Below are 72,089 nucleotides of genomic sequence, written 5' to 3' on the forward strand. Positions count from 1 at the left end.
ATTATATCTATTAGCCTTGAATAGAAACATATTAAATTGGTGACGCATGATCGTCCTTGTCTGAATCCAAATTGCCTTGGATTTAGTACGTTGTCTTTTTCCAAGTATTTTACCCATCTACTTTTGATAATTCTTTCACAAATTTTTGCTATTGTACTTGTTAGGGAGACTGGTCTATAGTTGGTAGGTTCTTCTTTATTTCCTCCTTTATATATAGGTACTATATTTGCTTTTTTCCAATCTTCTGGAACTTTTCCTTCTTTTAAGGAACTGCTTATTATGCTATGTATTTTGTCTGCCAGTTCATTCCTGCATTCTTTCAGAATCCAGTTTGCTATTTCATCTGGCCCATGCGATTTTCTGACATCAAAATTACCCAAGTGTGTCAATATTTCATTCTTTGTTACTTCTATTTCTTCCATAGGGGGGACTTTTTCTTTCCACTCAATCTCTTCAGGTTGTATATTTTCCCTTGTAAACACTGATTTAAAATGTTTGTTCATAATTTCTGCCATTTCCATTTCCTCAGTGTATTCAACTCCTCCTTGTCTTAATTTCTCCAAGTCTTGTTTGTTTTTCAGTTTATTGTTTACAAATCTGTAGAATAGTTTTGGTTGATCTTTACACTTTTCTATAACATCTTTTTCATATTTTCTTTTTTTCTCTCTGCACTTTTGTACATATTCATTTCTATAACCAGTATATATTTTCCATTTTTCAGGTCTTCTGTCTTTTTTCCATCTGGTCCAGGCTTTGTCTCTTTTGTCTTTTAACTCCCTACAACTTTTGTTGTACCAGCATTTTACATATTCTTTTTCTTGTTTTTGTCTTGGGACATACTTTTCCACTCCTTTTTTGTAAATTTTTGTCAAAATATTCCATTTCTCTTCCACTGATGTTTCTTCTTTGTATATTTCTTCCCAGTTTTCTTGTTGGAAGAATTCTCTTATTTTATCAAAGTTTGTTTTTTCATACATCATTCTTCCTTTTCTATATTGTTCATTTCTTTTCATATATTTTTCTTCATTAAGTTCCAGTTCAATCAATATGTGGTCACTTTTACCTATTGGTGTTTTATATTCAATCTTGTCCACTATTCTAGGTTCAGATGTAATTATTAAGTCTAGTCTCGATGGTTCTTCTTCATTTCTATACCTAGTGTTCTCTTGTATCCATTGTGTCATTGAATGGTCAGTAATCATCTCAAGTAGAGCATTTCCCCATGAGTCATCACCACTCTTTACTGTCATTTCTTCCCAGCAGATTTCTTTGCAATTAAAGTCATCCATCATAACTATTCTTCCTCCGTCTTCCATTATTTTAGTTAATGCTATCTTTGTGTCCTCTAACATACTTTTATGTTCACTCTCCTCCCATGAGGCTGTTTTCGGAGGCACATAATTGATCACAAATTTTCTGCTCTTCTTATCTCGGTCTTCCACTTCTATCATAATCATCTCTACTGTATTCTTTCCATATATGACACCTTTCATGTTTATATCCTTCTTAGTCAGGAACATAACTCCACCCCCTTGTTTTTTCTCTCTGTTTCTAATCCAATAATTGTATGCATCATGTCCTACACTGTTGGGTGGTAGTGGGCCTTTTAATTTTGTTTCTACAATTCCCATTATGTCCGGTTCTTTTTCTTTCAAATAATCATTCAGTTCATTCAATCCTGTTATCAATCCATCTATATTTGTGTAAGACGCTCTTAGTTTTCTGCCACTTCCATTGTGTTCTCTGTTTCCCTTATGTTTTTCTTTAGTATGTCGAACTGCTTTATTTTCATGTTCACTACTCTCCAATAGAATCTCTCTTTCTCTGACTCCGTTCTTTCCTCGTTTTTTGCCTTAGCTTCAAGTCTTTTCTGCTTTTCTGCCTCTCTTTCCTCCTTATTCATTTCTCTTTTTATCCATACCTTTTTATATTGATCATTTGTTGCTAGTTTCCCTGTTTTGGATAGAATTTTCTCTGCCGTTGTTTGTGACCTGAATTTAATCTTAATTGGTCTGGTCTTATCTGTACAATATTTTCCAAGTTTGAATTTTTCCTCAATTTCCTTTATAATTTCTGGTTCATCTTCCTGGACTAATTTTAATAAACTGCTTACTCTTTCATTTTCCTCCTTGATTCTTGCGGTTCTATCTGGGTTATGTTTCTCTTCCATTCCTAATATAATTATACATTTCTTTTTGTCAGCTAATTCTCTTACTATATTCTCCTTCTGTCTCATCACTTTAATAACTGAGTCTTCATTATGTTCTTTCAATTGCTGTTTGACTATGTCAGTGAATGAAACCTTATTCCCTTCTTGGGTTGTTCTCCAATTTTTAGCTTCTTTAGCTATTGTCTCTCTGTTGTCATTACTATTCTTCTTCAATTTCTCATTCTCCTCCTTTACATTTCTTAACTGTCTTTTTAGGTCCTCTATTTCATCAGTTAAGTTTCTGTTTGCCTTCTCTAGTTGTTCCAACCTTTCAATTCTCTGGAAAATGGAGTCAACATTACCTAACCTACTTTCCAAGTCCTCGATCACCTTATCAACTCTCTCCTCTAGTCTTATCAGTCGGGGGGGGGGGGGGGGTTGTGTCCCCCCCACCCTCTTTAAATCCCTGGAACATATTCGCGTCACTTTCTACTGTATTGCTCCTCTCTATACTTCTAATCTTTACATTTTTATTAGACATTTCATCATCGCTCAGTCTTTTGTTTACCTTTCGCTTGTCTGGCTGGGCCAAGTCTACTCTCTCCTCATTTCCTTCCATTTCCCTCAGTAATCCCTCCCCTTTTCCTCTTTCCCTACTTTCCCACTACTCCACGAGCAATTTCCCCCCCACCCTGTAAAAACACTAGGCACTTCTCTTTGCGTTGGGATCCACAGACTTCAGTTTTCTTCAGAACGTCATCCAAGCCGTCCATTCGCTGAAGTGTGTGTGTGTGTGTGAGTCTATCGGCGAATACCATAAAATTGAATATTAGGATTTAGAGGAACTATTAGAAAAAATGAAAGAAGAAATGAAGAAGGTGAAGAAGGGGCAAGATGAAATGAAATAGGGGCAAGAAGAAATGAAGGACTTCATCGTGAAGGCTGTAAAGAGATGGAGTGACGATGACGACAATGATGATTCGGAAGACGAAGTTAGGACTCCACCACGTAAACGACCTAAAGCGTCCAAAGATTTTGTTATTACCGGTACTGAATAAAAAAAACCTGTATGGGTTCCTCTCTTTTATTATCTAAACCAAACCAAACAAATCATACATTAACCCCTTCCATACGGTGCCGCACACGTAGGCGTCATGGGGAGCGAGTGTATTCGCGAGGCTGCCATATCGGCGTCTTGATTATATTTATTGTAGTCGCCCCTCCATAATGACATTCTTTCTAATTCTTTTGTAATCGCATTTTCTATGGTTATCAAAATTCACGGGTGAAGAGAGAACGATCGATATAAGCGGTGACTATATTTTATGATGCGAGTATTATTACGACACGTCGTACGTCTGGCATTGGCTGCTGCCACCGAGATCTAAGTCCATGACGCCTACGTGTGCGGCACCGTATGGAAGGGGTTAAAACAATGAGGGCGGAGCCCTTGGGCGCAAAGCGCCCCGCAAGCGAAGCGAGCAGTGCCGCAGGCCAAGCACCCATGGCGGAGCCATGGCCGGCATCAGCCGGGTGCTTGTTGATATAATACAAGAAAGAGATGGCTGGGTAGATTGCGCCTTCTCAGATTTGCAAAAGGCGTTCAATAAGGTACCACATAAAAATTAATAAGAAAAATTGAAATAATAGGAAGAGTACCGGGTAAGCTGCTAGAATGGATGAAGGACTTCTTAATTGGAAGAAAAATGAGAGTGGTACTTAGAGACAAAAATTCAAACTGGGAAGATGTGAAAAGTGGAGTCCCGCAAGGCTCTGTATTGGCTCCTTTAATGTTTGCCATATATATAAATGAAATGGATGAGGGAGTAAATTGTTACATGAACTTCTTTGCTGATGATGCCAAATTACTCAAGAGAGTAAAAACGGAAGAAAATTGTAGATTGCTACAAGAAGACCTTGACAAAATATGGTAATGGAGTCAGAAATGTGAGATGAGCTTTAACATTAAGAAATGAAGCATAATAGAATTGGGAAAAAGCAAAAATAGAGTATCAGGCCAATATAAGATTGGAAACAAAGAAGTAGAAAAAGTCCATTCAGAAAGGGACCTGGGAGTAATCATCTCAAGCGACTTGACACCTGATATACATGTCAACAAATTATTTGGAGATACTTTTAACTTATTAAGATCAATGAAAGTGGCCTTCGACTACATAGACAAAGAGATGGTTAAAAAAATAGTGGTTACACTGATAAGACCTAAACTAGAATATGCCACAACATTGTGGGCACCCAGCACAAAGAAGAACATAAGAAAATTAGAAAGAATCCAAAGAGCAGTGACAAAAATGGCACCTACACTGGCAAATCTGACATATGAACAAAGATTGGAGAAATTACACCTGTCAACACTGGAACAGAGAAGAGAAAGAGGTGATTTATTGACCATTTACAGAATTATGAAAGGGATGGAAATCCTCAATGGAGATGATTTATTAAAGTGGGACATAGAGAAACAAGAGGACATAAAAAGAAACTAAAGAAGACACTTATAGAAGAGACTTGAAAAAGAATAGCTTCCCACATAGAGTGATTGATGTCTGGAACAAACTGAACAGAGAAACAGTGAATGCCAAAACTATACTCGATTTTAAGAATAAACTCTCAAGATTTTTGCATCATCTGCAAACATGTTGGCATAGCTTGTTGTTCCTTCCATCATGTCATTAACATAGACCAGAAGCATTATTGGTGCAAGCACTGAACCTTGTGGAACTCCACTTGTTACTGCTCTCCAGCTTGACATCTTGTCCTTTACTACTGTTCTCATGTATCTTTCCCTCAAAAAGTCTTTAATCCTTTCTAATAGTTTGCCTCACAGTCCTCCAACATGCTCCAATTTCCACAGAAGTCAACTGTAAGATATTTTATCAAATGCCTTCTGTAGGTCGATGTATACACAGTCCACCCACCCTTCTCTCTCATGCAGCACATCAATCCCTCTCAAGTAAAAGTTAAAAAGGTTTGGCATACATAACCTTCCAGATCTGAAGCGAGACTGTCAGTCAGAATGTTCATCTTTTCAACGTATTTGGTCCATTGATCTTTCAAATAATTTCTCTATTGTGCTTGACCTATAATTTAGTGGTGCTTCTTTGAATTGGCACCGTGTTTGCCCTTTTCCAATCAAATGGCATAATGCCTTCTTTTTAATGAACCTGTGGATCATGTCCGCTAGTTATTCCCTACATTCTTTAAGTGTCCAATTTGTGATCCCATCAGGTCCTGAGGCTTTTGTCACATCCAGTGATCCCAGGAGATTGAACACTTCTCTCACTTTTACATCGATATCTGCTAAACCTGGTTTTTTCTCCCCTCGTTTTTCTCCAAAAAGTTGCACTCCTATGAAGACTAATTGGGAACCTTCATTCATTATTTCCACCTGAGCTGAGGCCTCTTTAGAGATCTCACCATCTACTATTAACTTGGTGATTTCTTCCCTGTGTCTCAATTTACCAGTTTTGGTTCATCTTTGTATTTTTCTACTATACCTCTTTCAAAATTGCTTTCTTCTTCCCTGCAAATTCTGGTATAGTCATTCCTAACTTGTTTGTAAACTTTTGTTTTATTGCTTTTCTTTCTTCATTTTCCCCAAGCTTATGACCTTACTACAGTGTGTACTTCAACTGATTGAATATTAAGGCTGGATAAATGCATTCAGTATATTGATATGCCTTTTATCTTTCAGGTAAATGATCCAGTTGTAGATAAGCTGTTTGAAAGTAGTGAGGAAGGCCTGAAGGTTACAAGAAATAATGGTACTAAGTTTCAAGCAGTGTTTAAACGTGTAGATGACCCACACTCTTAATTTTCCTCATATTGTTATCTCACTCAACTAGAACTGAATCACTTGTTATTAAAGGGGCAGTTGTATTTAAATGTTTTTATTTTATCCTATAGAAAGTAAACTTGGATTAATATGCATGTTGTGTTTATATAATTACCTTGCCTCAGTTACATAGTTTTGTTTTAAATAATAGAATTTATTCGTATAGTAACCCATCTGTTAATAGTATTTCATCATATGCTGTTGTACTGAACTTGTGCTATGAGTACATAGTAATGTTGCAGATAATTTTTACTTAAACTCAAGGCCCATACTTGAAGACCAGACTTTTTACTATCATTGATCCATTTTATTGTATGGTTTATTATTTATTGTCAGTGAATCCCCATACTGGTGAGTCCATTGATATGGGAGATGTAACATATTAGGGTAATGAAACCGTTATAGTATTTTCAAGTCTCATTAACAACTACACCATCTGCAAGACTGCCCTAGTGTGAATCAGGACTGGACTTAAAACATACAATGTTGACATAATCAGGGTTGCCAACATCATCTACTTCCATTATAAAGGGGTTCCCATCTTAGCAATATGTTGCAGATTCAACGGCACTGTCTGTAGTTGGTATAATATTCATTGTAGTATGCACTAAGCACGTGTATGGTCTTATGTGCTTGGAGGATTTATATTATTCGTAGTGTGGTTAAGATCATTCACTCTTTAGCGTAGGTTCTTGAAATTGCTGCCACCAGTGAGTCTGCTGGTGGTGGAGTTGTAGTATATTAAGGTAAGGAAATTGTCATGAACTAGACTCCGCTTTTGAGTTGATGCATCAAATCTTAGGCTGTGATCCAAGCAGTTCCTGAAATTCAGATTCAAGAACATCTACTTGCCTTTTTATTTATCAGTTCACTCTTACTGGGGTAAGAAAAGGTGGAAAGCAACTAATTAATTCAATTTGTACATAACTTACAATTTGCTTTTAACTTACAATGAAGCTGGGTGTGAACAGAGTAGTCCAATTGATTGAGGAAAAATAAATTAAAAAATTTATAACTAGCTGAAAATTGGAGAATGACTTCTTTAGACACCTAGAAATAAGATATCAAAAGTTCCCATTAGTCCACCCTGAGCTTTGTCCACCATCTTGGAAAATGGCCACCAAATTTAAGTTTTTCTCTATTTCCGTGGAAACAGTTGATCTGACGAAAAAACAGTATAATAGACTATTATTAGAAATTAAATTTACTACAAAACATGCTCTATGTATATTTTTGCTATGACTGATTATTTTAAAGATACAATTTTTTAACCATATTCAATTCTGTACTGATGCTGACGTGATTTTGTTTACTTCCTATAGGTTTGGTATCACTGACAATTTTTTTTTTTTTTTTTTTTTTTTAAGCTTTATAGTACTTTTCTAGAAGGTTAGTTTATGTATTGTTTGTTATTTCAGAATATGGTTTAGAAATGGAGGGAACAACAGATCATAATGAATTATGCCTACTTTGTGAAGAATGCTAGAAGGGGAAAATGTCTGTTAAATGGCAAAGTGGGTTAATTTATTAGTTCAAATACATGTAAAGTGCAGAAAACACTGTACTAGAGAAAAGGGTCTTCCAGCTACTAATAGAAAATACACAACTGACTAAGAGGAAAAAGGGTCACCAATTAAACAAAAACTAAGATTAAAAAAAAAAAAAACTTATTTTGATATCAAGAAAAAGTGTAAATTTGTGGAAAAGAAAAAACCTCTCCATAGACAGCAGGTACAGTCGAACCTCGAAAGCCCGGACTAATTGGGGGGAAGGGTGGTCCGGTCATGCCAAACGTCCGGTCATCGAAAATATCGCCCTAACACCCGTAGATCTTCATAGTGGTATATGTACGTATGTTATGGCATAGAAACACATAAGAATAATACTCTAACACTGTAATAATAACAATACTGTAATAATAATGCTATAATACTAATAATTCTGTAATAATAACTGTAATACAGGCATGTAAATGTACTGTATATATAGTGTACTGTACTGTATTTTTTATTACGTACACTGTAAATATCGGAAGGTATGCACGCGGGACAGTGGTGGCGGCCAGGGTTGCCGTGTTTTCTACACTACCGTGTAGAATGGGAGTGTTGCCATACCGGGGCATACATTTTTCTCGGGCGTGTGCAGACTTTCACAGCAAGATATACTTGTCAAACTTTGAGAAAATGGTGGTTCTAGTTTTTTTATTCTTGAATGTATATAAGGCCCCCATGCCCTAACATATTCAGTAAGATATAATAATTATTTTTTTTTATATTATAATCGCTAAAAGAAAGCTGAAACTTTAGGGTAGAATTTTTTCTACACGGTAAAAACATATTTTTGGGGGTATAATATTTTATAAGTAACACAATTACCAATAAAAGTCATATTTTGATGTACCATTTATTATTTGATAACTAGTTCTATGATTTTTAAACAAAAGTTTGAGTTTTTGAATGTTTTTAACAGCCCGCTGATATGTAGAAAAAATTTCCTCATGTCCTTGTGCAGTTGCCACATGCCGCTATTTTACTACATTTTGGTACAAAATTCTACAAAACGGCAGCCCTGGTGGCGGCTTGACTGGGCCGGGTTTGAGTACACGTGTACGGCCGTCGCTGCCACCTACCGGACAAATAGGGAACTTTGCTTGAAAAGTCCGCCCTTTGTTCATTTCGACCGGTCATATGAGGGTCCAGGCATTCGGGGTCCTGGCTCTCGAGGTTCGACTGTAGTTACTAGTATGATGGCCTTAGACTGGAAAAAATGTGTTTGGTAAAGCTAACAATCGAGGCAACAAAAAACGGGACGGGATAGGACTAGGAATCCTGCCATAGCCCCAATGGGGACATTCCTAAAAAAAGTAAAGGCATAAGAGAGCCTATGAGTTTTCCAACCAGTACCCTAAGGTTTGAGTCTTTTAATGTGCGTGGATGTGGTACAGATGAGAGTAAAAGGGAAGAGATAGGCAATATGTTTGTGAGAAGAAAGATTGATGTGTTGGCATTGGGTAAAACTAAGTTGAAAGGGAGGGACAAGTGTCAGCTTGGGAGTGTAGTTGGGAGGTTCTCAGGAGTGAAGAGAGGACGAGGAAGAGAAGGGGTGGCAATACTAGTAAGTGAAGAAATAGATAAGTGTGTAGTGAATGGAAGGAGGTTTCTTCAAGGTTAATGTGGATGAAGGTGAAGCTGAGAAGGGAGATGTGGGTTTTTGTAAGTGTATATGGGGCTGGTAGTGAGAAGAGTGTATAGGAAAGGGAGGTATTTGGATGGATTTAAATGAGTGCATGGAGGGATTAGGGAGAAATGTTAATGTAGTTGTATTGGGAGACCTTAATGCTAGAGTAGGAAATGAACCAATAGATGGAGTGGTTGGGAAGTGTGGAGTTCCACAAAAAAATTGTAGTGGAGAGTTGATGGTGGAGATGTGTCTCAAGAGTTGATGGCAGCAAATAGTGTTTCAGAAGCATAAATACACATGGGAGAAGGTGGTGAATGGAAGGGTGGTAGATAGAGCATTAATGGATTATAGTGGTAACCAGGAGTACAGTAGGAAGAGTTAAGGATGTACATGTTCTAAGGGGAGAGTGTGGGGATTAGATCATTTTCTGGTGGAAGGTAAGTTGAGAGTGGAGGATAGATAGAGAAAGAGGAAAAGGGCAGAAGGTAGGGAGGTATTTAGAGTAAACTGCTTAAATGGGAAAGAAAAGGAGAAGGAGTATAAGAAGCTGGGAGGGAGTGAAGGATAGAGTAGAACTAGGAGTGGAGGAGGAATGGAGATGGTTCAAGGAGGGAGTCATAAGGTGTACAAAGATGGTATGTGGAACAAGGAGGACAGGAGGAAATAGAAGGAAGGGTAGTGAGTGGTGGGATGAGGAAGCAAAAAAGGGTGTAGAAGAGAAGAAGCAAGCTTTCATAGATTGGTTACAAATTAGGATGAGGGAATCATATGAGAGGTACAAAGTAAAGAGAAGAGAAGTAAAGCATAAGATAGAGGAGGCAAAGAGAAGAGCAAATGTGAAATGGGGTAAGAGTATGTCAAAATTTTGAAAGTAATAAAAATGTTTTGGAAAGAAATTAAGAGAGGAAGAGGAGGCAAGTCAAGTAGAGAAGAAAAGGTAAAAGGTGCAGATGGAGAGATGAAAAGGCAGTGAGAAGAAGGTGGGCAGAGTATTTTAGGGAGTTGCTAAATGTGAAAGAGGATAGGGAGAGAAAGGTAGTTGCAGTGGGAAGTGCAAAGAAAATGACCGGGATGAGTGAGGAAAATGGAGGGGAAATAAAGATGAAGTAAAGGCAGCTGTTAAGATAATGAGAGCAGGTAAGGCACCTGGGTTGGATGTATGCCATGCAGAATGTCTGAAAAAAGGAGGTACATTGATGGTGGATTGGCTGGTTATTTAATATTTGTTTAAGAGAGGGTAGAGTGCTGGAGGAGTGCCTGTATAATTCCACTACAAGGGAAAAGGGGACAAGTGTGAGTGTAGTAGTTACAGAGGGTTCAGCTTGTTAAATGTAGTTGGGAAGGCTTATGGGTCTTGATTGAGAGGATTAGGAGAGGAAGAGAGGTAGTAATTGGTGAGGAACAGTGTGGCTTTAGGACAGGTAGGGGTTGCATAAATCAGGTTTTTGTGGTAAGACAGATATGTGAGAAAGCTATAGGAAAAGGTAAGGATGTTTTTTGAGCTTTTATGGATTTGGAAAAGGCTTATGACAGTAGACAGAAAGGCACTGTGGAAGGAGTTGCAGATATATGGGATAGGAGGAAAGCTTAAGACCAGTCAAGAGTTTTTACGAGAGTAAAATGCTTGTGTTAGGATTAGAAATGGAGAGAGTGAGTGGTTTGAGGTAAAGGTGGGACTTCATCAGGGATGTGTTATGTCACCCCGGCTGTTCAATCTATACATGGATGGGGTGGTGCGAGAAGTGAATAAAAGGGTAGTGGGTCAGGGAATGGAGATGGTTAAAGAAAATGGAGAAAAGTGTGAGATAAGCCAGTTGTTGTTTGCTGATGACACTGCGCTTGTAGCAGGATCAGAGGAGGGATTGAGGAAGTTAGTGATAGAGTTTGGGAGGGTGTGTGAAAGAAGAAAGTTGAAGATAAATGTGGGTAAAAGTAAGGTGATAAGATGTATAAGGAGAGAGAGTGGCAGCAGACTGAAAGTGAGTATTAAGAGAGAGAGACTGGAGGAAGTGGATAGTTTTAGATACTTGGGTGCAAATGTGGCAGGAAAGGGAGTAGTGGAGGAGGAGGTAGAGTATAGATTGAGAGAAGTGAGTAAATGCCAAGATGGATTAAAAAGTGTAATGAGAAATAGACATTTGGGAATGGATGCTAAGAGGAGACTGTATGAAGGAATGATTGTGCCAACGGCACTGTACGGGGCAGAAACATGGAACATAAGATAGGAAGAGAGGAGGAGTTTGAATGTGCTTGAGATAAGGTGCCCGAGAAGTATGATAGGGGTTACCAGGCTGGATAGAATGAGAAATGAGGAGGTGAGGAGAACAGGGGTGGAAAGGGAGTTGGGGGATAGGGTTGATGAAAGAATATTAGGATGGTTTGGACACATAGAAAGAATGAGTGAAGAAAGACTAGTAAAGGAGTTGTGGAAGGCAGAGGTGGAAGGACTGTGAACATGAGGGGACGTCCTAGGATGAGATGGATGGATGGTTGGTGTAAAAGGGTCATTTTGAAAGAGGGGAATGTCTGTTGAGGACAAGATAAGGGTGAATGGAGAATGGTTGTGTATGGATGATTCTATGATGCATTAGGGGGTGGGGGATGGGGGGTGAGGGAATATGTATGAAAATAAATTGACGCACCCCAAAGGGATTTCTCCTCGTCTTCTCTTTTTCTGCATGAGGGGAAGGAGGGGGGGTTGCCGATTTGATGAAGTGGCCTTGTTGTGGATATGCTGTGTCTTGTAACACTGCTTCTGACCCAGGACAGTGGACAAGATGCAGGGATGACATCATCCAGGAGGTGCCAAGATAAGAGGGAGAGAAAAGGGTATAGGGGAGTGGTGTATGTTGGGGATGGAATGAGTGGGAGTGGTTTCTATGCCTTTATTTTTTTGGCTACCTCCCTTGTAAAGGGGAAAAAGCCTTTGGTATATATATATAACAATTGTAATGATGACTGGGGCAAAAAAGTAAAAGTGATTGTAGTTGGTGTCCAGTGTTTGGTTGCAGAAGAAGCTAGATACCATAGATCATGTTGTGCCAAGTTTTTTGTCTGTGAAAAAGTAGCACTTAAATCCATCAGGCAAATGTGGATGACCTGATGATGAAGATATTGTAACTGGCTTGGAGAAAGTTTGCTCATGCATGGAAGAAAATGACAATTGTCAATTTACATTGCAGAAATTGCTAGGTGTGATGCATCAGAACCAATCCTGCAAGATAAGTTCAAACTATCTGAAAACCAAATTACAGGAAAAGTACAGAAGTGGTGTAATCATAATCACCCTCCAAAAAAAGACACCCATAGAAAAATTGCTATGTAATTCATGGTATAATGAAAGACTGCATAGTAAGGAAGAAGAGTGATTGAGTATTGTTAGAACTGCAGCAGCCATTATTGAGGAGGACATCAAGTCAAATGTATATGACTAGTGCAACTATCCTTCTCCTGAAGGACTCTTTAATGATGTTGAAAACAATGTACCTGATTCCTTTCATGTTTTGTCACATGAATTAATTGAAAAAGGAAGAAAGGGAGATATTGACAACAAACACAGGTTATACACTGTCATAGGTTATTCAGTCCTATGAGCAGTGCGCCCAAGGACATTTATCTCTCCTATTCTACTTGGAGTAGCTGTTTACATACACAAGAAATTTGAATCCAAACTCCTGGTGCATATTTTACATAAATTGGGCTTCTCTACAGGATGTATTAAAGCACAACTGTTTGAAGCTTCTTGCATGAAATCTGCCCCTCCTACTATTTTGTTTGATAGTTTCATGCAGTTTGTTTTTGATAATGCAGATTTTTATGTGCACACAATAGATGGATTTCACACATTTCACTGCAGGGGAGGCATTCAATGTGTAACACAAGCAGATTCAGTTATCAAACTTGACATAATTGAAAGAATAAAAACAATGCCATCTGCTAAGAAATTTCTTCGTGTTTATCTACAGCAGTGAAACCCTTCACAAGTCATAGTGAAAATGGTCTGGAAAACATTGAAATTGAGGATATGAGGAAACTTGCATCATTTCCTAGTGAGAAACTCGTAACATCATCTTGTCATCTGCTATGGATGAGTGGAAAGTGGATGAAGTCTAAGGATATTCCACACTGGAATGGCTTTATGGAAGATGTCAATAGTAGTGAAGACTGATACATCATCCATTCACTTCTTGCCCCTCCTTAATTTAAAGGCAACCTCTTGTGATGCAATAAACAGTGTAGTACATTTTGCAGCTGACTCATGTAGATGAGATATTTGTGGATTAGGCCTCAAGGGGATACCACATTAAAAAAAAGAACACATCTACGTACTCTACCTCATGGGTGGTGTGGAAAAAAGTACCAATATTATATATTGCACTCACAAGGAGGTGCTCAGATGAGAGGAAGGGTGGGAGGGGTGTGGAGTGTATTTAGGGATGAAATGGGTGGGAGTGTTTTTATGCCTTTCCCTTTTTGGCTACCTCCCTTGGAAGGGGGAAAAAGCCTTGGTATATGTATGTATGTATGTACAAAAATTTTATATTATCAAATTATCACTTGTAGAGTAAAAATGCATAATCTCCATCTCAGGCAGTGTATGCAGAGGACCTTTGCCTTCCCAGGGAGATAGCCAGCCCTGCTGTCAGTGACCCCGACTAAGCATACAAATGAGACACTGCAGGACATAATCCCTTTCACCAGCACTACCAATGGCAAGGTCCAGTCCAATGGTAGCACATTCTCCTCAGACTGCGAAATACATACCCTCCAAGCCCCTAAGGCTAAGTATCCTTCCAAAAACTCCCTCCAATAAGTAAGACTCACTAAAGCCAACTATTCCTATGGATAGACTAGATTTATGTATGTTTTACAAGAACATCCAAAACTAGACCCCACAAAGGACCAGCACCTTGTTAGAGATTGTTTGACTTTGATGGGTGATCCAGCCCCCCCACTCTCTCCCAACACATGGTTTCAACACATGGAGTCAGGGTCTTGATTTATACTCAGGCATTTGTATTCTACCCAGGAAGTCCCTTCAGGCAACTATACTTGATCAATTTCACTATGAGCAGATGCTCACAATCAAGTTGAGCACTAATCGCAGACCCATCCTCCTGTGTACCCTCTACTGCCCTCCCCATATCCATTTCCTCTCTTTGTTGACATTGCCAAGGTGATGTCGTACAAAATTCCAACCTTCATTGGCGAATTCAACTGCAGGCATGCTGACTGGAGCCCCGACACGCACAGCAGCAGCTCAATGAGTTGGCAACTGTACTCTTAATGTACTTCATCGGCTGAAGTTCCTTGGTCTGGACTTCCCCACATTCATAGCCCAATTATTGCAGGGTAAGCCCAACTTAATGTTCTCTAACAGCCATGCTTTCTTCCTCAACTCTACTATCTCACCCGGTGCCTCCACCCTCACCGACCACCTACCCTTGATCCTTCAGATCTCCACCTCAGCTATACTTATCCCCAGTGGACCTCAGTTATGGTACCATCAGACTGACTGGGAAGGCTTTAGAAATACTCTTATGACATACACCAACATGAACAACACTCCACATGCAGTGATAGAGCAGGAATGGTGCTCACTCACAATGTTTGTCAAAAACATGGTGAAAAGGCATATTCCTAGAACAAAGCACCACAAGGTTGCCACCTTCACTACTTCTATGCACACTAACAGACTACACATTGCACTAAAGAACAGATTTACAGACCTACAAGCACCCCCAGAGGCCCGTGACACTATCCTACAAGACATGCACTGGCTACAGAAGAGCCTCAGGAAGTCCCTCTACATAACTCACATCGTGAGGAGGAGCAACTGATGGCTTCACTCTCCGGCACCTGTGCAATGGATCCTTCCAAGTTCTGGAAGACCATCAAATGACACCTGGAGGAGTGCTCTGTGCTTCCACTTAAGGTTATCAACCATCTCAACCACTCTGCATGCACACCCTAACACCTTGCACAGTGCTAACTCTCTCATGAATAGCTGGAGTGACCTCATTCCAGACAAGACTGTTGATCTCTCTCAGATGAAGATGATCCTCTTATCTGCCCCATCATTTTGGAGGAGGTAAAGGGTGTTATCTCAGCTTTGAAATTCAAATCTTCTGGGCCTTCAGGCATTGGTGCACACCTACTCAAAACATATGTCAGACAACATAATCTCACACATGACATTGTACAATAGCTTATTAGCCTCTGAGTACTTCCCACAGTTTTTCAAGGCTTCCTATACCATCCTCACTCACAAACCCCAGAAACCCGTCTCCGCCCCCTCTTTCATACTGGCCAATCTCCCTTCTGGAGTATTTTGGTAAGGTGTTTGAACACATCCTCTGCCGCCACCTGACTGTACCTGGAAATGGAGAATGTGCTGAGCACGGTGCAGACGACGTTATTTCCTTGATCATTCAATGGGTTTAAAGACTGCCAGACGGTCACCCTGGTAAGGCCATTTTGGTTTGTAGGGATGTGGAGAAGGTATTCAATACTGTCTGGCATGAAGGCCTTAAGTACAAATTGTACCGCAACTTTGACTTTGCCCTGCCATTCACAAGGTTGCCCTGCAACTACCTGGATGACAAGACAATAAGAATAAAGTGGCAGGGCTGTATGTCCCAACCTTTTGTGCCGAAGGCTGGAGTACTGCAAGGATCATTCCTTACTCCCATTCTGTACAGTCTATATACGAATGATGTGCCAGAGTCTTACTCTTTCATTTGTGGACTACACTAATCATATTACCAGACACAAAATGCTGCAGGGAGCATTACATGTAATGCAAAACATACTAGACGGGGCACACACGTGGGAGCAACAGTGGCACATTAAGACCAGGATGTCAAAATGCAAATCTGTATATTTCCACTGCAAGCACACCAACAGAACAATCACAAACACTCTTAAAATGAACAATGCAAATGTCCCAATGAAAGACAATGCCTGTGTGCTGGGTAGCACACTGGATATTGGCCTTACCTGGACCCCACACTTCTGCAGACAGGGAGCGAGAGCTAAGGCTGCATTGGGAAGACTAAAGCACTTCAAAACCACAACACTGTCCACCAAACATCGATTGTACCAAACCCTTTTCAGACAGATTTTGTACACATCCCCAGGATTGAGTCAGCTGACATGTCCCACTTAAAACTACAACCATCAGAAGGTTCAGAATGCTGCAGTCAAGTTCATCACAGGTTCGCGATGGAGCAACTTCAGAACTGCTGAGTCCCTACAATGAGATTCCAACATCCATCCACTCAACCAACACAAACACAAACCTCACATGAGGAAGTCTGTTATGTTGGCTGGAACCAGGGTATGTCTTGCCCCTTAATTATCCAGTTGAATGTACACCTGCTTAGAGGAAACAACCCTCTATGCGTAGCACACACACACAAGCATATTATTATATTATTCATAGAGGAATGCAAGTAAGTGCATAATTGGAAGTGTGTATGTGTTCGTACGTGTGTATTTTGTTCTAAAAGTTTCAGGAGGAAAGCATAATTGTCATTTCTGTTTACGTAACTAAATTATCATTTCTATTATTGTAATGCAAAAGTTGAATGAATGTAAATAGATTATTATTATATTATTAAATTAATAATCGTATTATTTTGAGTGTTATTTTCTGTGTGGAAGCGAATAAATGAAAACAAATTGAGTAAATGGAACCCCAGGGAATGTTCACGGAGATGTGGACATTTCTAGAGCGCATCGATTTTAGTTGGTCATGAGCGAGCACTGAGAGTGAAAGGGTTTCAAGTGGGTGGATAAGTGGAGAAGTGGTGTACATTCAGTGATTCAGTAAAACTGTGACCTGGAACCTCATCTTCCATTTTGCCCAAATGTTGCCAGTCAACAATATTGCAAACAAAAACATCATGACTACACGCACAAATATCTACATAAGCTTTTTCTTTTACTGAAATGAATTTACTTTCACTCCTGCATCTCATTTTGGTTTACCTACATACATACATACATATACCAAGTTTTTTTCCCCCTTACAAGGGAGGTAGCCAAAAAGGGAAAGGCATAAAATCATTTCCACCCATTCCATCCCTGAATACACTCCACACCCCTCCACCCTCCCTCAATACACTCCACACCCCTCCACCCTCCCTCTTATCTGAGCACCTCCAGGATGATGGGTCATCCCTGCACCTTGTCCACTGCCCTGGGTCAGAAGCAGTGTCGCAAGACACAGCACATCCACAGCAATGCCGCTTCATTAAATCAGCGACCCCCCCTCTCCGTCCCCCCATTGCATAAAAGGAGAGGACGGGGAGAAATCCCTTCGGGCTGCATCAAATTTTGCTCACACATACCACCTCACCCCCCATCCACCCCGCCCATTCCACTTCATGCAATCACAACATCATCCATATACAACCATTCTCCATTCACCCCTGTCTTCTGTCCTCTCCCGTCCTTTCTCAACAGACATTCCCCTCTTCCCCAAAGCCCCCTTCACCCCATCCATCCCATCCATCCACCTCATCCTAGGACATCCCCTCATGTTCACTCCCTCCACATCTACCTTCCATACCTCGTTTACTAGTCTTTCTTTACTCATTCTTTCCATGTGTCCAAACCATCCTAATATTCTTTTATCAACCCTATCTCCCAGCTCCTTTTCCACCCCTGTTCACCTCCTCACCTCCTCATTTCTCACTCTATCTAGCCTAGTAACCCCCATCATACTTCTCAGACACCTCATCTCAAACACATTCAAACTCCTCTCTTCTTCTGTTATGTTCCATGTTTCTGCCCCATACAGTGATGTTGGCACAATCACTCCTTCATACAGTCTCCTCTTAGCATCCATTCCCAAATGTCTATTCCTCATTACACTTTTTAATCCACCAAGGCATTTACTCGCTTCTCTCAATCTACATTCTACCTCTACCTTCACTCCACCTTTTCCTGCCACATTTGCACCCAAGTATCTAAAACTATCCACTTCCTCCAGTCGCTCTCCCTTAATGCTCACTTCCAGTCTACTGCCAATTTCACCCCTTGTACATCTCATCACCTTACTTTTACCCACATTTATCTTTAGCTTTCTTCTATCACATACTCTGCCACCAACTTCCTCAATCCCTACTCTGATCCTGCCACAAGCGCAGTGTCGTCCGCAAACAACAGCTGGCTCACCTCCCACTTTTCTCCATTTTCTTTAACCATCTCCAATCCCTGACCCACTACCCTTGCATTCACCTCTCGCACCACCCCATCCATGTATAAGTTGAACAGCCAGGGTGACACAACGCATCCTTGACACAAGTCCAAACAACTCACTCTCTCCATTTCCAATCCTGACACAAGCTCTACTACTCTCATAAAAACTCTTGACAGCTCCTAGAAGCTTTCCTCCTATCCCATATATCTGCATAACCTCCCACAGTGCCTTTCTGTTTACCCTATCATAAGCCTTTTCCAGATCCATAAAAGCCCAAAAAACATCCTTCCCCTTTCCTATAGCTTTCTCACATATCTGTCTTACCACAAAGATCTGATCTACACAACCTCTACCTGCCCTAAATCCACACTGTTCCTCACCAATTACTCCTTCTGTTCCTCTCCTAATCCTCTCAATCAAGATCCTCCCATAAGCCTTCCCAACTACACTTAACAAGCTAATCCCTCTGAAACTACTACATTCACACTTGTCCCCTTTTCCCTTGTAAAGTGGAACTATACAGGCACTCCTCCAGTCCTCCGGCACTCTACCCTCTCTCCAGCAAACATTAAATAACCTCACCAGCCAGTCCACCATCACTGTACCTCCCTTTTTCAGACATTCTGCATGGCATCCATCCAGACCAGGTGCCTTACCTGCTTTCATCATCTTAACAACTGCCTTCACCTCATCCTTTCTTATTTCTCCTCCATTCTCCTCACTCATCACTCTCATTTTCTTTGCATTTCCCACAGCAGCTATCTTTCCCTCCCTATCCTCCTTCACATTTAGCAACTCCCTAAAATATTCTGCCCATCTTACCCTTACTGCTTTCTCTTCCATTATCATCTCTCCATCTGCGCCTTTTACCTTTTCTTCTCTACTTGATTCGCCTCCTCTTCCTCTTAATTTCTTTCCAAAACATCTTTTTATTACTTTCAAAATTTTCTGTCATACTCTTACCCCACTTCACATCTGCTCTCCTCTTTGCCTCCTTTACCTTTTGCTTTACTTCTCTTTTCTTTTCTTTGTACCTCTCATATGACTCCCTCGTCCTATTTTGTAACCAATCTGTGAAAGCTCGCTTCTTCTCTTCTACAACCTTCTTTGTTTCCTCATCCCACCATTCACTACCCTTTCTTCTATTTCCCCCTGTCCTTCTTGTTCCACACACCATCCTTGCACACTTTATGACTCGCCTCCTTGAACCATCCCCATTCCTCCTCCACACCCAGCTCTACTCTAACCTTTACTCCCTCCCACTCCTCCTTCAGCTTCTTTTCGTACTCCTTCTCCTTTCCCTTTTCATTCAAAGAGTTCACTCTAAGAACCTCCCTACCTTTTGTCCCTTTCCTTTTTCTCCATCTATCCTCCACTCTCAACTTACCTTCCACCAAAAAATGATCTGATATTCCCCCACCCTCTCCCCTTAGCACATGTACATCCTTAGCACATGTACATCCTTAACTCTTCCTATCATAATCCTATTTACCACCCTTCCATTCACCACCCTCTCCCATGTGTACTTATGCTTGACTTTCTTCCAAAACACTATATTTGCTATCATCAACTCTCTTTCTAGACACATTTCCACCATCAACTCTCCACTACGATTCTTTCCTGGAACTCCACATTTTCCAACCACTCCATCGATTGGACCATTTCCTACCCTAGCATTAAGGTCTCCCAGTACTATTACATTGACATTTCTTCCTAAAAACCTCTATGCACTCATTTAAATCTATCCAAAAGGCCTCCCTTTCTTCTACACTATTCTCACTGCCAGGCCCATATGCACTTACAAAGACCCACATCTCCTTTCCCAGTTTGACCTTCATCCACATTATCCTTGAGGAAACCTCCTTCCACTCCACTACCCGTTTACCTATCTCTTCACTTACTAGAATAGCCACCCCTTCCCTCCCTCGCCCTCTCTTCACTCCTGATAGCCTCCCACTTACACTCCCAAACTTACACTCACCCTTCCCTTTCACTTAGTTTCACTCAAAGCCAGCACATCCATCTTTCTTCTCACAAACATACTACCTATGTCTTCCCTTTTACTCTCATCTGTACCACATCCACGCACATTAAAAGACCCACACCTTGGGTGCTGGTCCAAAAACTCCCAGACCCTCTTATGCCTTCTCTTTTTTGTTTAGGAATGTCCAATTTTTCTGTCTGTCCCTAAGACTAAGCCTCCTACTCCCTTTCTAACTTTGTTGGTTGAGGTTAAGTTGAATAAATATCCCCAAAGTAACCTCACAGTTAAGTATGTTGATTTCAGCCTCCAACTCCAAGTCTCCTGCCCACCCTTTCTGAGCCACAACTTCACGCAATAAATATCCCTAGGAATAGCCCAGTGACAATAGCCCTCATTTATACACCGCTATCTTTTCATTTTCATACAGACATCTCTTCCTCTTCTACAACTACTGATCCCGCACAAGCGGGTGGTCTTTCCTAGGTAGTCCATAGTCCATGAACAGCCTCACCAACTGTCACAGTAAAAACTCACCTTCAGCTCCAAGACTTTCTCTCCTAGCATTGATGGAGGACCTCCAGTTCCAGATTTCAGGCTTGCCATAGACTCACTTGATTCAACGATTAAAAGAGATAAAGGTTACTGTGTATTCAGGAGTTTGATTTCTTCCTTGGTTATCCATACCAGAACACTACAGAGCCACTAAGGTTGTGCCCTGTGTGAGAGATGTATCTTATGAGGAGAGACTCAACAGATTGGATCTGCTCACTCTGGCAAATAGGGGATCTCGAGGAGACCAAATTGAAACTGAGGTGAAAAAATCTACAAATTAGTATAAAGGCTGGATTTAAAGAAATGGTCATTCTTCAATGGTGTCATAAACATTTGGAATGATATGCTGGAGTGGGTAGTGAGTGCTGATTCAGTTACAAAGTTCGAGTCCAAAACAGATAAATTTTGGAAAGGTGAAGACCAAAAGTTAAACTATAAAGTGCAAATAACCACCACACACAGCCAACAAATAAATTATGGTCAGGCTACCAAATTGGACCCATTGAGGCCTCTTCCAGAATCCTCTATAAGTATTTTTGTTAGTTTTTCCTCTAGACTTGCTAATCGGGGGAGGTTGTCGTCTACTCCCTCATTAAATCCATATAGATAATTATCTCCACTTTCTATTGAGTTGCTCTTATCTATATTTCTACTTTTGATCCCTTTGCTGACTTGTTTGACTTTACCTGTGTCATTCGCGCACCTTTTGTTTACACCCCTTCTGACTTCCGTGGCCTGTTCCTCCCCTTCCTCATTTTCTTCCATTTTTCTCAATAATTCCTCCCCACTACACCACAAGTTTTCCCTTCCCTACTAATACAACACAGGTACTCCCTCATCACTGAAATCCACAAAGATTTTTTTTTTTTTTTCCTTTTTTTTTTCCCCCGGAGCTCCAATCTTCACCGTCTGTCCGACGTGTGTGTATTTATCTACCGGTAGTTATATTTTACAGGAGGTGAACCATGCTTGTGGTGTCCTGTCTTCATATCTCATTTTATCTAGACTGTTTTTAAATTCATGTATTGTTTTTGCACACACCACTTTCTCATCTAACTTGTTCCAAACGTCTATTACTCTGTAGGGAAAGCTGTTTTTTTTTTCAGGTCTCTTCTGTAACTGTCTTTCTTGATTTTCTTTCTGTGTCCTCTTGTATCTCTACTATACCTTTTTACTATATCCTCTCTATCAATAGTTTCTATGCCTTTCATGACTGTATAAATAGTTATCAAGTCTCCTCTCTCTCTTCTTTGATCTAATGTCTGTAGCTCAAGTTTTGCTATAGTCAGCGCAAGGAGAAATGACCGATAAGGCGGGGCTAGGAGATTTCCCGGTGTTGCCACATATGGGCATCCATGGCGAGAACGTGCGTGTGGATGCAATGTTTTCTGAATGCAGTGAGAGGGGGGCGGGGCTAGAGATTAGATGTAGCGGCAACGTTGCTCTTTCATACACATATGCCATATCTAAACTTAAAGAAACGAAACCTTTGTATAGAAAACATTGCTTTGATTTTTACCTCAGTGGTGGTGTGTGACAAAAAATTATAATATAATCATATGAGGCAACATTATAAAATTATAAAATAGAATTATATAATAAAATAAAATTATAAAATGATTATATGTGGCACCACAGGGGAACTCCCAGTGCTCCGCCCTAATGGTCAGATCTCAGTGCATCGGGTATAGTCTCTTTTCATATGATAGTTCTGAGAGTGTTGGTGCCAGTTTCGTAATTGCTCTTTGTATTCTTTCAAGTTTTGTCATACATTTTTTTGTACTTGGTGACCACATCGTCGCTGCATATTCCAATCTTGGTCTTATCAAAGTGACTAGTACTTTCTTAACCATTTCTTCATCCAGGTATGTAAATGCCACTTTGATTGTTCTTATTAGATTATAAGTTTCTCCAAAAAATTTGTTTATATGTTTCTCAGGGGGCATATTATAATAATGACTCCCAGGTCCTTCTCATTTTCTACTTTTTTTATTTCTTCTCGCAATTTATATGATCCCACTATTCTTTTTTTGCTTCTTCCAAATTCCATTATACTACACTTCTTAATATTGAATTCCATCTCCCACTTCCTACTCCATTCCCATACTTTGTTGAGATCACTCTGTAGCAACTCACAATCTTCTTCAGTGTTCACTTTTTTCGACAATTTTGCATCATCTACAAAGAAGCTCATAACATTCAATTCCTTTATCCATATCATTAATATATATACATACATACATATACCAAAGGCTTTTTCCCCCTTACATGGGGGGTAGCCAAAAAGAAAAAGGCATAGAAATCACTCCCACCCATTTCATTTCCCATATATTCCACCCCCCTCCTCCCTCCTATCTTGGCACCTTAGCAAACATTATTGGGGCCAGAACTGTTCCTTGTGGAACTCCACTTCTCATTTCATCCCAATTAGATTGTCTCTTATCACCACTCTCATTTTTCTTTCATGCAAAAAGTCTTCCATCCACTTCAGCAGTTTGTCCTGTATTCCTTCTGCAGTTTCTAATTTCTTCAGCAATTTTTTATGTGGCACCTTATCAAAAGCTTTTTTCAGGTCTAGAAATGCACAATCACCCCATCCATCTCTTGTATTACATCTATTAGCCTTGAATAGAAACACATTAAGTTTGTGACACATGATCGTCCTTGTCTAAATCCCAATTGCCTTGGATTTAGTCCGTTGTTTTTTTCCAAATGCCTTACCCATCTAATTTTAATAATTCACAAATTTTAGCTATTGTACTTGTAAGAGAGACTGGTCTATACTTAGTAGGGTCTTCCTTGTTTCCCCATTTATATATTGGTTCTATATTTGCTCTTTTCCAATCTTCTGAAATTTTTCCCTCCTTCAATTAACTGTTTATTAGACTATGTATTTTGTCAGTTCATTCCTGCATTCTCTCAAAATCCAGTTTGCCATTTCATCTGGTCCATGCGATTTCCTGACATCAAGATTACTCAAGTGATTCATTATTTCACTTCTTGTTACTTCTGTCTCTTTCATAGCGGGGACTTTCTCCTCCCACTCAATATCTCTAGGTTGTATGTTCTCCCTCGAAAACACTAATTTAAAATACTTGTTCATAATTTATGCAATTTCTATTTCCTGTGTGTATTCAACTCCTTATCGTAGTTTCTCTAATTCTTGTTTGTTTTTCAGTTTGTTGTTTACAAATCTGTAAAATAGTTTTGGTTGATCTTTACATTTTTCTATGACATCTTTTTCGTATTTTCTCTTTTCTTCTCTGCACACTTGTACATATTCATTTCCATAACTAGTATATATTTTCCATTTTTCAGGTCTTTTGTCTTTTTTTCCATTTTATCCAAGCTTTATCCCTTTTGTCTTTTAACTGCCTACATATTTTGTTGTACCAACATTTTACATATTCTTTTTCTTGATTTTGTCTTGGTACATACTTTTCCACTCCTTTATAAATTTTTGTCAAAATATTCCATTTCTCTTCTACTGTTGTTTCCTCCTTGTGTATTCTTTCCCAGTTTTCTTTTTGAAAGAATTATCTTATTTTATCAGAATTTGTTTTTTCATACTGTACATTAGTCTTCCCTTTCTATATTCGCTTTTTTCATGTATTTTCCTCATTTAGTTCCAGTTCAACCAATATGTGGTCACTTTTACTTACTGGCGTCTTATATTCAATCTTGTCTACTATGTTGGGTTCTGATGTGATTATTCGGTCCAGACTCGATGGTTCTTCCTCGTTTCTATACCTAGTATTCTCTTGTATCCATTGCGTCATTGTATGTTCTATAATCATATCAAGTAGTACATTTCCCCATAGGTCGTCTCCACCCTTCACTGTTATTTCTTCCCAGCAGATTTCTTTACCATTAAAGTCACTCATTATAACTATTCTTCCTCCATCTTCCATTATCTTATTTAGTGTTATCCTCATGTCTTCTAACATATTTTTGTGTTCTCTCTCTTCCCACGAGGCCATTTTATGAGGCACATAATTTACTACAAACTTCCTGCTCTTCCCATCCCTGTCGTCCACTTCCACCATAATCATCTCTATTCTTTCCATATGTGACATTCCTCACATTTATATCTTTCTTAATCAGGAACATAACTCCACCCCCCTCTGTTTCTTATCCAATAATTATATGCATCATGTCTTACACTATTGGATGGTAGTGGACTTTTCAATTTTGTCTCTACAATTCCCATTATGTCCGGTTCTTTTTCCTTCGGGTAGTCATTCAGTTCGTTTGGATTATATTTCTCTTCCATCCCTAATATAATTGTACATTTGTTTTTATCCGCTAAGTCTCTTACCATATTCTCCTTCTCCCTCATCACTTTAATAACTGTGTCCTTAGTTTGTTCTTTCATCTGCTGTTGTACTATACCTCTAAATTCAATTTTATTGTTCTCTTGTACTTTTTTCCAGCCAATTACCTCTTTTGCTATGGACTCTTTATTCTCTTTATTATTCCTCTTTAATTCCTCATTCTCATCCTTTACTTCTCTTAACTGACTTTTTAATTCTATTTCTTTAGTTAGGTTTTGATTCTCCCTCTTTAGTTCTTCCAGTTTATCAACTGTTTGGGTAACTAGCTTTAATTTTTTTTTTTTTTTTTTTTTTTTTTTTTTTTTTTTTTAAGATTTACTAGTAGGGGGAGGTTGTCATTTCCTACTTCATTAAATCCTTGGAAATAATTATCTTCCCCTTCCATTGCGCTGCTCTTATCTATATATCCAATTTTTACATTCTTACTAATCTCTTCGACTTCACCACTGTCGTCTGCCCCTCTCTTGTTGACATGCCGTCTGACTTCCTGGGCCCATTCGTCCCCTTCCTCATTTCCTTCCATTTTCCTCAGTAATCCCTCCCCTTCTCCTTTTTCTTCACCTTCCCACTACACCACGAGCTTTCCCCTTCCCTATTAATACAATACTTCCTCGTTGAGATAAACGAAAATTATAGATTGTTCCGGAGTCCAAACTTCGTTGTCACTTCGACCGACGTGTATTTACCTAGTTGTATTTTACGGGAAGGGGAGCTATGCTCGTGGTGTCCCGTTTTCGTATCTCATTTTATCTAAACTATTTTTAAATTCATGTATTGTTTTTGCACACACCACTTTCTCATCTAACTTGTTCCAACTGTCTATTACTCTGTGAGGAAAGCTGTTCTTTTTCACATCTCTTCTATAGCTGTCTTTTTTTTTTATTTTATTTCCATGTCCTCTTGTATTTCTGTCATCCCATTTTATCAGATTCTCTCTATCAGTAATTTCTATGCCTTTCATGATTCTGTAAATAGCTATCAAATCTCCTCCCTCTCTTCTTTGCTCTAGTGTCTGTAGTTCAAGTTTTGCTAGTCTCTCTTCATATGATAGTTTTGAGTGTGTTGGTGCCAATTTTGTAATTGCTCTTTGTATTCTTTCAATTTTTTTTATGCATTTTTTTGCACTTGGTGACCATATCGTTGCTGCATATTCCAATCTTGGTCTTATCAGAGTGATTAGAATTTTCTTCACCATTTCTTCATCCAGGTATGTAAATGCCACTTTGATTGTTCTTATTAAATTATAGGTTTCTCCAAAAATCTTATTTATATGTTTTTCAGGTGACATATTATTCATAACAATGACTCCCAGGTCCTTTTCATTTTCTACTTTTTTTATTCCTTCTCCCAATTTATATGATCCTGTTATTCTGTTTTTACTTTTTCCAAATTCCATTATACTACACTTTTTTGTATTGAACTCCATCTCCCACTTCCTACTCCATTCCTGTACTATATTTAGATCTCTTTGTAGTGATTCACAATCTTCCGTGTTCACTTTTTTCAATAGTTTTGCATCATCTGCAAAAAAGCTCATATAGATTTCAATTCATCCATATCATTAATATATATAGCAAACATTATTGGGGCCAGAACTGTTCCTTGTGGAACACCGCTTATTACTTCATTCCATTTTGAGTGTTGATCTCTTATCACTACTCTCATTTTTCTTTCTTGCAAAAAGTCTTCCATCCAATTTAGCAGTTTGCCCTGTATTCCCCCTTCAGTTTCTAATTTCTTAAGCAACTTCTTATGTGGTACTTTGTCAAAAGCTTTTTTTTAGGTCTAGAAATGCACAATCAGCCCATCCATCTCTTTCTTGTATTATATCTATTAGTCTTGAATAGAAACATATTAAATTGGTGACGCATGATCGTCCTTGTCTGAATCCAAATTGCCTTGGATTGAGCACATTTTTTTTTTTTTTTAATATTTTACCCATCTATTTTTGACAATTCTTTCACAAATTTTTGCTATTGTACTTGTTAGAGAGACTGGCCTATAGTTGTTAGGCAAAAATTGGTTTACAAATAGGGTGGTCGATGAATGGAATAAACTTAGTAACCACGTAGTAAGCGCTGAAACTATCAGTTGTTTTAAAAAACGATTAGACAACTTTATGGATGGGGACGACAGGTGGTGATGGATACGGAGCTGCCTAGTGTAGGCCTTATGGTCTTTTGCAGTCTCCTTTATTTCTTATTTCTTATGTTCTTATGTTCTTACCTTCTTTCAAGGAACTGTTTATTATGCTATGTATTATGTCTGCTAGTTCATTCCTGCATTCTTTCAAAATCCAGTTTGCTATTTCATCTGGTCCATGTGATTTTCTGACATCAAGATTACTCAAGTGGTTCAATATTTCATTCTTTGTTACTTCTATTTCTTTCATAGGGGGGACTTTCTCTTTCCATTCGATCTCTTCAGGTTGTATGTTCTCCCTTGTAAACACTGATTTAAAATGTTTGTTCATAATTTCCGCCATTTCAATTTCCTCTGTGTATTCAACTCCTCCTTGTCTTAATTTCTCCAAATCTTTTGTTTTTCAGTTTGTTTACAAATCTGTAGAATAGTTTTGGTTGATCTTTACACTTTTCTATGACATATTTTTCATATTTTTTCTTTTCCTCTCTGCACGCTTGTACATATTCATTTCTATAACAAGTATATATTTTCCATTTTTCTGGTCTTGTGTTTTTCTTCCATTCGGTCCAAGCTTTGTCTCTTTTGTCTTTTATCTCCCTACAACTTTTGTTGTACCAGCATTTTACATATTCTTTTTCTTGTTTTTGTCTTGGGACATACTTTTCTACTATTTTATAGATTTTTGTCCAAATATTCCATTTCTCTTCTACTGTTGTATCTTCTTTGTGTATTCTTTCCCAGTTTTCATTTTGGAAGAATTCTCTTATTTTATAAAAAAAAAAAAAAAAAAAATCATACATCAATCTTCCTTTTCTATATTGTTCATTTCTTTTCATGTATTTTCTCTCATTTAGTTCTAGTTCTATCAATATGTGGTCACTTTTGCTTATTGGTGCCTGGTATTCTATCTTTTCCACTATTTTAGGTTCTGATGTGATTATTAGGTCTAGTCTCGATGGTTCTTCTTCATTTCTATACCCAGTGTTCTCTTGGATCCATTGTGTCATTGTGTGGTCAATAATCATCTCAAGTAGAACACTTCCCCATGAGTCTTCTCCACCCTTTATGGTCATCTCTTCCCAGCATATTTCTTTGCAATTATAGTCGCCCATCATAACTATTCTTCCTCCATCTTCCATTATCTCGTTTAGTGTTACTCTTGTGTCTTCTAACATGCTTTTATGTTCATTCTCTTCCCATGAGGCTGTTTTTGGGGGCACGTAGTTTATTACAAACTTTCTGCTCTTATCTCTATCTTCTACTTCTATCATTATCATCTCTACTCTATTGTTCCCATATGTGACTCTCTTCACGTTTATATCCTTCTTAGTCAGGAACATAACTCCACCCCCGTGTTTTATCTTTCTGTTTCTAATCCAATAATTATATGCATTGTGTCCTATGCTGTTGGGTGGTAGTGGGCCTTTTAATTTTGTCTCAACAATTCCCATTATGTCCGGATCATTTTCTTTCAGATATTTGTTCAGTTCATTCAGTCCTGTTATTAATCCATCTATATTTGTGTAGGATACTCTTAACTTTCTGTTATTTCCATTGTATTCTCTGTTTCTTTTGTGTTTCTCTCTTTTATGTTCCATTTTTTCAATTTCATATTCACTATCCAGTAGAATTCTTGTTTTTCCGTCTCCGTTCTGGCCTCGTTTTTTTTTTCTTAGCTTCATGTCTATTCCTTATTTCCTCCTCTCTTTCCTCTTTATTCATTTCCCTTTTTATCCATACCTTTTTATATTGTTCACTTGATGCTAGTTTCCCTGTTTTGGATAAGACATTCTCAGCCGTAGTTTGTGACCTGAATTTAATCTTAATTGGTCTGGTCTTGTCTGTACTATATTTCCCGAGCCTGAATTTCTCTTCGATTTGTTTAATTATTTCTGGTTCATCTTCCTGAACTAATTCTAGTAAATTTCTTACTTTTTCATTTTCCTCTTTGATTCTTGTGGTTCTATCTGGGTTATGTTTCTCTTCCATTCCTAATATAATTATACATTTCTTTCTGTCTGCTAAGTCTCTTACTATATTCTCCTTCTGTCTCATCACTTTAATAACTGAGTCTTCAGTTTGTTCATTCATTTGCTGTCTGATTATGTCAGTGAATGCAACTTTGCTATTTTCTTGGATTTTTTTCCAACCCTCCTTGTTCTCCTTTAAGACTTTATTCTCTTCTTTTACTTCTTTTAACTGTTTTTTAATTCTTCAATTTCCTTAGTTAAGTTTTTGTTCGCCTTCTCTAGTTCTTCCAATTTTTCAACTCTCTGCACAATGTTGTTAACGTGACCGAACTTAAATTCCCAGTGCTTGATCATCTTATCGAGTTTCTCTTCTAGTCTTGTTAATCGGGGGGGTTTGTGTCCCCCCCCCACCCTCTTTAAATCCCTGGAAAATATTCTCATCATCTTCTACTGTATTGCTCTTTTCTATACTTCTAATCTTTACATTTTTGTTAAACATTTCATCATCGCTAAATTGGTCCGGACCTCGTTTGTTTAGATTTCGTCTGCCTGCCTGGGCCAAGTCCTCACCTTCCTCATTTCCTTCCATTTCCCTCAGTAATCCCTCCCCTTCTCCTTTTTCCTTACTTTCCCTACACCACGAGCAATTTTCCCCCCACCCTGTAAATACAATAGGTACTTCCTTTGCTTTGGGATCCACGAAATTTCACTTTTTCCTCAGAACGTCGTCTATGCCGTCCGTTCGTCGAAGTGTGTGTGTGTGTGGAATGTAGATTGGATTAAAAAAGTGTAATGATAAATAGACATCTGGGAATGGATGCTAACAGGAGGTTATATAAAGGAGTGATTGTGCCGACAGCACTGTACGGGGCAGAAACATGGAACATAAAAGAGGAAGAGGAGTTTGAATGTGTTTGACATGAAATGTCTGAGAAGTATGATAGGGACTACTAGGCTGGATAGAGTGAGAAATGAGATAAGGAGAACAGGGGTGGAAAGGGAGTTGGGAGATAGGGTGGATGAAAGAGTATTAGGATGGTTTGGACACATGGAAAGAATGAGTGAAGAAAGATTAGTAAAAGAGGTGTGGAAGGAGTGAATATGAGGGGGCGTCCTAGGATGAGATGGATGGATGGGGTGAAAGGGACATTACAAAAGAGAGGAATGTCTGGAGGAAGGATGGGAGAGGACAGATAATAGGGTGAATGGAGAAGGGTTGTGTATGGACGATGCTGTAATGCATGAGGGGAAGTGAGTGGGGGTGAAGAAGTATGTATGAGAAATAATTTGACGCAGCCCGAAGGGATTTCTCCTCGTCTCCTCCTTTTCTGCATGAGGGGACGGAGAGGGGGGTCGCCGAATTAATGAAGTGGCCTTGCTGTGTATGTGCTGTGTCTTGCGACACTGCTTCTGACCCAGGGCAGTAGACAGGATGCAGGGATGACCCGTCATCCAGGGGGTGCCAAGATGAGAGGGAGGGAGGGGAGTGGAATATGAAGGGGATGGAATGGGTGGGAGTGGTTTCTATGCCTTTTTCTTTTTGGCTACCCCCCGTGTAAGGAAAAAAAAGCCTTTGGTGTGTGTGTGTGTGTGTATATATATATATATATATATATATATATATATATATATATATATATATATATATATATATGTTAGGGCCGTCAAATGTTAGGCTGGTAGTCTGCTCCACGCTGGGCAGCCAGTTAAGCTGGTTGAAAGCAAACTCTGGTGGAGATAGAGTTGGTTTTATTTAATGTAATTCAGGGGGGGGGGACAAGATGGCGAGGGAAGGGACGATTATGTTTCAAGTCGTGTCTCCTGCGATATGCTTGCGGGGGAATAAACGGGAAAGGAGGAGGCAAGAAAGCAAGAAGCAGCGAGATGTGCTCACGTATGCTTCTCTGAGACTATCTGCTTGCGAGGGAGCAAAGGTGTGGGGGGAGGCGAGAAAGCAAGGAGCCGCGAGCCAGGCTCACGTATGATACTCCAAGGCGATCTGAATCTTCGGCGTCCGTTCAATTCCTTGTATACACGGGCAAGTCATCACTCGTGCTCTGCTCCCACGCAACACACATGAGGTCACGTGTGTTGCGAGGGAAGTCGGAAGCAAAACGTTCTGACGCCGGTGACTCACGAAGACGGAGGGTAGGCGTTCCTCAATGAATTCAGTGTTATGTATCACGTGCTGGCTGAGGTAGCCATCGCTGAGGCTGGTGAGTTACGTGTGTTTCCTGAAGGAGACTTTGTGTGATGACATGAAGCATACCCTAGCACTGGTTAGTCATCCTGGGGCCCCACGAGTGATTCCCTCAAGGAGGCTTTGTCCCACCCGCGGGCCTCAAGGAAACACCACTATGTGGAATTTTTTTCTTCAGATCTCTTCTGTAGCTATGTTTTTTTTTTCCATGTCCTCTTGTGCTTCTCTTGTCCCAGTTTAACAAGTCTTCTCTATCGAGTATTTCTGTGTCCTTCATGACTATGTAGATGGTCAGTAGGTCACCTCTCTCTCTTTGCTCCAGAGTCGGTAAATCTAGTTTAGCCAATCTCTCCTCATATGACAAGTTTGCAAGTACAGGTGCCATTTTTGTGGCTGCTCTCTGGATTCTTTCTATTCATTTTGGTACTGGGTGACCAATATATTTTTTTATAATTTCCTCGTCCAAATATGTAAATGCCACTTTCATTGGTCGTAGCAAGTTGTAGGATTCTCCGACAATTTCATTTATCTGTTTATCATAGGACAAGTCGTTTGAGATAATTACACCCAAATCTTTATCGGATCTCTCCTTCTTTACCTCCTTGGTTCCAATTTTATAATGTCCTGATATTCTATTTTTGCTTTTTCCAAACTCCATTATGCTACACTTGTTAATATTAAAGTCCACTTCCCATTTCTGACTCCAGTTCCATACCTTATTCAAGTCTTCCAGCAGTAATTTACCATCCTTTTCAGTTTTTACTTTCCTTAACAGTTTGGCGTCGTTTACAAAGAAGCTCATGTAACATTTCACATCATCATCCATGTCATTCACATAACTAGCAAACATTATTGGAGCCAATACAGATCCTTGTGGTACTCCACTGGTACTCCACTGGTACTCCAATCTGAATATTTTTCTCTGAGCACTAATCTCATCTTTCTACCAATCAAGAAGTCCTCCATCCATTTTAGTAGGTTCCCTTGTATCCCTCCTATATGTTCCATTTGTGTGTTTTTTTTTTTTATAATTTTTTGTATGATACTTTGTCAAAAGCTTTTTGTAAGTCCCGGAAGGCACAATCAGCCCATCCATTCCTTTCTTGCACTATGTCTATTAATCTTGAGTAGAAACATATTAAGTTTGTGGTACATGATCTTCCTTGTCTGAACCCAAATTGTCTTGGGTTTATTATATTATTATCTTCCAGATGTTTTACCCATCTATTCTTGACGATTTTCTCACAAACTTTGGCTATAGTGCTTGTTAGTGAGACCGGCCTGTAGTTAGTTGGTTCTTCCTTGTTTCCTCCTTTATATATCGGTACAATGTTAGCATTTTTCCATTTTTTTTTCTTCTTTACGTAAGCAACTTATTATGTTATGTTATGTTATGTCCGTTAGTTCTTCTTTGCATTCTTTTAGAATCCAATTTGCAATTCCATCCGGGTCATGTGATTCCCTGACGTCAAGGTTTTATATATGATCTAATATTTCTTTTTGTGTTATTGTTATCTCGCTCATGGGTGGAGATAACCTTTCATTACCTTCGTCCCAATATTGTGCTTTCTCTCTCGTGAAGACATATTTGAAGTGATTATTCATGACTTTGGCCATTTCTAATTATTCTGTGTATTTTATATTCCCTTGGCGTAGTTTCACCATTTCCTGTTTGTTTTTAAGTTTACCATTCATGTATCGATATAATAGCTTGAGTTGCTCTTTGCATTGTTTCTTTTTTCCTCTTTTCTCATTTTAACATACTCATTTCTATAGTTTAAACTTGCCATTTTCCAGTTTTATTATAATTATTATTATTATCATTATGTTATTATTATTATTATTTTTATTGTTATTATTATTATTATTTTAATCTTTTCTCCATCTTTTCCAAGCTCTATCCCTTCTATCTTTTGCCTCGCTGCATCTTTTGTTGAACCAGCATTTAATGTACACTCTCTCCAGCTTCTGTCTTGGTACGTGCCTATTCACCCCTTCATTGCAATTATCCATCAATATATTTAATTTATTTTCCACTTTTGTCTCTTCCATGTAAAAATTTTCCCACTTTGCATTCCGGAAGAATTTCTTTAGTTTTGCAAAGTTCGTTTTGTTGTACATCAATCTTCCTTTCCTATGCTTTTTATTTCTCTCCCTGTATATTTCTTCCTTTAGTTCAGTCTCAATGAGTATATGGTCACTCTTTCCAATTGGTGTCTTGTATCGGATTTTATCCACAATTTCAGGTTCTGTTGTAAATATTAAATCCAGTTTCGACGGCTCCTCGTTATTTCTGTATCTGGTGTTTTCACTGACCCATTGAGTCTTTGTATATTCCATGGTCATGTCCAGTAGTACATTACCCCACAAGTCTTCTCTCACTGTCATGTTCTCCCAACAAATTTCTTTGCAATTTAAGTCCCCCATAATTACTAGATTACCCCTCGCCCATTAGTATCTCACTTAATGAATGCCTTGTATCTTCTAGCATTTTTGTATGCTCGTTCTCTTTCCAAACGTTCGTTTTTGGGGGCACATAAGTCACCACAAACTTTCTACTTTTCATGTTCTTGTCTTCGACTTTTATCGTGATCAGTTCTACATTGCCTTTGCCCTCAGCAATCTTTGTTTTTCTTGGCCAAGAACATGATTCCTCCTTCCTGTTTCTTGTCTCTGCTTTTAATCCAGTAATTGTATAGTCCATATCCAACATCTATGGATGGAATTTCATCCACAATTCCCCCATTATGCAGGAAATTCACTTTCTGCAGTCGTGTTGTGAACAACTGGAATAGTCTTCCTGATCATGTTGTGAATGCAAATTCAGTTGTGAGTTTTGAAAACAGATTGGATAGTGTATGGAAACATCAAGATCAAATATTCGATTACACAGCTCAAATAAATAACAAACACCTAGACCACAGTGACCACTAGACCCCAGATGACCTAAGTTTTAGTCATTTAGAGCCGGAGTCACAGGCTTAATAGCCTCTTCCGGGACCCTTCTATGTCTATATGCATTGTCTACGTCTTTCCCTGATTCTTGGGCTCCATCCTGAATTTCTTTTAGGATTGCTATTGCTGTCTCTTTTTCTTTTTTCTCTCGTGTACCTCGCCAGACCATGTTTTTCTTTTAGTCCATATACCACAATACATTTTTTCTTTCTATCCACTGTGTCTCTGACCTAATTTGCTTTTTCATTAATTACTTGGATAATTGTGTCTTTTATTACAAATTTCCTGGACAGTGGAAGGAGGAGGAGGTGGTTGAGGGGGCGTGGGGAAATACGTACCTCAAGGGAGTGAAGAATGGAGGAGGAGGATAATCTCAGTGGGGAAGCCGAAGTCCAGGAGATTCGCATTATCACACGGGACCACGCGTGCTTCCTCACAGCAAGCGTGTATGTACGTAAATCAAAGAGGGGTGTGGGGACAACTCATAAAGATAACCGTCTTTGGGTAATGAAACCCAGAATTCCTATTATGAGTTTTAATGAATTGAATAATTAAACACTAAAATTAAGCTACTTGACATTAAATAAGGGTTTTAACAGTTGGATTCACACACACATCCTATCTATCCTATCTCCCTGCGCGCCTATCTAGGGGTCCTATCTATTAAATACTCCTTGTTACTTGCTCTTATCCTTAGAGGGTCTCTGCTGGTTGAGGGGATGACTTCCATGGGGTTCTGTCCCTCGTTCTGGCAGGATGCTTTTGAAGTATATCATTGTTGTCGATCACGGCGGGAACCCAGGTCATCCTTTGTGATTAGCCTCGTGGAGGGGGAGCAGGATTGAACACGTAGGAGGCTTCTCGTGTACGCTATCCAGTTCCTTTCAGGTCAGCGTCCCGATGAAAGGGGGGTACAGATACGTACGTGACCCCTTGATACACAAATGTTTGGTTCACTGGAGGCTGGAGGCCTCTAGTCACTATGATAGTCGGGATGATACACACAGCACTCCACCTGATAAGTTCGGAGGGGGATTTGACCCACTAATTCTCCTTTAACGTTCACGCACTCACTTAAGGATGCAAATCCTTAATAACCACATGAGGGAGGATAGGGCGCGATTTGGCTCTCCAGGACGTGAGCGGCCCGAACCTCCCTGAACGACTTTAATGGGTAGACTACTTGTGTCCTGCGGTAGGTCAGGTCACGATGTCCGCTAGCCGGCTTCCGACGTTGCCAATAGTACTATGTCTCCGTCCCTAGTTGCGAAGGGTACTACGAATAATGTTCATGCGGGAGGGTGACACAGTTCCAAGTGTTCTTTGAGGTAGACACTGTTCACGAGCGGGTTAAACACAATCCTAATTATTCTAATTACCTAGCTTAAAACAAATATGTGGCAGCGCGCAGGGGGGGGGGAGGGGGTGTGTTTGAGTGCTTTGTGTGGGCGCGAAAACCGTTGAGCATGGCTCTGAGAACACAAATCAAAAGGGGGGGGGTGTTTCTAGATATTAGAAGTCTCTCCCTTCGTTAAGGCATTGAATTGGTTGTCAAAAATGACATGACAGATGAAGAGGATAACGAGGAGAAAGGACAGGATGCAGCTACTAGAAGTCTTAAGGACTGGAAATTCCCCCGAGTATGGGGAATGAAGGGCTGATACGGAGAGAAAACAGACGAGAAAATGGGAAGGGAGACAACGAGCTGGGTGTCACAATTTAAAAAATTGTGACATCTTTTGCATTTCCCTGTATTTGTTGTTGGACTATTTCTTTGAAAAAATTCTTTGTTTTCAATGTTTTCCTTACGTTTCTTAATCTTTTGGATACTTTCCTCACCTAAGTTCTCTTCGATTTTTTTCAGTCATTTCTTGTATTTTTTGTTTACTTCTTTCTTAAAGTTTTCGCTATTAGTAGTATCATTAATTCTCTTCTTTTTCATTATCACTCTCCAGCTCGCTTATATAATTTTTCATTTCCTTAATCTTGTTTCTTAGATCCAAGTTAGTTTTCCTTAGGTCGGAAATTTTCAATGTTTGCTTGCGCTAAGCAATCCATTAGTCCACGATTTCGTTCCTTAAGTCCATAATTTCATTCTCCCACCGTATCCTATTTTTACTCATTTCCCTCTCTATCTCTAAGATTCGACTTAAACTCCTTCTTTCGTACTTACCGAATCCAGAAAAAGCATCGCTGTGATATTCTTGCGTGGCCGCTGGAGTCTCGTAAAGTTTGTTTACATCGGGGTTCGGCATGGCGTCACTAGATGGCTCTGATTCGCAGTTGTCGTTCGAGTCAGAGTAGTGGGTAGTGGGATGAGGAAGCAAAGAAGGGTGTAAAATAGAAGAAGCAGGCTTTCATAGATTTGTTACAAATTAAAACAAGGGAATCATATGAGAGGTACAAAGAAAAGAGAAAAGAAGTAAAACATAAGATTAAGGAGGCAAAGAGGAGAGCAGATGTGAAATAGGGTAAGAATATGACAGAAAAATTTGAAAGTAATAAAAAGATGTCTTGGAAAGAAATTAAAAGAGGAAAAGGAGGCGAATCAAGTAGAGAAGAAAAGGTAAAAGGTGCAGATGGAGAGATGATAATGGAAGAGAAGACAGTGAGAGGAAGGTGGGCAGAGTATTTTAGGGAGTTGCTAAATGTGAAGGAGGATAGGGAGGGAAAGGTAGTTATAGTGGGAAGCGCTAAGAAAATGACAGTGACGTGTGAGAAAAATGGAGGAGAAATAAGGAAAAATGAAGTGAAGGTAGTTGTTAAGATGAGAGCAGGTAAGGCACCTGGGTTGGATGGATACCATACAGAATGTCTGAAAAAAGAGGTACAGTGATGATGGACTGGCTGGTGAGGTTATTCAATTTTTGTTTAAGAGATGGTAGAGTGCCGGAGGAGTGCCTGTATACTTCCACTTCACAAGGGAAAAGGGGACAAGTGTGAGTGTAGTAGTTTCAGAGATCAGCTTGTTAAGTGTAGTTGGGAAGGCTTATGGGAGGATCTTGATTGAGAGGATTAGGAGAGGAACAGAGGGAGTAATTGGTGAGGAATAGTGTGGGTTTAGGACAGGTAGGGGATGTGTATATCAGATTTTTGTGGTAAGACAGATATGTGAGAAAGCTATAGAAAAAAATAAGGATGTTTTTTGTGCTTTTATGTATCTGGAAAAGGCTTATGATAGGGTAGACAGAAATGCACTTTGGGATGTACTGCAGATACATGGGATAGGAGGAAAGCTGTCAAGAGCTGCCAAGAGTTTTTACGAGAGTAGTAGAGCTTGTGTTAGGATTAGAAATGGAGAGAGGGAGGGGTTTGAGCTAAAGGTGGGACTTCGTCAAGGATGCGTTATGTCGCCCTGGCTGTTCAATCTATACATGGATGAGGTGGTGCGAGAGGTAAATGCAAGGGTAGTGGGTAGGTGATTGGAGATGGTTAAAGAAAATGGAGAAAAGTGGGAGATAAGCCAGTTGTTGTTTGCTGACGACACTGCGCTTGTAGCAGGATCAGAGGAGGGATTGAGGAAGCTAGTGACAGAGTTTGGGAAAGTGTGTGAAAGAAGGAAGTTGAAGATAAATGTTGGTAAAAGTAAGGTGATGAGATGTACAAGGGGAGAGAGTGGCAGCAGACTGAAAGTGAGCATTAAGGGAGATAGACTGTAGGAAGTGAATAGTTTTAGATACTTGGATACGAATGTGGCAGGAAAGGGAGGAGTGGGGTGGAGGTGCAATGAGAGAAACGAGTAAATGCCTTGGTGGATTAAAAAGTGTAATGAGAAATAGACATCTGGGAATGGATGCTAAGAGGAGATTGTATGAAAGAGTGATTGTGCCAACAGCATTGTATGGGGCAGAAACATGGAACATAAGAGAGGAAGAGAGGAGTTTGAATGTGTTTGAGATGAAATGCCTGAAAATTATGATAGAGTGAGAAATGAGGAGGAGAACAGGGGTGGAAAGGGAGTTGGGGGATAGGGTTGATGAAAGAGTATTGGGATGGTTTGGATACATGGAAATAATGAGTGAAGAAAGACTAGTAAAAGAGATGTGGAAGGAGTGAACATGTGGGGGCGTCGTAGGATGAGAAGAATGGATGGGGTAAAAGGGGCATTGGGGAAGAGAGGAATGGCTGTTGAGGAAGGAGGGGAGAGGACAGAAGATAGGGGTAAATAGAGAATGGCTGTATATGGATGATGCTGTGATACATGAGGGGGAGTAGGGGTGGGGTGAAGGAGTATGTATGAGAAATAAATTGACGCAGCCCGAAGGGATTTCTCACTGTCTTCTCCTTTTCTGCATGAGGGGGGGAGTCGCCGAATTAATGGAGCGGCCTTGCTGTGGATGTGCTGTGTCTTGCGCCACTGTTCCTAACCCAGGGCAGTGGACAAGATGCAGGGATGACCATCATCCAGGAGGTGCCAAGATAAGAGGGAGGGAAGAGGTGGAGGGGAGTGGAGTATGTAGGGGATGGAATGGGTGAGAGTGGTTTCTATGCCCTTTTCTTTTGGCTGCCTCCCGTGTAAGGGGGGAAAACCTTTGACGTATGTATGTTTGTACTACTTGTGTTTCACTTAGACACGCAGAGCTCCTCTTACCATCACAAATACAACATATCAAGTAAATTACATGTTATTTTTACATTAAAATCAGTGTTGTGTAAAATGAAGACCTTAGTCATTTACGAATAGTAATCACTACGGCCAGGCCTACTAATGACCCATAACCTTAAGTTAAGTAAATGTATATGCGTATACTGTGAACGAAGTAACTATTGGTAGGAAGTACCAATATGGCAAACTCTGGCTTCACTCATTCAAAGGGATTGCTATGCGATTCATTTTGTGTAGAAAATGTGCAAATAAAGGTATCATTAGACAACTTTATACATCATTCTTAAACTTGGAAATATGTAAATATACTAAATGTCAAATGTAATATGCTATATGTGATATTGTTTCATTTTCTGCACCTCAGTAGATTTTCTGACGAAATAATAGAGTGAGTTTGCGCAGATGTTTTTGTCGCCCTTACGTCAGTAGGTCTCGCCCACAGATCTTCCAGTTGCAGAGTGTACTGATACACGAGAAAATAACTACAAAGTGCTTGGTTCTAAAAAAGAAAAGTAATACAGACAGAAGTTTGACATTGTGGGAAGTCCGATTAATGTATTTAAATTTATTGTAATCAAACGTTGAATAATTTTTGTTCTTTTTAAATTGGTTGAATAGGATTTTTATGTAAATGAGTGTGCACGTGCAGTTTGTCATGTCTGCCTCAGCTAGAATAAAATGAAAAATAAAATAAAAATGTGGCTGAATCCAGTTATCTAAGTTTATGTAAAACCAAACTATTCTTAGATATTTATGATTAATTGACGAAAGGCCACATAGAGAAAAAATACACCGGATTGAAATAGATGGAAGCCCCCTATCTTGGCATGAATATAATAATAATAACAAACTTCAAAGCCAAATCAAAGGAGTAATGCAGTGTCAACGTTGTTACAGTGGATGTAAGTACGAGTAACGGTGGTATTAATAATTAAGAGTACATGTCCTCCATCATCAAACACACAACACTGATGTGGTCACTATTGGCGGCATTGCTAAATTAAATATTAAACTGAGTGAGGGTTTTGGGTACAGGTGTAGTTACAAATCCAGGAGTACGTGAGCAGAATGAGAATGTGAAAACTCCACCACAAGAACAAATAGGATTTATAAAGAATTGTTGCTTGAATAAATACACAATGATGTTTAATGAATGCTTAAAAATGGGTTCAAGGGCAATTACCAGAAAGGCAAGTAGGTACTGATCTCAAACAAGTAAATTGTCAACAATCTAATTTTATTTCATCACTAGAATTTCAAATAACATAGGTATTAATGTACATGGAAGTGCTAATTAATTTTGTTCTGTTTCATAAATTTCACCTTTGAGGTCCAGAGTGTGGTTGGCTAATGCGAGCGGTAGCCATGTTTGTTTACTAAGTTACCAATGATTCGAAATATTTGTCACTTTATCCGCTACATCTAGCGAAGGCCACTCCACCTGCGCAGGAGTTGCTAACCGTAAACTAATGTAACCTAACCTATTCTAACCAAACCTAACCTATCCTAACCAAACCTAACCTATCCTAACCAAACCTAATGTAACGTAACCTAACCAAACCTAAGCTAAGCCAACCTAACCTAATGTAACCTAACCTAACGTAACCTATCCTAACCTAAGCTAACCGAACCTAACCGAACCTAACCAAACCTAACGTAATCTAACCTAAACATAACATAACCTAGCATAACCTAACCTTAGCAAACCTAACCTAGCGTAACCTAACCTAAGCAAACCTAACCTATCCTAACCAAACCTAACCTAACCAAATGTAACATATCGTAACCTAACGCAACCTAACCTAACGCAACTTAACCTAACCAAACCTAACATAATCTAACATAACCTATCATAACCTAATCAAACCTAACCTAACCGAACGGTTAGGTTACGTTACGTTACGTTAGTTAGCATCTCCTACGCGCGTGGAGTGGCCTTCACTAAATATAGTGGGTATAACGGCAAATATTTTGAATCATTGGTAAACAAACAAACGCTTGCGTTAGCCGACCACACTCCAGACCTTAAAGGTGAAATTTATTTATTTATTTTTTTATTTTTTTTCTTGTTCATTTTATACCTGTTTTGCAACGTGCATTACTCAATTTATTAGTGCTCCCCACCCAAAACCCCCGATTTCCCACAGGTCCCCCCAGATCATTGGGGAGACGTAGGGATAAGTGCATAAATTCAACAATTAATTACTTGAAAAGTATGCATTTGTGACAGAAATGATGTACACCATCGTTCATAACACAACATTTCTCACCAGAAACATATAAGCCACATATCAAAATCATTGGTTGGGTGAAACTATAAATTGTCTGAAATCAGTTTTACTAAGTCAACAAACCTTGTCCCGAACTGCCAGTGATTACCAGTCATCCGACAAGGACTGACCAAGACCAACAACTAACATATTTTGACTGACAAGTAACTCAAAATGATTGGCAAGCAGCATTTTGTCACAATTTGGCATGTTGTTTTTTATTTACTGCAAACCTGGCCACGATTTGAACAGTTCTATTAATCCAATTGTCAGTATGCTTTTGCCTTTAATCAGTAAAATTTCCTTCTAATGCTGGATGTGAAATAAAGGCAAAATATATAACTTACTTTTTATTTACAAAATATACAAGAATAACTTGCATACAAAGGGTCTAAGTGAGGGTGCAAATGTCTGTGTTACAGCACACGCCCCTCTTTTTATATGTGGGGCACTTACAAATGCCAATGGCAGGTGCCATTTTCTATATAGGCCTAGCCCTAGTCTATATTTCTATTTACCTGGCTTTACAGATTCTTTCTACTTCTTTATTTTTGTGTGAAGAAAGTTTATAAAATATCATTAGCTATGCTTATGAGTTAATGCAAGTGGTGATGGCACTACTTCCCTATGCCATTATTATGTTGTGACCATTGACCTCTTGTGCTATTTGCTCCATTTTTGTACTCTTCAATACTCAGCAACAATTGTATCTGTCTCTGTAACTGGTATTTATATTTTAGTTTACATATTTTTATGGCCCTATATTTCATTATCCAGTTTAAGATAGCTTAGTAGTGATTGAATAAATCATGATTAGATATATATTGGTACCACAAGATATCAAGTAAGGGCAGGTACTCCCTCGTTGTTGAGATCCACGAAATTTGAAGTTTTTACTGGAGTTCCAAACTTCGGTGTCACTTCGACTGTCATGTGTGTGTGTATATGTTATATATATATATATATATATATATAATATTGTATATCCAAATAGGTTACTTGTTGGTCTGGTAAGTGTCACTGGTTAGGGACAAGGTTAACTTTTTGGCAGAGAAAATATTATTTCTTTACTTAAGGTATATGTAATATAGTAGAAACAATACACCTTGGAACAATTGATCACACAGAAGTTGACAACTCTCTCCACATGACACACACCAGGCCTGACATAATCAATGGTCCAATCAACATGCAGTTTCTCACCCCTGCATCCCACATCCCACATTAACCACAGGAACTTTCCTATAAATACCAATGAATTCACATCTGTAAATTATTACCTCTGAAGAAACCTCATAAGGCAAAACCAGTCAAGAATATAGTATCTTCCCAATTGTGTGATTTCCATTCTTACCACTACTATATCTGTCATGATGCTACAATATATATATATATATATATATATATATATATATGTCTATATATATATATATATATATATATATACATATACATATACACACACACACATACATATACATACAGTATGTGTGTGTATATATATATAAACATGTACATAAAAGTGTGTGTATAGGTTTTATTTCAGTATCATGCAAAACACATTTATCACTTTTCTATTTTGCATTTTAAAGATTTCTCTCTGAATTGTGTTAAGTAAAGTTAAGAGTTATTGGACAAAATAATGTTCACATTAAATATCCACGGTTGTGTGATTCTGGAAATTTATATATGTGAGTGTGTGTGTGTATATATATATATATATATATATATATATATATATATATATATATATATTGATATGGAACAAATCTCTAGTTGCAGTGAATCAATCTAGGAGTCACGAAATTGAACCCCTTCCATACCATGACACCTGTGTAGGTGTCCTTAGGCATGAGTGGGTATATAAGGATGCTGGTGTTGGCGTCTTGATTATATTTATTTTGTAGTTATAGCTGAGTGACCCCCAAATTCTGTGAACGGGCTTGATCATATTTTCTGTAGTTGTTGATATTCAGAGTGAGAGAGAACAAGTAATACAGCTGTAACTTTATATTTTATAATGGGAGTATTGTGGTGCATCAACTAATCATAGTATGCCAGGCAGGTGATGCTGCCCACAAGAATTTGACTCGTATTGAAAAGGCTAAGGACCTTACATTGAGAGTTCCATCTGTTACCGTCTAGCCATGCAGAGCACTTGAAAGACCTATGATGTAAACATATATCATGGATTGGGAGCAACTGAAATCTATAGTCTAATAATTGATTATGTTCCATTTGAAAGATTATTTTTTCTATGGAATGGTTAGGTTAGGTTTGGAGCTAATAGACAACATAAGTTTCATGTTAAATATCTGTGCTTATGTATCCCTGGAATTGTACCCATTAATTTACCATTTTATACAGCTCTTAATGCCATCATCACTGTATATAAGCATTTGAACATTTTCATCACTTTGCCATTGTAACCATCATGGAACAAATCACTAGTTGCAGTGAAGACTTTAAAGTATATCAGGCAGTTGGAAAGCATTGATCCCTGAAGTTGATATTGAAAGTAACATCTGCTATCATCTTGCCAGACAGAGCATCCAAAAGAGCTGTAACCAGATATGAACTTATATCCAAGATTAGGAATGACAGATCCCAGAAGTCTTGAAATATAACCTAGTATACATAACCAAACCTTAAACTTAATTTGAAAACCTAAGGTAACATAGCTTGACCTAAATTTACTTAACCCTACCTTCCTTATAAGGGGGAAAGAGGCCCTTAGGATATACAGTCAAACCTCGGTTTTCGAACATAATCCGTTCGAGAAGGCTGTTCGAAAAGCGATTTGTTCGAAAACCGAAACAATTTTTCTCATTATAATCAATGTAAATAATTTTAATCCGTTCCAAGTCTAAAAAACAACTTTTTCTAATTTTTTTTTTACTATTTTACACCATAAACTGCACTGTATACTGTTTACCATAAATAAGTGTATCCCACTTCTTTTCTTAAACTTTTCAAACCACCCTCTGCTTGCTTATCAAACCCTTCCGGAATAATGCTAGGATCTTTTTTTATCAAATCTTCATACAATTGTCTTGCTTTGGCACAAATTGCATCTTCACTAAGAGTATCACCTGCTAACTGTTTCTCATTTACGAAAATCAGCAAAAGTTTTTCCACTTCCTCCAATACCTGTGGCCTTTGTTTGCTAAAAACACTTGATCTTTTAGCCACATCACTTGCTTTAACCTGGTCTTTATTTTTTAGGATGGTGCTTATCGTCGATTTCGCATTCCCAAACTCCTTAGCCAACGCAGACACACGAACGCCAGATTCATATTTCGCTATTAATTCTTTTTTAAATTCAATAGTTTTGTGCACTACTTTCCTCTTTTCTTCACCACTTGAACTTGCTTTCTTTGGACCCATGATTAGGGGCTAATACACGATGCAAAGATGAAAAAAAGTCAGATTTACGTAAATAAGAACGAACACGTCTGCTCGGAATGAACTTTGATCGCAAATGCGCTACAGAGGAAGCGTCCTTAGCGTTCGAGTTCTCTCGGCTCGCGAGTGAGCCGCGTTCGGGTACGCTCGGCTTCTTTCGGTTTGTTCGAGAGCCGAAATTTGGTCGAGTTCTGAGACGTAAAATTCTCGAAATTTTTGGTCGAAAACCGATTTGGTCGAGAACAGAAGCGTTCGATAACCGAGGTTTGACTGTAGATAGATAACCATATCCAATATAAGGACATAAAAGGAAGATGCTGTTTTTACTGTGTGATGATTAATTGTTTTTTTCATTATATGTTGTTTAAAATAGGTCGTTTCAGCTAATATTGTCACCTTGGATCAAAATAAAATTGGTTTATGTCAGATCTGTAGATGGCTATATTACAGTATTGTACTGATTTTCTGTGAGGGTCTGACAAAAAAGGATCTGGCAGGAACTTGAATGTATATATTTTGATTAAAGTATATTTATAGATAAAAGACTACTGCAAGTTTAGGAGCTTTGGTTTATAGAACATTAAGAAGCCATATATATATACCTGTGTATATATATATATATATATATATATATATATATATATATATATATATATATAATGTGTGTGTGTGTGTGTGTGTGTATACTCATATATAATTATTTTTTTCTTGAAAATTTAATGTAATATCTTTCTTTTACAGAGTAAAAGAGGCCATCATCAATCAACCTTTGAGACTGATTTACATATAAAAGAAGAATAGTGCTCCTTGGATTCCACCTCTGTCATCCCTTCATAATAAGCAATGGCAGCACCCAGGTTATGGCCAACTGTTCAAGCACTAGGGCGAGGTCTTCTCAGTAATCGGTCCGAATTTATACAGCAGGGATTCAAAGCATACAATGTTCAGAATTTTGGTGGAAATGGACACAGTACACAAAATGCTAGTACTGGTTTACACAATTTTCATAGCTGTGATCGAAGATCATGGACACAGAAAGTTTCAAGAACTGCAAATGGTTCTTTCAATAAGATAGTTTCCAGGACACTGCAGTCAGGGACTATACTCTTTGTCAAAGAATTTAAAGATACTGAAAATGAGCATGCTCACTCTGTGCTGTGTTCCTTGCCTGCATATAGTGCTACAACAGTGTCTGCATCTGAGAATATACGTCATCAGCCAGCATTATATTTTGATACCAGTACTCTACATAGTGCTGATTGGAATCTGTTCACTCCAAAGGAAGTTGCTGATGGTTTTGTGGCACTTTCTCATTGTTGTCAACACAAATCCATGAATCTGGAGGACCCACAGTATTCTACTCTGTGTGGAGCACTCACAGCTAGCTTGCACCACTTAACAGATGACAGCCTCTTACAGGTCCTTCAGTCTCTCACATTCTGGCCTCCAACAGAATCTACAACAACACCAAACTTTGTTGGAATCTGGAATGCATTAGACAGAGTTTGTACTGAAAGAATGAAGTATTGGGACATAAAGAAAATGTTTTTGGTTGCTGACCATTGGTTTGCATTAAGATTATCAAGAATTTCCAGTTACAATTTAAATTTAACTAAATTTCTTGGTAAAAGAGTCAACAAAATGCAGCCAACTGAATTGGTCCAATACCTGTTTTATGCCAATCTCTGCAGACAACTGGAACCTTTCATTGTAATGAGGGAATTGGAAAAGAGGCTTGTAGAAGTAATGAAAGATTTATCTGTTGAGGAACTGGGTGTAATCTCAATGGGGTTCTTTAAGACCCAGACATTTTTAAAAAATGAACAACTTGTAGATGCTATCATGTCAAAAACTCTTGTCAACTTGGATGTAGTAACGGATGCTTCCTTGTGTTCTATTTTGAAGCTACTTCGCAAAAGTGTGCCAGTGTCCCGTAGTAAAGCAATGTTAGAATTCATGAATGCTCTTGATTCTCATATTGAGAGACTAAATACTATGTGTCTCCTTCAAGTTGCACTTTTAGGAAATGACCTTTTGGTATTTCATTCTGGGATTATCAATAATATTGCGCTAAAGTTTGCTGATTGCATGGAGGATCTACGTTTGAAGGACATAGAAAGGCTAACATTTGTACTAATGTTGTACAACTTCATCCCACCAAGTTGTCCAGATATCTTTAATAAGATAGCAGAGGAATTACGCAAACCTGAAAGAGTGTTTGAGATCAATCACTATCCCAAATGTTTTGTGTCCTGTGTTGTCTACCTTGTCATCATGGGGCTCCTACCAGTGGATCTTATTTCAGCTGCACTACAACCATCCATGCTCAATCATCTACAAAGTAACTATATGATTACATTTTTTGATATATTGTATTCTGTGTGTGTGTGTAGATATAATCATTTTTGTTGCCAAGATTTTTTTTATAATTGGAAACCCACAACCCCACAGTGGGACCTCCCATAGATCTTTCTAGGAAGAAACTATGACCTGTTATTTGTGTTGTTTTAGTATGGGACTGTGTCTTCATTACCAGGTAGGAGGAATGGGAGTAGTACATGACTTGTCAGGTCACATTATGTGAGAAAATAGATAAATAAGAAGTTGAGGTTGATGAAGATTAAGTTTGGTCAAAAGACTGAGTGCAGGGGGGCTGCACCTCTTGATGAAAGTAGAGGTATTGAGATTTGAATAAGGGTGGCAGGAGTATCGCAGGTTACCAGCTGTTGGTCCATACACATATAATAATTAAGTTTCTAAGGGTCATTTTTATTTTATGTTTGCCCATTTGGGGTATTTTGCTGCATGTTAATGTGGGGTTAAACACTGCTCAGTAGCATACAGCTGATACTTTATGGTCTATATGGGTTGCCCCTATGGACCAGAGCACAAATAATTTTGTCTTTGATAGAGGAAATCTCTATTCCTAGAGAAATGACAGCACTTAGTTATACTGCAACTGTCCCTCCTACTCATAATACTGTCCTATACCACTTCTCTGAATATTCATTTCCCTTTTTGCTGAAACCTGTGGTAGGGGAGAAAGAATACTGCCACCTAGTGTTCCCAATTGAGTCGTAAAAGGTGACAAAAACCGGACAGGGATAGGACTAAGCATCCTTCTCTCTGTAGCTTCAAAGGGGACATTCCTAAACAAAAGCAAAGGCAGAAGAGGGCCTGGGAGGAGTTTTCCAGCCAGAACCCTAAGGTTTTGGGTCTTTTAATGTGCATGGATGTGGTAAAGATGAGAGTAAAAGGGAAGAGATAGGCAGTATGTTTGTGAGAAGATGATGTGTTGGCATTGAGTGAAACTAAGTTGAAAGGGAGGGGTGAGTTTCAGTTTGAGAGTAGTTGAGAGGGTATCAGGAGTGAAGAGAGGACAAGGGAGAGAAGGGGTGGCTATACTAGTAAGTGAAGAGATAGGTAAATGTGTGGTGAAGTGGAAGTTTCTTCAAGGTTAATGTGGATGAAGGTGAAAATGGGAAGGGGTTTTTGTAAGTACATATGGGTCTAATAGTGAGAAGAATGTAGAGGAAAGGAAGACTTTGGATAGATTTGGTGTATATAGGTTTTAGGAAGAAATGTCAATGTAATGTGTTGGATGGTGTGTTCACAACATATGGTTAGCATCCGAGTGGTAGTGGCTTCTCGGTAGGCATGGAAACAAGCAAGCAGTTTCTTCTCTTTATTATCTCCTGCTCTCTGAAGAGGAACGGTTTATTATATACATCAGTCTGGCAAGGTTGCCGACAAGGGAAAAATATTTACATGGTTGCTGTTTCCAGCGAGACTAGACATCGAAATGATTTTATTTTACATATAGGGATAAAAGAGAATGATACATCACTTGCATCATTTATATATGTGTCTAACTGTGGACTGGTACAAAAAATAACCTTGTGGAAATTTATTGTCGAAGTGACAATATCTTGTTGGCAGGAATCAAGGTTTGGTGACAGCTGTGCACATCTGAGGTCATGACCCCGATAATTTGGAGTCTCAGGACAATAGACTTGACCGCGATGCTTGACCCTTGGTGTCTGTCAGGTCTTGACTACCATCTTACTCTGTTGTGGTGCAGCATGTGCACATGTATGTGCGTACTTGTCTAGATATAGGTAGAAAGGAGACTGCGTTGTTCTAGAAGTTTTCAAACATGGCTCGGTGTCGCTACATGTGTCCGGCCTCCCGACACACTCTTTGGTTTTCGCATAGAACTGGATGTCCAAACTGTAAGAGGAGATAGAAGGAGTGTGTGCCTAGGTGAAGGTGTTGACCTTTCCTAGGTGGCAATGGAGTTAAGCATAGAAAAGAGAGAATTTCCATGGCATGATATGGATGAAAATGAATGAGATTTATTGGTTGGAAATAGATGCCTGAATTTTTGGGCCAAGCGAGACTTTACACAATTCTATTTCTTAGGCTATAACGGGGTTTAGGGATTGGTGGAGTGGTAGAGGTATTTGTGTCTAGTGTTTCGGTCATGTCTGGTGGTTGTGCAAAAGGGGGAGAACGTATATTCTCCAGGTCAATTTCTCTGGGAACTTGTTTGATGTTGTCCAAGTGTAAAATAGCCTCTGTGAGTTCTTGTAAGTGGATAGCTTTTATCTTATTATGATGTAGGGTTTTGATGACGTGGAAAGGTCCAAGGAATTTAGGAGAAAATTTTGATGTGGGTTGGTGGTTGTTGTACACAATATCACCTACAGAAATAGTGCAATCCCTAGAGTGAGCATTTCCCAGTCTTAGCATATATTTTGAGAGAGTCAGTGACTCATGTACTCTCTTAAAAAGAGTGTTGAAGTTTGTCAGTGCGACTTTTATGTAGGGGGGGGTTCTGATGTAAGGAGGTTGTACGGCATTTTCTTATCTGACCTGAATAATACAAAATGGGGTGATTCTGAAATAGATCTATTGATTGCGCTGTTTATACAGGCTTGTATCATAGGTACGTGTTCATCCCAAGATGAGCGTATGTCTGTGGCAAGGTGCCTTAATGTGTTTAAAATCTTCTGATTTTGGCGGTCAACGAGTCCATTTGAACTACGATGGTATGGTGTGGTGTTACATTTAGTAATGTTAAAATGTTTGCTGATGTTGGTGAGAATGTCATTGTTGAATTCAGTGCCGTTGTCTGAGATGAGTGTTTTTGGTGTGGTGTAGGGGCAGATGACATTGTGGATGATGGTTTGTGCAACACTTTTGGCTGTCTTGTCCACTAAGGGAGAGAGAATGCAAGAATGTGAGAAATGGTCGATGCAGATGAAGAGGTATTGGTTCCCATTTGAGGTGAGTGGTAATTTGAGTAAATCAATGGCAATGGTTTCAAAGGGTCTATAAGGTGTTGGATAGTTGTGTATAGGTACATGACTGCCAATGTGACCTTTATGAGAGATGCACGAGTGATATGCGTCTGTGTATGCATGTATGTCTTTGCGCATGGTGGGCCAAAAGTATTTCAATCTGGCTTGTGATAAACATTTCTCCTTACCACAATGTTCTGCTATTGGAGAACCATAAAGAAATAGCAGTACTTCTGGAACAAGTTCCATAGGAATGACCAGTTGTGTAACCTTGCGATTTGGTTCGTTTTTGTGAGCAGTGTGGTGTGGTAGAGAACCTGGTCTATGATCAAGTAATTGTCTATGTTGGGAGGAAAGTCGTCTGTATTGGTAGTGTCACCTGAGGTGAAATAATGATTCTTCTCCATAGGGGGTCTGTTGCTTCAGTGGTGATTATGCGCTCTTGCGTAAAGTCAAGTGGCTGTGCTACCTGCCGTATGGTTGCTATGTATCTACTAAGGGTATCAGCTACCGTGTTTGCATGACCCTGCGCTTAGCGGAATGTAGGCATGAATTCCTGTATGGTGAGGAACCATCTGGCTAGTTTTCAAGTGAGGTTCTTTCCTGTGAAAAGGTGGAGAATGGGTTGATGGTCTGTGTATATGTGTATTTCATAGCCAAGTATGGTATCTTTAAAGTGTTTGAGGGCATATATGACAGCAAGAGCATAGATTTCAGTCACAGAGTAGTTTTGTTCGTGCTTGTTCAATGCGCAGCCAGCGTATGCTATTGGTCTAAGTTTTGACTCTGTTGCATCAGTACTGCACCAAGTCCTTTGTAGGAAGCATCTGTACAGAGTGTGAAAAGTTTTGAGAAATTTGGAAATGCAAAGACAGGGGCTGTTGTGAGAGCTTGTTAGTTGTGGAAAGCTGTGCGGTGTTCAGGCGTCCAGTTAAAGGATGTATCCTTTTTGAGAAGGGCTGTTAATGGGGCTGCAATGTGAGCATAGCCATCAATGAAATGCCTGTAGAAACCTGATAAACCCAAGAATGACTTGACGTGTTTGGTGGAGGTATGGCGTGGAAAGTCTATTACAGCCTTAACTTTGTCCTGAGAGGTGATGACACCTTGAGAGTTGATGACGTGTCCTAGGAAACGTATTTCCTTTTTGAGGAAGGAACACTTCTTGAGTATTAGTTTGAGACCTGCCGTGGCTAGCCTTGAGAGGACAGTTTCAAGTGTGGAAAGGTGTTCTGTGACTGACTTGGAGGCAATGATTATGTTGTCCAAGTAAATGAAAACTGTTTTCCCTATGAGTCCTAGCTGATTGACCAGATATGTTGGATGGTGTATTCACAACATATGGCTAGCGTCCGAGTGGTAGCGGCTTCTCAGGAGGCATGGAAACAAATGAGCGGTTTCTTCTCTTTATTATCTCCTCTCCGAAGAGGAACGGTTTATTATATACATCAGTCTGGCAAGGTTGCCGACAAGGGAAAAATATTTACATGGTTGCTGTTTCCAGCGAGACTAGACATCGAAATGATTTTATTTTACATAACAGAGAATGATGATACATCACTTGTATCATTTATATATATATGTGTCCAACTGTGGACTGGTGTGAAAAAAACCTTGTGGAAATTTATTGTCAAAGTGACAATATCTTGTTGGCAGGAACCAAGGTTTGGTGACAGCTGTGCACGTCCGATGTCATGACCCCAATAATTTGGAGTCTCAGGACAATAGACTTGACCACAACACTTGACCCTTGATGTCCGTCTGGTCTTGACTACTATCTTACTCCGTTGTGGTGCAACATGTGCACATGTATGTGTGTACTCATTTAGATGTAGGTAGAAAGGAGACTGTTGTTCTAGAAGTTATTCAACAAATGGTATTGGGAGATCTTAATGCTAGGGTAGGAGATGAACCAATAGGCAGAGTGGTAGGTAAGTGTGGAGTTCCAGGAAAAAATTGTAGTGGAGAGATGATGGTGGAGATGTGCCTAGAGAGTTGATGATAGCAAATACAATTTTAGGAAGAAAGTTAAGCATAAGTACACATGGGAGAGGGTGGTGGATGGAAGGGTGGTAGATAGGGCATTAATGGACTATACAGTGGTAATTTAGAGGAGAGTAGGAAGAGTTTTGGATGTACATATTCTAATGAGAGTAGGGGAATATCTGATAATTGTTTTGGTGGAAAGTAAGTTCAGAGTTGAGGATAGATGGAGAAAGAGGAAAAGGACAGAAAGTAGGGTGGTGCTTAAAGTAAGCTGCTTAAATGAGAAAAAAAAGTACAAGAAGCTGAGAGAAGAGTGGGATGGAGTGAGGGATAGAATAGAACTAGGAGTGGAGGAGGAATGGGGATGGTTCAAGGAGGGAATCACAAGGTGTGCAATGATGGTGTGTGGAACAAGGAGAACGGGAGGAAATAGAAGGAAGGGTTGTGAGTGGTGGGATGATGAAGCAAAGAAGGTTGTAGATGAGAAGAAATAATCATTCACAGATTGGTTACAAAATAGGACAAGAGGTATGAGAGGTACAAAGAAAAGAGAAATAAAAGAGGTAAAGAAGAGAGCAGATGTGAAATGGTGTAAGAATATGACTGAAATTTTTTAAAGTAATAAAGAGATGTTTTAGAAGGAAATTACAAGAGAAGGGGAGGCAAATCAGGTAGAGTAGAAAAGGTAAAAGGTGTAGATGGAGAGATTGAAGGAGGATAGGAAGGGAAATGTAGTTGGGGTGGGAAGTGCTAAGAATATGACAATGGATGAGAAAAATGGAAAGAAGAGGTGAAAGCAGTTGTTAAAATGATGAGCAGTTAAGCCACCTGGGTTAGATGGGTGTCATGCTGAGTGTCTAAAAAAGGGAGGTACAGTGATGGTGGACTGGCTGATGAGGTTTGATGTTTGTCTAAAAGAAGGTAGTGTGCCGGAGAACTGTAGAAGTCTGTATAGTTCTGCTTTACAAAGTGAAGAACTGTGGGTTTAGGACAGGTAGGGGTTGCATGGATCAGATTTTTGTGGTAAGATAGATTCGTGAGAAAGCTTTAGGAAAAGGTAAAGATGCTTTTTGGGTCTTCATAGATTTGGGAAAGGCTTATGACGGGGTAAACAGGAAGGCACTGTGGATATTGCAGACATATTGGATAGGAAGAAAGCTGTTGAGAGCAGTCAAGAGTTTGTACAAGAGTAGTAGAGCCTGTGTTAGAAATGGAGAGAGTGGTTTGAGGTAAAGGTAAGGCTTTGCCAGGGATGTGTTATGTTGCCTTGGCTGTTCAACTTATACATGGATGGGGTGGTGCAAGGGTAATGGACCAGTGATTGGAGATGGTTAAAGAAAATGGGGAACAATTATGAGATAAGCCAGTTGTTTGCTGATGACACTGCACTTGTGACAGAATCAGAGGAGGGATTAAGGAAATTAGTGATGGAGTTTGGGAAGTTGTGTGAAAGAATGGAGTTAAGATAAATGTGGGTAAAAGTAAGGTGATGAGATGTACAAGAGGAGAGGATGGCAGCATATTGGAAGTATTAAGGGAGAGAGACTGGAGGAAATGGATTAGTTTAGATGCTTGGGTGCAAATGTGGCAGGAACGGGAGTAGAGATGGAGGTAGAATGTAGATTGAGAGAAACAAGCAAATGCCTTGGTGGATTAAAAAGTGTAATGAGAAATAGACATTTGGGAATAGATGCTAAGAGGAGATTGTATTTACCTAGTTGTATTTTACGGGAAGGGGAGCTACACTCGTGGTGTCCCGCCTTTGTATCTCGCAGTGTCTAGTTTGCTCTTAAATTCATGAATGGTTTTTGCACATACTATTTTTTTGTCCAGTTTGTTCCAAGTGTCCACCACTCTATGTGGAAAACTTTTCTTCAGATCTCTTCTATAACAATGTTTTTCGAGTTTCTTTCTATGTCCTCTTGCATTTCTCTTGTCCCAGTTTAACAAGTCCTCTCTTTTGAGTATTTCTGTGCCCTTCATGATTCTATAGATGGTCAGTAGGTCACGTCTTGCTCTTCTTTGTTCCAGTGTCAGTAACTCCAATTTAGCCCGTCTCTCCTCATATGACAAGTTTGAAAGTGCAGGAGCCATTTTTGTGGCTGCTGTCTGGATTCTTTCTATTTTCTTTATATTCTTTTTGGTACTGGGTGACCACAATATTGCCACATATTCTAGTCTAGGCCCATGAAGGGGTGATTGTGCTGATACCACTGTATGAGACAGAAACATGGAACATAAGAGAGGAAGAGTTTAAATGTGCTTGAGATGAAATGCCTAAGAAGTAGAGTAGGGGTTACTATGGAAGATAGGATTGACGAAAGAATATTGGGATGATTTGGATGATTAGTAAAAGAGGTATGGATGGCAGAGGTGGAAGGAGTCTAAAAGGGGGATTGAGAAAGAGTGAAAGGTCTGTTGAGGAAGGAAAGGAGATAGGGGCGAGTGGAGAATGGTTGTGTATGGATGATGCTGTGATGCATGGAAGGGAGTGGGGAGGTGAGGAAGTATGTGTGAATGATATTTTGACACAGCCCAAAGGGATTCTCTCTGTCTTCTCTTTTTCTGCATGAGGGGGACGGAGAGGGGGTAGTTACCAATTAAATGAAGCAGACTTGATGTGGATATGCTATGTCTTGTTACATTGCTTCTGACCTAGGGCAGTGGTGAGATGCAGGGTTGACCTGTCATCCAGGAGGAGCCAAGAAAAGAGGGAGGGAGTGGTTGTGAATGGGAGTGGAGTATGTTGGAATGAAATGGGTGGGAGTGGAGTATGTGGGAATGAAATGGGTGGGAGTGGAGTATGTGGGAATGAAATGGGTGGGAGTGGAGTATGTGGGGATGAAATGGGTGGGAGTGGAGTATGTGGGGATGAAATGGGTGGGAGTGGAGTATGTGGGGATGAAATGGGTGGGAGTGGAGTATGTGGGGATGAAATGGGTGGGAGTGGAGTATGTGGGGATGAAATGGGTGGGAGTGGAGTATGTGGGGATGAAATGGGTGGGAGTGGATTTATGCCTTTGACTACCTCCCTTGTAAAGGGGAAAGCCTTTGTTATACACATGTATTTTTACATATATATATATATACAATAACTACAGTTTCGTATGTGAGAACAAATCAAACAAGACTACATGTCTAAAGGATATGAAGATATAGTGTTCCATATAGATGTGTAAATATTTTGGAATGACTAAGGAGATGTGGCCCAAGCTAGAACAATACATGAATTCAGATCTAAAAATAATTGGAAATCAAAGATATTGATTAAGTTGGAACTGTACATGAATTTGAGGCTAGGTATGATGAATTGGAGAGTAGAAGGAACCCAATGAGTGTTGCTACATTCCTGTGTACTACAATTCGGTAAAACTTACCAGCAGAGCTGCTACGCTTCCTGACCCCCACACCCCAACTTACTCTCAAATTTGCCCCTTCACTTCACCTTATTTTCACTTGATGCTAACCCATCCATCTTCCATTTTAAAGGTAAACCACTAATCTTCCTTTTTATCTACTACAACCATGCATTTAATGACCCAGTGTCTTGGATTCTGGTTTGAGCCCTCCTCCCAGACCCTTCTATGCCTCGACTTTTCATAGGTACATATATATAGCAGGATTCCTAGTCCCATTTAGTCTCTCGCTTCCATCACGGGGAACCAAAAGAAGTATTCATAGAAGTGATAAAGGGAACAACATAAAGGAAGGTTAACTTTGGTACAAAAGTATCATCATTTCTCTATAAGTAGAAAATATGAAATTTAACTCTAACATGGAAAAATGATGTGTGGCCCTGGTCTGTAGGGCCCCCAAAACAGTTTTATGGATAGCACATCCTCATAATTACATTAGAACAAACTATGAATATTAAATAATTCTAGTTTTCCTATTGGTTCCTTTTTTTTTTTACTTACAGTGAGCCAGAACTACTCTGACATGGGCCGTGAGGTAAATGAATTAGACTGGTCACTAGAGATTGAAGGTCCGGCAAACTATCAAGGCTACCGATTGGACCCCAAGATGAGAGCTAGCATTACTAAGGTAAGATATTATTGTGCTGAAAAGTAAGGAAGAAAAATGCAGATGATCTAGGTATATTTTCTTGTATGGTATTAATGCTCAATTGGTTATTTAGAAATACCTTGGAAGATTGCCCAGCCCTAGCAGTAAAGGACTCACACATCAAGAAAGGCTCACATTGGAAATTAATGACAAGCTTGGAGCTATGCTTGGTAATGACAGTTGCACAAAAATTGCTCATGTTTTGCCACATAACCAGATTCCAGGTACGTACCAGAGCATATGGGTGTATTTCATACCCAGTGCGAGACAAGATTGTTACAAGTAATGTAAACACCACTATTAGATTGAAGATTAATAAATTTGGTTTGTACATTTACAAGATCAAGTAGATTATAATGATGCTGATTTTCTTCTAGATATTGTGTTTTGTACAACAAATGAAGGTGAGCCAGTGCCTTTGCCACAAGACTTTTTAAACCATCCAGCCCATAATATAAAATTTCCAGTAGACCCAAGCATCCAGTGGAATGCATTAATTATAGGTGGCAGAAATTCATTTATTAGAAACACAAATTCTTTAAGAGGTCATGTTCACATGAAGAAAAGGCAACTTCGTAAACTTGGATATAATGTTTCAGTGGTAAGGAATAAAATTCATTGGTCTTTGAATATTGAAATTGAAAGGTAATATAGTAAATAGAAATGTGGATTATATAGTTGAAAATAGTAAGGAAATCTATAAATACTCAATGTCATTGTAATCTATGAAAGTTGAAATTACTCTTATGACTTATGAAAGTAATCTGAAATATGTTTTCACAGGTCTCCTTTACTGAATTCAGTAAACGAAGTTTACGGACCAAGTTACAAACTTTATGCCGTTCCTTAAAAGAAGGTTCTTCACTAAATACAGAAGGCATAGTAGAGTCTGCCTTTGTTAACTTGAAAGCTAATTCTTTAACCATGGAGGAGGAAAATAGATAGTGCATACTTTATGGAATGCACCCAATGATGTAAAAAGATTTTGATTATTTGATATTTTGTAATTTTGAAATATATTACATATTTTTTTTATTGTGACTTTTATTTATAATACTTCCAAGTAAATTATACCTTATTCAGCAGCAGTAGTTAAAAGGTGGTAAGTTCCCTGGGCAAGATGGGTGTCAGGTATAATATCTGACAAAGGGAATAATGGTTGTAGTGGATCGGCTAGTGAGGTTGCTTAATGTGTAGGAGGGGAAGTTGCCATAGGACTGGAAGAGTGTTTAGTTTTGGTTTACAAAGGAAAGGGACAAATGCGAATGTAGAAATTTTAGAACAATATTTCCCAAACTTTTCCAACCCTAGCATCCTCTAGTCCAGCATCCCCTAATATTGTAGTACTAAAAGGATGAAGGAAAGTGTATGCATTGCTTCCCAGGGTGGGAAACACAGTTTTAGAGGGATCAGTGTGTTTAGTATAGTTGGTAAGGCTTATGGAAGGATATTAGTTGAAAGGATTAGGAGAGGAACAGTAATTGGTGAGAAACAGGGTGGGTTAGATGGAGTGTACATGAAATATTTGTAGTTAGGCAGATATGGGAGAAGTTTTTAGCAAAAGGAGAGGATGTTTTTTTTTTATCTTTATGTACATCTAAAAGAGGCTTATGACAGGTTCAATAGGAAGACAATGTGGGAGGTATTGTAGACATGGGATTGGGGGGAAAGGTGTTATCCATATATTGTTGGCCCAAAGTATAGCTCAGATACATGCTGGCATTGGCAGGTTTTTTATTTTTGCATATTTTGTCTTAAGATAATCAAATGAAGGTACAGGATGAGAAAAGTACTCTGTTGTTGTTGTTGTTGTCGTCGTTCCCTAGACTGTCTTTCCGAGCAGTCCCGTCTCCCCAAGGAATGCCACAGCCGAAACTGGGTTTTCCCACAAATCCTTGATAGAGTGTATGTTGTGTTGATTGCGTGCATGATTGTGTATAATGCAGTCTTCCATTATGTGTTGTATGGTATGGGGTGAAGTGTTACATCCTGGGCAGCTGTTCACAATGCGGTCATCCAGCCTCTTCTGGTAGCTTAGAAGTGCTGGGTGGTGGCCGCACCGCAGTCTGGCCAGGTGGACTCTTTCCTTTCGTGAGAGAGAGGATTCAAAAGGGTGGATATAAGGGGGTCTGGCATGCAGCAGTGTGTTAATGGAGCAGTGAGTGATATGATTATGAATATGTTTCCAGAGGCTGGTATTTGGTGGTTGTGGAGGAAGTGAAGAGAGTATCTGTGTGTGATACAGGTCTTTGGTTGTTGTTTTAATGTTTCTTGGTGTGTGTGGGTGTTCTGCTATGTAGTGTAGTGGGTGTGATGTGTTTGTGGTGTGCATCTGTGACCACTGTCAACACGAGATCAGGGAGACATATAGGCCAACAGCGAGTTGACTGGGTAAGCTTGTAAATTTAGTGTACTCTTTCCCTCTTATGTTTTCCATGCAATGAAAGATTAGGCCATAGTCATCATTATTATACATGGATTTATACCTTGTGAATGTCGTGAAAAAAAAAAAAAAAATGCTATCCATCCATATACCAAAAGTTTCCCCCTTACCAGGGAAGTAACCAAAGTCAAAAGGCATATACCCATTCCCACCCATTCCACTCCCATCCAGATTTTCCTCCTCATATTAGATCCTCATGGATGATGGGATCATCCCTATATTCTGCACACTGATCTGGGTCAGAAGCAATGCAGCAAGGCACAGCACACCCAAAGCAAGGCTGCTTCAGTTAATTGGCAACCCACCTCTCCATCCCCTCATGCAGAAAAATGGATGGGGGGAAATCCCTTTGAGCTGTGTCAAAATATCATTTACATATAACCACTCCCTAACAGCCCCATCCCCCTTGCATTACAGTATTGTCTATACACAGCCATTCTTCACTTGCCCCTATCTCCTGGCTTCTCCCTTCCTTGCTAAACAGACATCCCCCTCTTGTTAAATGTTCCTTTCACTTCATCCATCCATCTCATCCTCAGTCGGCACCTCTTGTTCATTCCTAGAAATGTCTGTCATCCACACCTCTTTCACTAATCTTTCTTTATTCATTCTTTCCATGTGTCCAAACCATCCCAATACTCTTTCATCAGCCCTATCAGCCATCTTTTCCACCCCAGTTCTCCTCCTCTTTCTCACTCTATCCAATCTTATAACCCCTACCTTCTCAGACATTTCATTTCAAACATGTTTTAACTTTTCCTCTACTTTTCTTAAATTCCAGGTCTCTGCCCCATACAGTGCTGTTGGCATAATCACCCCTTAACACTGAAATTTCCAACCTAAGGAAAACTCAGAACGAAGAAACAAGATTAAGGAAATGAAAAATTGTATAAGAGAGGTGAAAAGTGAAAATGAAAAGAGAATTAATGATACAGGTACTACCAATAGCGACAACTTAAAAAAAAAGGGTTAATAACAAAATACAAGAAATGACTAAAAACTGAAGAAAACTTAGGTGAGGAAAGTATCCAAAAGATTAAGAAATGGAAGGAAAACATAGAAAATAAAGAAATTGCCTTCAAAGAAATAGTCCAACAACAAATGCTGGAAAATGCAAAAGACAATTATCCAAGTAATTAATGAAAAGGCAAATTGGGTCAGATGCAGTGGATAGGAAAAAATGTATTGTGGTATATGGACTAAAAGAAAAACGTGGTCTGGCGAGGTACACGAGAGAAAAAGAAACAGTAATAGCAACCCTAAAAGAAATTCAGGATGTTGAGGACATCGACAATGTGTATAGAATTGGTCGTTCTAAGGAAAGAAATCGACCCCTAAAGATAAAACTAAGATCACAAATGGTAGTAGAAGACATATTTGAAAAAGTAGGTAAGTTGGCAAGAAGTGAACATTACAATAAGATATGGATAAAAAGAGAAATGAGTATTGAGGAATTAGAAAGAGATGAAGCTAAGGAAAAAACGCAAAAAGAACGGAGACCGAAAGCAAGGAATTCCATTGGAGAGTAATTGACATGAGACTGAGGAAGGGGTGCATCAGAATGGGCAAACCAAAGACAGAAAAAAACTATACTAACATTGATGGATTAATTTCAGGACAATGAACTTAATGATTACCTGTTAGAAGAAAAACCAGACATAATGGGAGTTGTGGAGACTAAACTAAGGGGTGCAATACCACCCATCAATGTTGGACAAGGACTATACAATTACTGGATTAAAAACAGAGACAAGAAACGGAAGAGGAATCATGTTCTTGGCCAAGAAAAACTTGAATGTGACAAAAATTGCGGAGGGCAAAGGTAAAGTAGAACTGATCATGATAAAAGTCAAAGACAAGGACATGAAAAGTAGAAAGTTTGTGGTGACTTATGCCCCCCAAAAATGAACGCTTGGAAAGAGAACGAGCATACAAAAATGCTAGAAGATGCAAGGCATTCATTAAATGAGATACTATTGGGCAGAGGTAACCTGGTAATTATACATACATATACCAAGGCTTTTTCCCCCTTACAAGGGAGGTAGCCAAAAAGGAAAAGGCATAAAATCATTCCCACCCATTCCATCCCTGAATACACTCCACACCCCTCCACCCTCCCTCTTATCTTAGCACCTCCTAGATGACAGGTCATCCCTGCACCTTGTCCACTGCCCTGGGTCAGAAGCAGTGTCGCAAGACACAGCACATCCATAGCAAGGCCGCTTCATTAAATTGGCGACACCCCCTCTCTGTCCCCCCCATGCATAAAAGGAGAAGACGGGGAGAAATCCCTTTGGGCTACATCAAATTTTGCTCACACATACTACCTCACCCCACATCCCCCCGCCCATTCCACCTCATGTATCACATCATCATCCATATACAACCATTCTCCATTCACCCCAGTCTTCTGTCCTCTCCCGTCCTTCCTCAACAGACATTCCCCTCTTCCCCAAAGCCCCCTTCACCCCATCCATCCACCTCATCCTAGGACGTCCCCTCATGTTCACTTCCTCCACATCTGCCTTCCATACCTCTTTTACTAGTCTTTCTTCACTCATTCTTTCCATGTGTCCAAACCATCCTAATACTCTTTCATCAACCCTATCTCCCAACTCCCTTTCCACCCCCGTTCTCCTCCTCATTTCTCACTCTAGCCTAGTAATCCCCATCATACTTCTCAGACACCTCATCTCAAACACATTCAAACTCCTCTCTTATGTTCCATGTTTCTGCCCCATACAGTGCTGTTGGCACAATCACTCCTTCATACAGTCTCCTCTTCGCATCCATTCCCAAATGTCTATTCCTCATTACACTCTTTAATCCACCAAGGCATACTCGCTTCTCTCAATCTACATTCTACCTCCACCTTCACTCCACCTTTTCCTGCCACATTTGCACCCAAGTATCTAAAACTATCCACTTCCTCCAGTCACTCTCCTTTAATGCTCACTTCCAGTCTACTGCCACTTTCACCCCTTGTACATTTCATCACCTTTTACCCACATTTATCTTTAGCTTTCTTCTATCACATACTCTCCCAAACTCTGTCACCAACTTCCTCAATCCCTCCTCAATCTGCCACAAGTGCAGTGTCATCCGCAAACAACAGCTGGCTCACCTCCCACTTTTCTCCATTTTCTTTAACCATCTCCAATGGTAATTATGATGGGGGACTTTATCTGCAGAGAAATTTGTTGGGAGGACATGACAGTGAAAGGCAGAGAAGACTTGTGGGGTAATGTATTACTGGACATGACCATGGAATATGCAATGACACAGTGGGTCAGTGAAAACACCAGATACAGAAATAATGAGCCATTGAGACTAGATTTAATATTTACAACAGAACCTGAAATTGTGGACAAAATCCAATATAAGTCACCAATTGAAAAGAGTGACCGTATACTTATTGAGACTGAACTAAAGGAAGAATATACATGGAGAGAAATGAAAAGCATAGGAAAGGAAGACTGATGTACAACAAAACAGACTGCAAAACTAAAGAAATCCCTTCAGAATGCAAATTGGGAAAATTTTTACATGGAAGAAACAAAAGTGGAAGAGAAATGGGATATCTTAATGGAAAAATACAATGAAGGGGTGAATAGGCACATACCAAGACAGAAGCTGGAGAGAGTGTACATTAAATGCTGGTTCAATAGCAGATGCAGTGAGGCAAAAGATAGAAGGGACAGAGCTTGGAAAATGTGGGTAAAAGATAAAAAAAACCCTGGAAAATGACAAGTATGTATAAACTATAGAAATGAGTATGTAAAAGTGTGAAGGGAGGAAAAAAGGAATATGAAAAAGACATCATAGATAAATGCAAAGAGCAACCCAAGCTATTCTATTGATACATGAATGGTAAACTTAAAAATAAACAGGAAATGGTGAAACTATGCCAAGGAAATATAGAATACACAGAAGATTTAGAAATGGACGAAGTCAGGAATAATCACTTGAAGTCTGTTTTCACTAGAGAGAAGGCACAATATTGGGACATAGGAAATGAAGTGCGATCTCCCCCTATGAGCGAGATAATAACACAAAAAGAAATAATGGAACATCTATCAAACCTTGATGTCAGGAAAACACATGACCTAGACGGAATTGCAAATTGGATTCTAAAAGAATGCAAAGAAGAACTAATGGACAAAATACATAACATAATAAGTTGCTCATTTAAAGAAGGAAAAATAACAAAAGACTGGAAAAATGCTAATACTGTACCAATATATAAAGGAGGAAACAAGGAATAACCAACTAACTATATACTGGTCTCACAAACAAGCACTATAGCCAAAACTTGTGAGAAAATTATCAATAGATGGGTAAAACACCGGGGAGAAAATAATAAACCCAAGACAATTTGGGTTCAGACAAGGAAGATCATGTACCACAAACTTAATATGTTTTTACTCAAGACTAATAGATATAGTGCAAGAAAAGGAGGGATGCTGATTGTGCCTTCCTGGACTTACAAAAAAAAAAAAAAAAAAATGTACTTCCACAAGGATCTGTATTGGCTCCAATAATGTTTGCTATTTATGTGAATGACATGGATGATGACATGCAATGTTACATGAGCTTCTTTGCAGACGGCACTAAATTGTTAAGGAAAGTAAAAGCTGAAACAAATTGTGAATCACTACAGGGAAACCTGAATAACGTATGGAACTGGAGTCAGAAATGGGAAGTGGACTTCAACATTAAGAAGTGTAGCATAATGGAGTTTGGAAAAAGTTAAAAATAGAACATCAGGACAATATAAAATTGGAATTAAGGAGGTAAAGAAAGTGGGATCCGAAAAAGATTTGGGTGTAATTATCTTAAATGACTTGTCCCATAATAAACTAACAAAATTGTTGGAGAATCCTATAACTTGCCAAGATCAATAAAAGTGGCATTTACATATTTGAATGAAGAAATGATTATAGAAATATTAGTCACACTGATAAGGCCTATACTAGAATATGCAGCGATATTGTGATCACCTAGTACCAAAAAGAATATAAAGACAATAAAAAAATCCAGAGAGCAGCCACAAAAATGGCTCCTGCACTTGCAAACTTGTCATGTGAGGAGAGACTGGCTAAACTGGAGTTACTGATTCAGGAGCAAAGAAGAGAGGCGACCTACTGACCATCTACAGAACATGAAGGGGCACAGAAATACTCGATAGGGAGGACTTGTTAAACTGGGACAAGAGAAACAAGAGGACATGGAAAGAAAATCAAAATATATAGTTATAGAAGAGATAGGAAGAAAAATAATTTTCTGCATAGAGTGGTGGATACTTGGAACAAACTTGATGAAAAAATAGTGTGCACAAAAACCATTCATGAATTTAAGAGCAAACTAGACACTGAGATACAAAGGTGGGACACCACGAGCATAGCTCCCATTCCTGTAAAATACAACTAGGTAATACATAATCTATTTGCATCCTTTCCCAAATGCGTATATCTCGTTACACTTTTTAATCCTCCTAGGCACTTACTTGCTTCTCGCAAGTCTACACTTTACCTCCATCTCCACTCCCTTTCCTGCCACATGCTACCCCAAGTACCTAAAGCTATCCATTTCCTCCTTTAAAACTTCCAAATTGCTGCCATGCTCTTCACTTGTACATCTCATCACCTTACTTTTACCCACATTTACCTTCAACTTTCTCCTATTGCATACCTCTCCATATGTCACTAACTACCTTAATCCCCCTCTGACCCTGTCACAAGCACAGAGTCATTAACAAGCAACAACTGGCTTACTCTCTACTTCTCTCCATTTTTTAACCATCTCTAAATCCCCTGCCAATTACCCTCACTTTTACCTTCTGCACCACCCCATGGTGACATGACACATCCATGACAGTCACACCTTTACCTCAGACCACTTGCTCTCTCCATTTCTAATTCTAACACAGGCTCTATAACTCTTGTAAAAACTTATGACTGCCCATAACCCCTTCTATATGACACCTACGTAGGTGTCATGAGCCACGAGTGGGTATATGAGGATGCTGGCATTGGTGTCTTGATTATATTTATTTTGTAGTTGTAGCTGAGTGACCCCCTTAATCTGTGAACTGGCCTGATCATATTTTCTGTAGTTATTAATATTCAGAGTAAAAGAAAACAAGTAAAAGCGCTGCAAGTATTGTGATGCATCATTGTACATCAGGAAGCTGATGCTGCCTGCAAGAATTTGACTTGTATTGAAGAGGTTAACAGCTTTCCTCCAATCCCATATATCTGCAAAACCTCCCACAGTGCCTTCCTGTTCACCCTATCATAAACCTTTTTCCAAATCCATAAAGGCCCAAAAAATATCCTTACCTTTTGTTAAAACTTGCTCACATATGTCCTACCACAAAAAACTGATCCATGCAACCCCTACATTTCCTATACCCACACCGTTCCTCACTTATTCCTTTTGTTCCTCTCCTAATCCTCTGAAAACCCTCCCAACTACACTTAAACTGATCTCTCTGAAAATACCACACTAACATTTGTCCACTTTTTCCTTGTAAAGCAGAACTATACAAGTACTCCTCTAGCCCTCTGGCACTCTATCCTCCATTAGACACACATTAAACTTCATATTACCCAGTCCACTTTTATTGTACGGCCCTTCTTCAAATATACCACATGACACCCATGTAACCCAGGTGCCTTACCTGCTCTCATCATTTTACTGACTACTTGCACCTCATCTTTTCATATTTCTCCTCCATTTTCCTCACCCATCTCTGTCATTTTCTTAGCACCTTTCACTGCTACCACCACTCCCTATCCTCCATATTTAGCAGCTCCCTAAAATACTCTGCCCATCTTCCCCTTACTGCTGCCTCTTCTGTTATCATCTCTCCATGTGAACCTTTTACCTTTTCTTCTCTACTTGATTTGCCTTCCCTTCCTTTCTTAACTTCCTTCCAAAATAACTTTTTATTTCTTTCAAAATTTACTGCCATACCTCTCCCCCATTCTGCCCATCCTTTATCTTATGTTTTGCTTCTCTTCTACAACCTTCTTCACATCATCCCATCACTCACTACCTTTCCTTCTATTCCCTCCCATCCTTCTTGTTCCACATAATATCTTTGCACACCATGTGCTAAAACAGCTAAAATTTTACCCATGCATACATATACCAAAGGCTTTTCCCCCCTTACAAGGGAGATAGCCAAAAAACAAAGGCATAAAAACCATTCCCACCCATTCCATCCCTAATACACTCCACTCCCTTCCACCCTCCCTCTGATCTTAGCACCTCCTGGATGGCGGGTCATTCCTGCATCTTGTCCACTGCCCTGGGTCAGAAGCAGTGTCACAAGACACAGCACATCCACGGCAAGGCCACTTCATTAAATGGGCAACCCTCCCCTCTCTGTCCCCCCATGCAGAAAAGGAGAAGACAGGGAGAAACCCTTTGGGCTGCGTCAAATTTTTCTCACATACTACCTCACCCCCCATCCCCCACCCATTCCACCTCATACATCACAACATTATCCACATACAAACCTCCATTCACCCATCTTCTGTCCTCTCCCGTCCTTCCTCAACAGACATTCCCCTTTTCCCCAAAGCCCCTTTTACCCCATCCATCCATTTCATCCTACATCGCCCCCTCATGTTCACTCCCTCCACATTTGCCTTCCATACCTCTTTTACTAGTCTTTCTTCACTCATTCTTTCCATGTGTCCAAACCATCCCAATACTCTTTCATCTACCCTATCTCCCAACTCCCTTACCACCCCCGTTCTCCTCACCTCCTCATTTCTCACTCTATCCAGCCTAGTAACTCCTATCATACTTCTCAGACACCTCAACTAAAACACATTCAAACTCCTGTGTCCCATGTTTCTGCCCCATACAGTGCTGTTAGCACAATCACTCCTTCATACAGATGCCGACCACAGAACCATCAACACCTTCGTCGTCACTGGGCCCCAAAGAAGATAAACAACAAAAAAGTAAACCTGGTTTGTATTGTAGGGGAGAGGAGAAATAGTGGGTGTCCGAAATGATACTGCTAGTTAAATGTATTAAGATGTAATTAGCGAAAAAATGAAGGAAAATAACGAAAAGTCTGACACGAAAGACAACTGCAAATCAGAGCCATTTGGTGACGCCATGCTGAACCCCGACGTAAACATTACACCACTTCTAGAACCACGCGGGAATATCACAAAGATGCTTTTTCTGGATTTAGCAAGTACGAAAGCAGGAGTTTAAGTCGAATCATAGAGATAGAGAGGGAAATGAGCAAAAATAGGATACAGTAGGAGAATGAAATTATGGACTTAAGAAACAAAATCGTTGGACTATTGGATTGCTTAGTGCAAGCAAACGTTGAGATTTCCGACCTGAGGAAAACTAACGTGGATCTTAGAAACGAGATTAAGGATATGAAAAAGGATATAAGAGAGCTGAAGAGTGATAATGAAAAGAAGAGAATTAATGATACTACCAATAGCAAAAACTGTAAAAAAGAGGTAAAAAAAAAAAAAAAAAAAAAAAAAAAAAAAAAAAAAAAAACAAGAAATGACTGAAAAAAATCGAAGAGAACTTAGGCGAGGAAAGTATCCAAAAGATTAAGAAATGGAAGGAAAAAATTGAAAATAAAGAAATCGTTTTCTAATAGTCCAACAGCAAATGCAGGAAAATGCAAAAGACACTATTATCCAAGTAATTAATGAAAAGGCACATTGGATCAGAGACCCAATGGATAGGAAAAAATATATTGTGGTATATGGACTAAAAGAAAAACATGGTTTGGCGAGGTACATGAGAGAAAAAGAAGAAAAAGAGACAGCAATAGCAATCCTAAAAGAAATTCAGGAGGAAGCCTAAAATGCAAGTAAAGACATTGTTGGAACGTATAGGATTGGTCACTATTCTAAGGACAGAAATCGACCCCTAAAGATAAAACTATGATCACAAATGATAGTAGAAGACATATTTGAAAAAGTAGGTAACTTGGCAAGGAGTGAAAAGTACAATAAGATATGGATAAAAAGAAAAATGAGTATTGAGGAATTAGAAAAAGAAAACACTAAGAGATGAAGCACAGGGAAAAAAATTGCGAAGAGAATGGAGACAGAAAGCAAGGAATTCTATTGGAGAGTAATCGACATGAGACTGAGGAAATGGTACATCAGAATGGGCAAACCACAGACAAAAGAGAGAAAGAAGAAAATTGAAAGTGGCCTATACTAACATTGACGGATTAATTTCAGGACTGCATTAACTTAATGATTACCTGTTAGAAGAAAAACCAGACATAATGGGAATTGCTAAGGGGTGAAATACCATCCATCGATGTTGGACATGGACTATATAATTACTGGATTATAAACAGAGACAAGAAACAGGGAGGAGGAATCATGTTCTTGGCCAAGAAAAACTTGAATATGACAAAAATTGCAGAGGGCAAAGATAATGTAGAACTGATCATGATAAAAGTCCAAGACAAGAACATGAAAAGTAGAAAGTTTGTGGTAACTTATGTGCCCCCAAAAATGAATGCTTGGAAAGAGAACGAGCATATGAAAATGGTAGAAGATACAAGGCAATCATTAAATGAGATACTAATGGGCAGGGGTAATCTGGTAATTATGGGGGACTTCAATTGCAAAGAAATTTGTTGGGAAAACATGACAGTGCGAGGAGGAGACAACTTGTGGGGTAATGTACTACTGGATATGACCATGGAATACACAATGACTCAGTGGGTCAGTGAAAACACCAGATACAGAAATAACGAGGAGCCGTCGAAACTAGATTTAATATTTACAACAGAACCTGAAATTGTGGATAAAATCCAATACAAGACACCAATTGGAAAGAGTGACCATATACTCATTGAAACTGAACTAAAGGAAGAAATATACATGGAGAGAAATGAAAAGCATAGGAAAGGAAGATTGATGTACAACAAAACGGACTTTGCAAAACTAAAGAAATTCTTCCAGAATGCAAACTGGGAAAAATTTTACATGGAAGAGACAAAAGTGGAAGAGAAATGGAATATCTTGATGGATAATTACAATGAAGGGGTAAATAGGCACGTACCAAGACAGAAGCGAGAGTGTACATTAAATGCTGGTTCAACAAAAGATGCAGTGAGGCAAAAGACAGAAGGGACAGAGCTTGGAAAAGGTGGAGAAAAGATAAAAAAAAAACTGGAAAATGGCAAGTATATATAAACTATAGAAATGAGTATGTTAAAGTGAGAAGAGAGGAAAAAAGGAACCATGAAAAGGATATTATAGATAAATGCAAAGAGCAACCCAAGCTATTGTATTGATACATGAATGGTAAACTTAAAAACAAACAGGAAATGGTGAAACTATGCCAAGGGAATATAGAATACACAGAAGAATTAGAAATGGCCGAAGTCATGAATAATCACTTCAAATCGATCTGTCTTCACTAGAAAGCACAATATTGGAACTAAGGTAATGAAAGGCAATCTCCCCCCATGAGCAAGATAACAATAACACAAAAAGAAATATTGGAACATCTATCGAACATTGACATCAGGAAATCACATGGCCCAGATGGAATTGCAAATTGGATTCTAAAAGAATGCAAAGAAGAACTAATGGACAAAATACATAACATAATAAATTGGTCACTCAAAGAAGGAAAAATACCAAAAGAATGGAAAATGCTAACATTGTATCAATATATGAAGGAGGAAACAAGGAAGAACCAACTATAGGCCAGTCTCACTAACAAGCACTATAGCCAAAATTTGTGAGAAAATAATCAAGAATAGATGGGTAAAACACCTGGAAGACAACAATATAATAAACCCAAGACAATTTGGGTTCAGACAAGGAAGATCATGTACGCTCAGTGATGAATTATGCGAGTCCTGCATGGGCTCCTAATCTCAGTGAGACACACCACAACACCCTTCAAATCATACAAAACAAAGCCCTAAAAACAATTACAGGCTGCACAAATACAACACCTACAGACCATTTACACCATGAAACAAAAGTCCTCAAAGTCAAGGACCACCTCGACATGAGAGGCACACAAACACTTGCCGCAGCCACCACAAACACATCACACCCGCTACACTACATAGCAGAACACCCACACACACCAAGAAACATTAAAACAACACCCAAAGACCTTTATCATGCACAGATACTCTCTTCTCTTCCTCCACAACCACCAAATACCAGCCTCCGGAAACATATTCATAATCATATCACTCACCGCTCCATTAACATACTGAAAGACAACACACTGCTGCATGCCAGACCCCCTGATATCCACCCTTCTGAATCCTCTCTCCCACGAAAGGACAGAGTCCACTTGGCCAGACTGCGGTGCGGTCACCACCCAGCACTTCTAAGCTACCAGAAGAGGCTGGATGACCGCATTGTGAACAGCTGCCCAGGATGTAACACTTCACCCCATACCATACAACACATAATGGAAGACTGCATTATACACAATCATGCACGTAAACAACACAACATACACTCTCTAAAGGATTTGTGGGAAAACCCAGTTTCGGCTATGGTATTCCTTGGGGAGACGGGACTGCTCGGACAGACAGTCTAGGGAACGACAACCACAAACTTATAATGTTTCTACTCAAGATTAATACACATAGTGCAGGAAAGGAATGGATGGGCCTTCCTGGACTTACAAAAAGCTTTTGACAAAGTACCACACAAAAAATTATTGGAGAAAAAAAAAAAAAAAAAAAAAAAATAGAACATATAGTTGGGATACAAAGGAACCTACTAAAATGGATGGAGGACTTCCTGATTGGTAGAAAGATGAGAGTAGTGCACAGAGAAAAATATTCAGATTGGAAAGAGGTTATCAGTGGAGTACTTTAAGTATTTGTATTGGCTCCAATAATGTTTGCTATTTATGTGAATGACATGGATGATGTGAAATGTTACATGAGCTTCTTTGCAGACAATGTCAAACTGTTAAGGAAAGAAAAAACTGAAGAGGATTGCGAGTCACTGCAGGAAGACCTGAATAAGGTATGGAACTGGAGTCAGAAATGGGAAGTGGACTTTAATATTAAGAAGTGTAGCATAATGGAGTTTGGAAAAAGCAAAAACAGAATATCAGGACAATATAAAATTGGAACCAAGGAAGTAAAGAAGGAGAGATCCGAAAAAGATTTGTGGGTAATTATCTCAAACGACTTGCCCTATGACAAACAGATAAACAAAATTGTCGGAGAATCCTGCAACTTACTAAGATCAATAAAAGTGGCATTTACATATTTGGATGAAGAAATTATTAAAAAAAATATTGGTCACACTGATAAGGCCTAGACTAGAATATGTGGCGACATTAAGGTGGCATCACAGGAAAATTATTGGAATGGATGAAAGACTTCCTGACTGGGAGGAAAATGAGAGTAGTAACTAGAGATAAATTTTCAAATTGGGGAGAAATGATAAGTGATGTCCCACAGGGATCAGTACTGGCCCCAATCATGTTTGCCATATACATGACATGGATGGAGTAGTGTGTTATATGAATTTCTTTGCAGACTACGCAAAAATACTAAAGAAAGTAAGAATGGAGGAAGATTGCAACTCATTACAACAAGACTTGGAGATCTGGATATGGACTCGAAAGTGGGAAGTGAAATTCAATATAAAGAAATGTAGTATAATGGAATTTGGAAAAAGTAAAAAACAGAATATCGAGAGATTGGTGAAGAAGAGGTAAAAAAAGTAAACTTGGAAAAAGACCTAGGAGCAGTGGCGTAGCAAAGGGGGGGGGGAATCCACCCCAGGCGGAATGTTGATGGGGGTAAAAAAATCTTAAATTTTATACCAAAATGAGTTTTTAAGGTTGTAATATGCTACTGTTTTTAAACAGATTTTTCAACTATAGCATTAGGACCGTGTTTAAAACAAATTTTCTTAGCCTATGAATGTTTTCCTAACCTACATTTGCTTTAGATGCTATTCTAGCTTTCAACGATTTTGTCAGCTATTTTAAAATAAATTAAAATATGACACAATGATGATGTGAATTTACGTAAATACATACATATACCAAGGCTTTTTTTCCCCTTACCAGGGGGGTAGCCAAAAAGGACAAGGCACAAAAACATTCCCACCCATTTCATCCCCAAAAACACTCCACACCCCTCCATCCTCCCTCCCATCTTAGCACCTCCTAGATGACGGGTCATCCCTGCACCCTGTCCACTACCCTGGGTCAGAAGCAGTGTCGCAGGACACAGCACATCCACAGCAAGGCCGCTTCATTAAATCGGCGACCCCCCCTCTCCGTCCCCCCATATAAAGGAGAGGACGGGGAGAAATCCCTTCGGGCTGCGTCAAAAATTTTTGCTCACACACACTACCTCACCCCCATTCCCCCTGTCCAATCCACCTCATGCATCACAACATTTTCCATATACAACCATTCTCCATTCACCCCTGTCTTCTGTCCTCTCCTGTCCTTCCTCA

At 39.2% G+C, this 72,089-nt stretch overlaps 2 protein-coding genes across 5 annotated transcripts in view; both read left to right on the plus strand.

Moving 5' to 3' along the window:
- Positions 1-6,049, plus strand: part of LOC143033431 (tRNA (guanine-N(7)-)-methyltransferase) — a 144,844-nt gene extending 138,795 nt beyond the window's left edge. For all 4 annotated transcript variants that reach the window (XM_076198863.1, XM_076198862.1, XM_076198861.1 and 1 more), the window contains one exon: positions 5,859-6,049. In XM_076198863.1, coding sequence (XP_076054978.1) covers positions 5,859-5,978 — 120 coding nt within the window. In that variant the 3' untranslated portion in view covers positions 5,979-6,049. The remainder of the gene's footprint in view (positions 1-5,858) is intronic.
- A 39,510-nt stretch (positions 6,050-45,559) lies between these two features.
- LOC143033421 (FAST kinase domain-containing protein 5, mitochondrial) lies at positions 45,560-57,197 on the plus strand. The gene is made up of 5 exons (XM_076198839.1): positions 45,560-47,149; positions 56,017-56,141; positions 56,236-56,386; positions 56,540-56,763; positions 56,946-57,197. The coding sequence occupies exons 1-5, from the start codon at positions 45,652-45,654 to the stop codon at positions 57,105-57,107; spliced, it is 2,160 nt and encodes a 719-aa protein (XP_076054954.1). The 5' UTR covers positions 45,560-45,651; the 3' UTR covers positions 57,108-57,197.
- Positions 57,198-72,089: the final 14,892 nt, after the last annotated feature.

This window comes from Oratosquilla oratoria, chromosome 15, assembly GCF_046742065.1.
Source record: "Oratosquilla oratoria isolate Oo_2021 chromosome 15, ASM4674206v1, whole genome shotgun sequence".
Classification (NCBI taxonomy): Eukaryota; Metazoa; Arthropoda; class Malacostraca; order Stomatopoda; family Squillidae; genus Oratosquilla; species Oratosquilla oratoria.

What these genes read in the sequence shown, in the direction of transcription:
- LOC143033421 (XM_076198839.1), top strand. Translation starts at nt 45,652, where the DNA reads ATGGCAGCACCCAGGTTATGGCCAACTGTTCAAGCACTAGGGCGAGGT. An exon ending in CATGCTCAATCATCTACAAA is followed by an intron (nt 47,150 to 56,016) that starts GTAACTATATGA and finishes TTTTACTTACAG; the next exon opens with TGAGCCAGAACTACTCTGAC. An exon ending in TTGGATATAATGTTTCAGTG is followed by an intron (nt 56,764 to 56,945) that starts GTAAGGAATAAA and finishes ATGTTTTCACAG; the next exon opens with GTCTCCTTTACTGAATTCAG.